The sequence below is a fragment of the Chiloscyllium punctatum genome, chromosome 17 (assembly GCF_047496795.1).
Source record: "Chiloscyllium punctatum isolate Juve2018m chromosome 17, sChiPun1.3, whole genome shotgun sequence".
Classification (NCBI taxonomy): domain Eukaryota; kingdom Metazoa; phylum Chordata; class Chondrichthyes; order Orectolobiformes; family Hemiscylliidae; genus Chiloscyllium; species Chiloscyllium punctatum.
Genome location: NC_092755.1, coordinates 18,501,923 through 18,572,540, shown reverse-complemented (window position 1 = coordinate 18,572,540; position 70,618 = coordinate 18,501,923).

The window sequence follows — 70,618 nt, the reverse complement described above, 5'->3', positions numbered from 1 at the left end:
AAGGGTTCAGGATGATAGTGATGGAGTGAGTGTGATGGGGTCAGGGTGACGCTGATGGTGTGAGTGTGAGGGTGTTCGGGTGACGGTGATGGAGTAAGTGTGAGGGGGTTAGGGTGATGGTGATGGCGTGAGTGTGAGGGTCTGGATGACTGTGATGGTGTGAGTGTGAGTGGGACAGGGTGCAGTGATGGAGTGAGTGTGAGGGGTTCAGGATGACAGTGATGGAGTGAGTGTGAGGGTGTCAGCGTGACAGAAATGGAGAGGTTGTCAGGGTGACGGTGATGGAGTGAGTGTGAGGGGATGAGGATGACGGTGATGGAGTGAGTGTGAGGGGTCAGGTTGATTGTGATGGAGTGAATGTGAGGGGGGTCAGTGTGTCTGTGATGGAGTGAATGTGAGGGGGGTCAGTGTGTCTGTGATGAAGTGAGTGTGAGTGGATCAGGGTGACAGTGGTGGACTGAGAGTGAGGGGATCAGGATTGCGGTGAATGGAGTGAGTGTGAGGGGATCAGGGTTAACGTGATGCACTGATTGTGATGGGGTCCAGGTGACGGTGAGGCATTGTGTGTGCGAGAGTAAGGGTGACAGTGATGAAATGACTGTGAGTGGGTCAAGGTGACGGTGACTGAGTGAGTGTGAGAGGGTCAGGGTGACGGTGATGGAGTGAGTGTGAAGGGTTCAGTGTGACTGTGATAGAGAGAGTGGGAGTGGATCAGGGTGATTGTGGTGGAGTGGGTGTGAGCAGGTCAGGGCGACAGTGATGGTGTGACTGTGAAGGGGTCAGTGTGATTGTGATGGAGTGAGTGTGAGGGTGACAGCGCGACTGTGATGGAGTGAGTGTGACTTGGTCAGTGTGACCGTGATGGAGTGAGTGTGAGTGGATCAGGGTGACGTTGATGGAGTGGGTGTGAGGGGGTCAGTGTGCTTGTGATGGTTTGAGTGTGAGGGGGTCAGAGTGAAAGTGATGGAGTGAGTGTGACGGGGTCAGTGTGACCGTGATGGAGTGAGTGTGAGTGGATCAGGGTGACGGTGATGGAGTGGGTGTGAGGGGGTCAGTGTGATTGTGATGGTTTGAGTGTGAGGGGGTCAGAGTGACAGTGATGGAGTGAGTGTGACGGGGTCAGCGTGACAGAAATGAAGTGAGAGCGAGGTGGTCAGGGTGATGGTGATGGAATGAGTGTGATAGAGTTAGTATACGTGTGATGGAGTGAGTGTGAGTGGGTCAGTGTGACGGTGATGGAGTGAGTGTGAGGGGGTCAGTGTGATGGTAATGGCGTGAGTGTGAGGGGCCAGTGTGATGGTGATGGAGTGAGTGTGAGGGGGTCATTGTGATGGTGATAGAGTCAGTGCGATGGGATCAGCGTGACGGTTATGGAGTGAGTGTGAGGGGAGCAGGTGGAGGGTGTTGGAGTGAGTGTGTGGGCGTCAGGGTCACAGTGATGGAGTGAGTGTGAGGGGGGCAGGGTGAACGTGATGGAGTGAGTGCGAGTCGGTCACTGTGACAGTGATAGAGTGAGTGTGAGGGGGTCAGTGTGACGGTGATGGAGTGAGTGTCGGGGGTGAGTGTGAAGGTGATGGAGTCAATGTGAGGGGATCAGGGTGCCAGTGATGGAGTGAGTGTAAGGGGGTCATTGTGACAGTGATGGAGTGAGTGGGAGGGGGACAAGGTGACAGTGATGGAGTCAGTGTGAGGGAGGCAGGATGATGGTGATGGAGTGTGTGAGGGGGTCAGTGTGACGGTGTTGGAGTGAGTGTGAGGGGGTCAGCGTGAGTGTGAAGCAGTGAGTGTGATGGGCTCAGTGTGAGTGTGAAGGAGTGAGTGTGAGGGGGTCTAGGTGACGCTGATGGAGTGAGTGTAAGTGTGTTAAGGTGACAGTGATGGATTGAGTGTGAGGGGGTCAGTGAGACGATGATGGAGTGAGTGTGAGGGGGTGAGTTTGACGGTGATGGAGTAAGTGTGAGGGGGTCAGCGTGACGGTGATGGAGTGAGTTTGAGTGGGTCAGGGTGACAGTGATGGAGTGAGTGTGAGGGGATCAGTGTGAGTATGATGGAGTGTGTGTGAGGGGGTCAGGGCGACGCTGATGGAGTGAGTGTAAGCGTGTTCGGGTGACGTTGATGGTGTGAGTGTGAGGGGGTCACAGTGACAGTGATGTAGTGAGTGTGAGGGGGTTAGGGTGACAATGAAGGAGTAAGTGTGAGGAGTAAGTGTCACGGTGATGGAGTGAGTGTTTGGGTGTCAGTGTGATGGTGATGGAGTGAGTGCGAGGGGGACAGGTGACAGTGATGGAGTGAATGTGAGGGCGCAGAATGACCGTGATGGTGTGAGTGTGAGGGGGTCAGGGTGATAATAATGGAGTGAGTGTGAGGGGGACAATGTAACAGTGATGGAGTGAGTGTGAGGGAGTCAGGTTGATGGGGATGGAGTGAGTGTGAGGGGGTCAGTGTGATGGTGATGGAGTGAGTGTGAGGGGGTGAGTGTGATGGTGATGGAGTCAATGAGAGGGGGTCAGTGTGACGGTGATGGAGTAAGTGTGAGGGTATGAGTGTGACGGTGATGGAGTAAGTGTGAGAGGGTCAGCGTGACAATGATGGAGTGAGTGTGAAGGGGTCAGGATGATGGCTATGGAGAGCGTGTGAGGGGTCAGGTTGTGGGTGATGGATTGAGTGTGAGGGGTTCAGAGTGATGGTTATGGGGTGAGTGTGAGGGGGCCGTGTGACCATGATGGACTGTGTCTGAGGGGGTCAGTGTCACAGTGATGGAGTGATTGTGAGCGGTTCAGGATGACAGTGATGGAGTGAGTGTGAGGTGGTCACAGTGACAGTGATGGAGTGAGTTTGAAGAGTTCAGGATGACAGTGATGGAGTGAGTGTGATGGGGTCAGTGTGACGCTGATGGAGTGAGTGTCAGGGGGTGAGTGTGACGGTGATGGAGTCAATGTAAGGGGGTCAGGGTGCCGGTGATGGTGTGAGTGTAAGGGGGTCAGAGTGACAGTGATGGAGTGAGTGTGAAGAGTTCAGGATGAGAGTGATAGAGTGAGTGTGATGGGGTCAGGGTGGCGCTGATGGAGTGAGTGTGAGCGTGTTTGGGTGACAGTGATGGAGTGAGTGTGAGGGGGTCAACGTGTCAGTGATGGAGTTACTGTCAGGGGTTAGGGTGATGGTGATTGAGTGAGCGAGAAGGGGTCAGGTTGATGGTGATGGAGTGAGTGTGAGCACGTCAGTGTGATGGCGATGGAGTCCGTGTGAGGGGATCAGGGTGATGGTGATGGAGTAAGTGTGATTGGGTTAGGGTGATGATGAAGGAGTAAGTGTAAGGGGGTCAGTGTCACAGTGATGGAGTGAGTGTGACGGGGTCAGCGTGATAGTAATGAAGTGAGAGCAAGGTGCTCAGGGTGATGGTGATGCAATGAGTGTGATAGAGTTAGTATACGTGTGATGGAGTGAGTGTGAGGGGGTCATTGTGATGGTGATAGAGTCAGTGCGAGGGGATCAGCGTGATGGTTATGGAGTGAGTGTGAGGGGAGCAGGATGAGGTTGTTGGAGTGAGTGTGTGGGCGTCAGGGTAACAGTGATGGATTGAGTGCGAGGGGGGCAGGGTGAACGTGATGGAGTGATTGCGAATCGGTCACTGTGACAGTGATAGAGTGAAAGTGAGGGGGTCAGTGTGACGGTGATGGAGTGAGTGTCAGGGGTGAGTGTGACGGTGATGGAGTCAATGTAAGGGGGTCAGGGTGCCGGTGATGGAGTGTGTGTAAGGGGGTCATTATGACAGTGATGGAGTGAGTGGGAGGGGGACAAGGTGACAGTGATGGCGTGAGTCTGAGGGAGTCAGGCTGATTGTGATGGAGTGTGTGAGGGGATCAGTGTGACGGTGTTGGAGCGTGTGTGAGGGGGTCAGCGTGAGTGTGAAGCAGTGAGTGTGAGGGGGTCAGTGTGAGTGTGAAGGAGTGAGTGTGAGGGGGTCGAGGTGACGCTGATGGAGTGAGTGTAAGTGTGTTAAGGTGACAGTGATGGAGTGAGTGTGAGGGCGTCAGTGTGGCAATGATGGAGTGAGTGTGAGGGGGTGAGTGTGACGGTGATGGAGGAAGTGTGAGGGGGTCAGCGTGACGGTGTTGGAGTGAGTGTGAGTGGGTCAGGGTGACAGTGATGAGTGAGTGTGAGGGGGTCAGTGTGACAGTGATGGAGTGAGTGTGAGGGGGTTAGGGTGACGTTGATGGAGTGAGTGTGAGGGGGTCACTGTGCCAGTGATGGAGTGAATGTGAGGGAGTCAGTGTCACGGTGATGGAGTGAGTGTAAGGGTGTCAGTGTGATGGTGATGGAATGAGTGTGAGGGGTCAGTGGCGGTGATGGAGTGAGTGCGAGGGGGACAGGGTGATGGTGATGGAGTGATGTAAGGGGCTTAGGGTGATAGTGATGGAGTGAGTGTGAGGGGGACAAGGAGACAGAGATGTAGTGAGTGTAAGGGTGTCAGGGTGACAGAGATGGAGTGAGTGTGAGGGGGACAGTGTGACGTTGATGGAGTGAGTCTGAGGGTGTCACTGTGACAGTGATGGAGTGAGCGTGAGGGAGTGAGTGTCACGATAATGGAGTGAGTGTAAGGGTGTCAGTGTGATGGTGATGCTGTGAGTGTGCGGGTTCGGTGACAGTGATGGAGTGAGTGCGAGGGGACAGGGTGACGGTGATGGAGTGATGTAAGGGGCTCAGGGTGATAGTGAGGAGTGAGTGTGAGGGGGACAAGGAGACAGAGATGTAGTGAGTGTGAGGTAGTCAGGTTGATTGTGATGGAGTGAGTGTGAGGGGGTCACAGTGACAGAGATGGAGGGAGTGTGAGGGGCTCAGGGTGACAGTGATGGAGTGAGTGTGAAGGGTTGAGGATGACAGTGATGGCGTGAGTGTGGTGGGGTCTGGGTGACGCTGATGGAGTGAGTGTGACCGTGTTTGGGTGACTGTGATGGAGTGAGTGTGCGGGCGACAAGGTGACAGTGATGAAGTGAGTGTGAGGGAGTCAGGTTGATGGTGATAGAGTGAGTGTGAGGGGGTCAGTGTGATGGTGATGGAGTGAGTGTGAGGGGGTGAGTGTGACGGTGATGAAGTCAATGAGAGGGAGTCAGTGTGATGGTGATGGAGTGAGTGTGAGGGGATAAGTGTGACGGTGATGGAGTAAGTGTGAGGGGGTCAGCGTGACAGTGATGGAGTGAGTGTGAATGGGTCAGGGTTATGGTGATGGAGAGCGTGTGAGGGGTCAGGTTGAGGGTGATGGATTGAGTGTGAGGGGTTCAGGGTGATGGTTATGGGGTGACTGTGAGGGGGACAGAGTGCAGTGATGCAGTGAGTGTGAGGGGGCATTGTGACCATGATGGAGTGAGTGTGAGGGGGTCCTTGTCACAGCGATGGAGTGACTGTGAGGGGTTCAGGATGACAGTAATGGAGTGAGTGTGACGGGGGTCACGTTGACAGAGATGGAGTGAGTGTGATGGGGTCAGAGTGACAGTGATGGAGTGAGTGTGATGGGGTCAGGGTGACGCTGATGGTGTGAGTGTGATGGTGTTCGGGTGACGGTGATGGAGTAAGTGTGAGGGGGTTAGGGTGATGGTGATGGCGTGAGTGTGAGGGTCTGGATGACGGTGATGGTGTGAGTGTGAGTGGGACAGGGTGCAGTGATGGCATGAGTGTGAGGGGTTCAGGATGACAGTGATGGAGTGAGTGTGAGGGGGTCAGCATGACAGAGATGGAGTGAGTGTGAGGGGGTCAGGGTGACGCTGATGGAATGAGTGTAAGGGTGTTCGGGTGATGGTGATGGCGTGAGTGTGAGGGGGTCAGGGTGACAGTGATGGAGTCCCTGCGAGGGGGTCAGGGTGACAGTTATGGAGTTACTGTGAGGGGGTTAGGGTGATAGTGATGGAGTGAGCATGAGGTGGTCAGTGCGATGGTGATAGAGTGAGTGTGAGGGCGTCAGTGTGATGGTGATGGAATCGGCATGAGGGGGTGAATGTGAGTGTGATGGAGTGAGTGTGAGGCAGTCAGAGTGAGGGTGATAGTGTGACTGTGAGTGGGTTAGGCTGACGGTGATGGACTGACTGTGAAGCAGTTACGGTGACAGTGATGGAATGATTGGGAGGGAACAGGGTGAGGGTGATGGATTGAGCGTGAGGGGGTCAGGGTGACATTGGTGGAGTGAGTTAGGGACAAAAGGTGACAGTGATGGAGTGAGTGTGAGAGGGTCAGGGTGATGATGACGGAATTAGTGTGAGGGGGTCAGGGTGACAGAGATGGAGTGAGTATGATGGGCCAGATTGACGTTGATGGAGTGAGTTTGAGGCGGGTCAGTGTAACGGTGATGGAGTGTTTGTGAGGGGTACAGTGTGACGGTGATGGGGGAGTGTGATGTGGTCAGGGTGACGGTGATGGAGTGAGTGTGAGGGTGTGAGGGTGACTGTGATGGCGTTAGTGTGAGGGGTTCAGTGTAACAGTGATGGAGATAGTGTGAGGGCATAAGGGTGAGGGTGATGGAGTGAGTGTGAGGGGGTCAGGGTGACAGTGATGGAGTTAGTGAGAGGGCGTCAGGGTGATGGTAATGGAGTGAGTGTGAAGGGGTCAATGTGATGGTGATGGAGTGGGTGTGAGCAGGTCAGTGTGATGGTGATGTTGATGGAGTCAGTGCGAGGGGATCAGGGTGACGTTGATGGAGTGAGTGTGAGCGGGTCAGTGAAACGGTAATGAAGTCGGTGATAGGGGGTCAGTGTGAGTGTGATGGAGTGAGTGTCAGGGGCCAGTGTGACAGTGATGGAGTGGGTGTGAGGGGATCAGTGTGACGGTCATGGAGTGAATGTGAGGGGTTCAGAGTTACAGTGATGGAGTGAGTGTGAGGGGTCAGTATGATGGTAATGGAGTGAGTGTGAAGGGGTTAGAGTGGCAGTGATGGAGTGAGTGTGAGGGGTCTGGGTGAGGTTGATGGATTGAGTGTGAGGGGGTCAGGGTGACGGTGATGGAGTGAGTGTGAGGGGGTCAGGGTGAAAGTGATGGAATGAGTGTGAGTGTGTCAGGGTGACAGTGATGGAGTTAGTGTGAGGGGGTCAGGGTGATGATGATGGAGTGAGTGTGAGGGGGTCAGTGTGACGGTGATGGAGTGAGTGTGAGGTGGTCAGTGCGTCGTTCATGGAGTGAGTGTGAGGGTGTCGGTGTAACAGCGATGGAGTGAGTGTGAGGGGTTCAGTGTGAAGGTCATGGAGTGAGTGTGAGGGGGTCAGTGTTAGAGTGATGGAGTGAGTGTGAGGAGGTCAGTGTGACGGCGATGGAGTGAGTGTGAGGGGGTCAGGGTGATGGTAATGGAGTGAGTGTGAGATGGTCAGTGTGATGGTGATGGAGTGAGTGTGAGGGGGTCAGTGTGACGGTAATGGAGAGAGTGTGCAGGTGTTAGGGTGGCAGGGTTGGAGTGAGTGTGAGGAGTCAGGGAGAGGCTGATGCAGTGAGAGTGAGTGGGTCAGGGTGACGGTGATCTAGTGAGTGTGAGGGGGTCAAGGGTGAAAGTGATGGAGTGAGTGTGAGGGTGTATAGGGTGACTGATGGAGTGAGTGTGAGGGGGTCACGATGACGGTGATGGATTGAGAGTGAGGGGGTCAGGGTGAAGGTGATGGAGTGAGTGTGAGGGGGTCAGTGTCATGGTGATAGAGTGAGTGTGAGGGGGTCAGTGTGACCATGATTTAGGGAGAGTGAGGAATTCAGTGTGATGGTGATTGGGGTGAGTGTGATGGTGTCAGGATGATGCTGATGGAGTGAGTGTGAGGGGGTCAGGGTGACGATGATGGAGTAAGTGTGAGGGGGGCAGTGTGACAGAGATGGAGTGAGTGTGAGGGTGTCAGTGTCACGGTCATGGAGTGAGTGTGAGAGGCTCAATGTGACTGTGATGGAGGGAGTGTGAGTGGTTCTGTGTGTCGGTGATTGGGGTGAGTGTGATGGTGTCAGGGTGATGCTGATGGAGTGAGTGTGAGGGTGTGAGGGTGACAGTGATGGAGTTAGTGTGAGGGGGTCAGGGTGATGGTGTTGGAGTCAGTGTGAGGGGGTGAGTGTGACAGTGAAGGAGTGAGTGTGAGGGGTCAGTATGACAGTGATGGAGTGAATGTGAGGGGGTCTGTGTAATGGTGATGGAGTGAGTCTGAGGGGGTCAGTGTGAGTGTGATGGAGTGAGTGTGAGGGGGTCACGATGACGGTGATGGATTGAGAGTAAGGGGGTCAGGGTGAAGGTAATGGAGTGAGTGTGAGGGGGTCAGTGTCATGGTGCTAGAGTGAGTGTGAGGGGGTCAGTATGACCGTGATTTAGGGAGAGTGAGGAATTCAGTGTGACGGTGATTAGGGTGAGTGTGATGGTGTCAGGATGATGCTGATGGAGTGAGTGTGAGGGTGTTTGGGTGACGGTGATGGAATGAGTGTGAATGTGACAGTGTGACAGTGAAGGAGTGAGCGTGAGGGGGTCAGGGTTACGATGATGGAGTAAGTGTGAGGGGGTCAGTGTGACAGAGATGGAGTGAGTGTGAGGGTGTCAGTGTCACGGTCATGGAGTGAGTGTGAGGGGCTCAATGTGACTGTGATGGAGGGAGTGTGAGTGGTTCTGTGTGTCGGTGATTGGGGTGAGTGTGATGGTGTCAGGGTGATGCTGATGGAGTGAGTGTGAGGGTGTGAGGGTGACAGTGATGGAGTTAGTGTGAGGGGGTCAGGGTGATGGTGTTGGAGTCAGTGTGAGGGGGTGAGTGTGACAGTGAAGGAGTGAGTGTGAGGGGTCAGTGTGACAGTGATGGAGTGAGTGTGAGGGGGTCTGTGTAATGGTGATGGAGTGGGTCTGAGGGGGTCAGTGTGAGTGTGATGGAGTGAGTGTGAGGGGGTGAGGGTGAGGGTGATGGAGTGAATGAGAGTCGATCAGGGTGACAGTGATGGAGTAAGTGTGAGGGGGTTAGGGTGACCGTGATGCAGTGAATGTGAGTGGATCAGGGTGACCGTGATGGACTGACTGTGAGGGAGTCAGTTTGACAGTGATGGAGTTAGTGTGAGGGGGTCAGGGTGATGGTGATGGAGTGAGCGTGAGGGGGTGAGTGTGACAGTGATGGAGTCAGTGCGAGGGTATCAGCGTGACGGTGATGGAGAGAGTGTGCAGGTGTTCGGGTGGCAGGGTTGGAGTGAGTGTGAGGAGTCAGGGAGAGGCTGATGCAGTGAGAGTGAGTGGGTCAGGGTGACGGTGATCTAGTGAGTGTGAGGGGGTCAAGGGTGAAAGTGATGGAGTGAGTGTGAGGGTGTATAGGGTGAATGATGGAGTGAGTGTGAGGGGGTCACGATGACGGTGATGGATTGAGAGTGAGGGGGTCAGGGTGAAGGTGATGGAGTGAGTGTGAGGGGGTCAGTGTCATGGTGATAGAGTGAGTGTGAGGGGGTCAGTGTGACCGTGATTTAGGGAGAGTGAGGAATTCAGTGTGACGGTGATTGGGGTGAGTGTCATGGTGTCAGGATGATGCTGATGGAGTGAGTGTGAGGGTGTTTGGGTGACGGTGATGGAATGAGTGTGAATGTGACAGCGTGACAGTGATGGAGTGAGTGTGAAGGGATTACGGTGAGAGTGATGGAGTGAGTGTGAGGGGGTCAGGGTGAGGGTGAGGGAGTGAATGTGAGTGGGTCAGTGTGACTGTGATATAGTGAGTGTGAAGCGGTCCATGTGACGTTGACTGAGTAAGTGTGAGGGGGTCAGGGTGATGGTGATAGAGTGAGTGTGATGGGGTCAGTGTGAAGATGTAGTGAGTGTGAGGGGATCATTGTGAGTGTGATGGAGTGAGTGAGAGGGGAACAATGTGACGGTGATGGAGTGAGTGTGAAGTATCAGGGTGACACTGATGGAGTGAGTGTGAGAGCGTCAGAGTGAGGGTGATGGAGTAAGTGTGAGGCGATCAGAGTGACGGTGATGGAGTGCATGTGAGTGGGTCAGGGAGACAATGACGGAGTGAGAGTGAGTGTGAGGGGGTCGCTGTGATGTTGTTAGAGTGAGTGTGAGGGGTTCGGTGTCACTGTGATACAGTGAGTGTGAGGGGACCAATGTGACGTTGACTGAGTGAGTGTGAGGGGGTCAGTGTGACGGTGATGGAGTGAGTGTGATGGTCAGTGTGATGGTGATGGAATGGGTGTGGGAGGGTCAGTGTGAGTGTGATGGAGTGATTGTGAGGTGTTCAGTGTTACAGTGATGGAGTGAGTATGAGGGGGTCAGTGTGACGGTAATGGAGTGAGTGTGAAGGGGTTAGGGGCACTGTTGGAGTGTGTGTGAGGAGTCAGGGGGAGGGTGATGGAGTGAGTGTAAGAGTGTCAGTGTGACGATGATGTAGTGAGTGTGAGGTTGTCAGGGTGACGGAGACTGATTGAGTGTGAGAGGGTCAGTGTCACGGTGATGGAGTGGGTGTGAGGGGGTCAGTGTGAGTGTGATGGAGTGAGTGTGAGGTGGCCAGGGTGACGGTGATGGAGAGAGTGTGAGGGGTCAGTATGACAGTGATGGAGTGAGTGTGAGGGGGTCTGTGTGATGGTGATGAAGTGTGTGTGAGGGGGTCAATATGAGTGTGATGGAGTGAGTATGAGGCGGTCAGTGTGGCTGTGATACAATGAGTGTGAGGGGGTCAGTGTGACATTGACTGAGTGAGTGTCAGCGGTCAGGGTGACGGTGATGGAGTGTGTGAGAGGCGGTCAGTGGGATAGTGATGGGGTGCGTTTAAGTGGACAGGGTGTCGTTGATGGAGTGAGTGTGAGTGGATCAGTGTGACTGTGATGGATTAAGGGTGAGGGGGTCAGGCTGAGGGTGATAGAGTGAATGGGAGTGGATGAGGGTGATGGTGATGGAGTGAGTGTTCGGGGTCAGCGTGATGGTGATGGAGTGAGTGTGACCGGATTAGGGTGACAGTGATGGAGTGAGTGTGAGGGGGTCAGGGTGAGGGTGAGGGAGTGAATGTGAGTGGGTCAGTGTGATGGTGATGGAGTGTGTTTGAGGGGGTCAGTTTGATGGTGATGGAATGAGTGTGAGGGGATCAGTGTGGCTGTGATACAGTGAGTGTGAAGGGGTCCGTGTGACATTGACTGAGTGAGTGTGAGGGGGTCAGGGTGACGGTGATGGAGTGAGTGAGAGCTGATCAGTGTGATCGTGATGGGGTGAGTTTAAGGGAACAGGGTGATGTTGATGGAGTGAGTGTGATTGGATCAGTGTGACTGTGATGGAGTGAGTGTGAGGGGGTCAGGCTGAGGGTGATGGAGTGTGTGAGATGCAGTCAGTGTGATAGTGATGGGGTGAGTTTAAGGGGACAGGGTGACGTTGATGGAGAGAGTGTGAGTGGATCAGTGTGACTGTAATGGAGTGAGTGTGAGGGGGTCAGGCTGAGGGTGATAGAGTGAATGGAAGTGGGTCAGGGTGACGGTGATGGAGTGTGTGTGAGGGGGTCAATGTGATGGTGATGTAGTGAGTGTGAGGGGATTATTGTGAGTGTGATGGAGTGAGTGAGACAGGGTCAGTGTGACAGTGATGAAGTGAGTGTGAGGTATCAGGGTGACAATGATGGAGTGAGAGTGAAAGCGTCAGAGTGAGGGTGATGGAGTGAGTGTGAGGGGATCAGAGTGATGGTGATGGAGTGCATGTGAGTGGGTCAGCGAGACAATGACGGAGGGTGTGTGAGTGTGTCAGTGTGACCATGATGGAGTGAGTGTGAGGGGGTCACTGTGATATTTTTAGAGTGAGTGTGAGGGGGGTCAATGTCGCTGTGATACAGTGAGTGTGAGGGTATCAGTGTGACGTTGACTGAGTGAGTGTGAGGGGGTCAGGGTGACGATGATGGAGTGCGTGTGATGGGGTCAGTGTGAAGGTAATGGAGTGGGTGTGAGAGGGTCAGTGTGAGTGTGATGGAGTGATTGTGAAGGGTTAATGTGAGCGTCATGGAGTGAATGTGAGGTGTTCAGTGTTACAATGATGGATTGATTATGAGGGGGTCAGTGTGACGGTAAGGGAGTGAGTGTGAAGGGGTTAGGGGCACTGTTCGAGTGAGTGTGAGGAGTCAGGGAGAGGGTGATGGAGTGAGTGTGAGGGGGTCAGGGTGACGGTGATGGAGTGAGTGTGAGGGGGTCAGGGTGACGGTTATGAAGTGAATGTGAGGGGGTCAGAGAGCCAGTGATGGAGTGAGTGTGAGGGGGCCAATGTGACATTCATGGAGTGAATGTGAGGGGGTCAGGTTGTCCGCGATAGAGTAAGGGGGTCCGGGTGACGGTGATGGAGTGTGTGTGAGGGGGTCGGTGTGATGGTGATGGAGTGTGTGTGAGGGGTCAGTGTGACAGTGATGGAGTGAGTCTGATGCGGTCAGGGTGACAGTGATGGAGTGAGTGTGAGGGCGTCAGGGTGACGGTGATGGAGTGAGTGTTTGTGGGTCAGGGTGACAGTGAAAGAGTGAGTGTGAGGGGTTCAGGGTGACGGTGATGGAGTGTGTGTGAGGGGGTCAAGGTAACAGTGATGGATGAAGTGTGAGGAGTTCAGAGTGACAGTGATGGAGTGAGTGTGACGTGGTCAGGGTGACGGTGATGGAGTGACTGTGAGGGAAGAAAGTGAGGACTGCAGATGCTGGAGATCAGAGCTCAAAATATGGGGCCGGAAAACCGCAGGATGTCAGGCAGCAGCCAAGGAACAGGAGAATCGACATTGCGGGCATGACTCTGACGGGGTCAAGGTGACATTGATGGAGTGTGTGTGAGGGGGTCAGGGTGACGGTGATGGAGTGATTGTGAGGGGGTCAGGGTGACGGTGATGGAGTGAGTGTGAGGGGATCAGGCTGACAGTGATGGACTGAGTGTGAGGCGGTCAGGCAGACCCGGATGGAGTAAGTTTGAGGGGATCAGGGAGACAGTGATGGAGTGAGATTGAGGGGGTCAGGGTGATGTTAATGGAGTGATTATGAGGGGGTGAGAGTGACAGTGATGGATTGAGTTTGAGGGTGTCTTGGATACGGTGATGGAGCGAGTGTGAGGGGGTCAGGGTGACGGGGATGGAGTTAGTGTGAGGGGGTCAGGGTGACGGGGACGGAGTGTGATTGAGGGGGTCAGGGTGACGTTGATGAAGTGAGTGTGAGGGAGTCAGGATGGCAGTGAAGGAGTGTTTGTGAGGGGGTCAGGGTGACGGTGAAAGAGTGAGCTTCAGCTGGTCAGGGTGAGGGTGATGTTGTGAGTGTGATGGGGTCAAGGTGAAGGTGATGGAGTGAGTGTGAGGGCGTCAGAGTGACAGAGATTGAGTGAGTGTGAGGGGGTCAGGGTGACGGTGATGGAGTGAGAGTGAGGGGCAGGTTGACAGTGACAGAGTGAGATTGAGGGGGTCAGTGTAATGGGATTGGAGTGATTGTGAGGGGGTGAGTGTGGCGGTGATGGAGAGAGTGTGAGGGGGTGAGGGTGCCGGTAATAGAGTGATTGTGAGCGGGTCAGGATGACGGTGATAGAGTGAGTGTGAGGGGGCGAAGGTGATGGTAAAGGAGTGAGTGTGAGGGGTTCAGTGTGAGGGTGATGCAAAGAGTATGAGGGTGTCAGGGTGATGGTGATGGAGTGAGTTTGTGGGTGTGAGGGTGACGGTGATGGTGTGAGTGTGAGGGGGTCAGGATTACAGTGATGGTGTGAGTGTGAGGGGGTCAGCTTGAAGGGGATGAAGTGAGTGTGAGGGGGTCAGGTTGATGGTGATAGTGTGAGTGTGAGGAGGTGATGGTGACGGTGATGGACTGTGTGTGAGGGGGTCAGTGTGACGGTGATGCAGGAAGTGAGAGGGGAGTCCGTGTGCCATTGATGGAGTGAGTGTGAGGGGGTCGGGGTGACGGTGATGGAGTGATTGTGAGATGGTCAGGGTAACGGTGATGGAATGATTGTGAGATGGTCAGGGTTACAGTGATGGAGTGAGTGTGGGGGGGTCAGGGTGACGGTGATGGAGTGAGTGTGGGGGGGTCAGGGTGACGGTGATGGAGTGTGTGTGAGGGAGTCAGGGTTACAGTGATGGAGTGAGTGTGAGGCGGTCAGGGTGGCAGTGATGGAGTGAGAGTGAGTGGGTCAGGGTGATGGTAATGGAATGAGTGTGGGGGGTCAGCATGACAGTGAAGGAGTTTGTGTGAGGGGGTCAGGGTGACGATGATGGAGTGAATGTGAGGGGGTCAGGGTGACAGTGATGGAGTGAGTTCGAGGGGTTAAGGATGACAGTGAAGGAGTTTGTGTGAGGGGGTCAGGGTGACGTTGATGGAGTGTGTGTGAGGGGGTCAGGGTGACGTTGATGGTGAGAGTGTGAGGGGGTCAGGCTGATGGTGATGGAGTGAGTGTGAGGGGATAAGGATGACAGTGAAGGAGCGTGTGTGAGAGGGTTAGGGTGACGGTGACGGAGTGAGTGTGAGGGGGTCAGGGTGACGGTGATGGAGTGACTGTGTGGGGGTCAGTGAGAAGGTGATGGAGTGAGTGTGAGGGCGTCAGGGTGACGGTGATTTAGTGATTGTCAGGGGGTCAGGGTGCAGGTGATGGAGTGAGTGAGAGGGGTCAGGGTGACGGTGATGGAGTGAGTGTGTGGGGGTGAGGGTAACGGTGATGGAGTGAGTGTGAGGGGGTAAGGGTGACGTGAATGGAGTGCGTGTGAGGGGGTCAGAATGACAGTGATGCAGTGTATGTGAGGGGGAGGTCAATATGACGGTGATGGAGTGAGTGTCAGGGGGTGAGAGTGACGGTTATGTAGTGATTGTGAGGTGGTGAGGGTGACGCTGTTGGAGTGTGTGAGGGGGTCAGAGTGACGGTGATTGAGTGAATGTGAGTGGGCCAGGGTGACGGTGATGGAGTGACTGTGAGGGGGCCAGTGTGACATTCATGGAGTGAGTATGAGGGGGTCAGGTTGGCAGTGAAAGAGTGAGTGTAAGGGGGTGATTGTGTTGGTGATGGAATGAAAGTGAGGGAGTCCGGGTGACGGTGATAGAGTGTGTGTGAGGGGGTCGGGGTAATGGTGATGGAGTGTGTGTGAGGCGGTCAGGGTGACAGTGATGGAGTGAGTGTGAGGGGTTCAGGTGACGGTGATGGAGTGTGTGTGAGGGGGTCAGGGTGATGGTGATGGTGTGAGCGTGAAGCGGTCAGGGTGACGGAGATGGAGTGAGAGTGAGGGGGACAGGGAGGTAGTGATGAGTGAGTGTGAGGGGATCAGGCTGACGGTGATGGAGTGAGTGTGACAGGGTCAGGCAGACGGTGATGGAGTAAGTGTGAGGGGGTGAGGGAGACAGTGATGGAGTGACAGTGAGGGTGTCAGGGTGACATTAATGGAGTGATTATGAGGGGGTGAGAGTGACAGTGATGGATTGAGTTTGAGGGGGTCAGGGAGATGGTGATGGAGTGAGTGTGAGGGAATCAGGATGACAATGAAGGAGTGTTTGTGAGGGTGTCAGGGTGACGGTGATGGAGTGAGTTTCAACTGGTCAGGGTGAGGGTGATGTTGTGAGTGTGACGGGGTCAGGGTTACAGTGATGATGTGAGTGTGACTGAGTCAAGGTGAAGGTGATGGAGTGAGTGTGAGGGCGTCAGAGTGACAGAGATAGAGTGAGTGTGAGGGGATCAGGGTGATGGTGATGGAGTCAGAGTGAGGGGGTCAGGGTGACGGTGATGGAGTGAGTTTGAGGGGGTCAGTGTGACGGGATTGGAGTGAATGTGAGGGGGGTCAGTGTGATGGTGATGGACTGAGTGTGAGGGGGTGAGGGTGCCGGTGATAGTGATTGTGAGCGGGTCAGGGTGACAGTGATAGAGTGATTGTGAGGGGGTGAGGGTGGCGTTAATTGTGTGAGTGCGAGAGGGTCAGAGTGACTGTGATAGAGTGAGTGTGAGGGGGCGAGGGTGATGGTGATGGAGTGAGTGTGAGGAGGTCAGGGTGGCATGAATGGAGTGTGGGAGAAGGAGTGAGGATGACAGTGATGGAGTGCGTGTGAGGGGGTAGGGTTGACAGTGATGGAGTGAGAGTGAGGGGGTCAGGGTGAGGGTGATGGAGTGAGTGTGAGGGGATGGGTGTGACGGTGATGGTGTGATTGTGAGGGAATGAGGGTGACGGTGATGGAGTGAGTGTGAGCGTGCCAGGGTGACGGTAATGGAGTGAGTGTGAGGGGATCTGTGTGACGGTGATGGAATGAGTGTGTGGTGGTCAGGGTGACGGTCATGAAGTGATTGTGAGGGGGTCACTGTGACAGCAATGAAGTGAGTGTGATGTGTCACGGTGATGTTGATGGTGAGATTGTGAGGGGATGAGGGTGACGGTAATGGAGTGACTGTGAGGGGTTCAATGTGACGGTGATGGAATGAGTATGAGGGTGTCAGAGTGATGGTGATGGAGTGAGTTTGAGGGTGTGAGGGTGATGGTGATGGTGTGAGTGTGAGGGGGTGAGGTGGACGGTGATAGTGTGAGTGTGAGGAGATGATGGTGACGGTGATGGAGTGTGTGTGAGGGGGTCAGTGTGATGGTAATGCAGTGAGTGAGAGGGGGGTCCGTGTGCCATTGATGGAGTGAGTGTAAGGGGGTCAGGGTGCCGGTGACGGAGTGATTGTGTGGGGGTCAGGGTGATGGTGATGGAGTGATTGTGACATGGTCAGGTTTACAGTGACGGATTGAGTGTGGGGGGGTCATGGTGACGGTGATGGAGTGTGTGTGAGGGAGTCAGGGTGACAGTGATGGTGTGAGTGTGTGGGAGATAGGATGACAGTGAAAGAGTGTGTGTGAGGGATTCAGGGTGACGGTTATGGAGTGAGTGTGAGGCGGTCAGGGTGACAGTGATGGAGTGAGTGCAAGTGGGTCAAGGTTACAGTTATGGATGAAGTGTGAGGGGGTCAGGTTGACAGTGATGGAGTGGGAGTGAGAGGGTCAGGGTGATGGTGATGGAATGAGTGTGAGAGGGGTCAGGGTGACAGTGATGGAGTGAGTGCGAGGGGTTCAGGATGAGAGTGAATGAGTTTGTGTGAGGGGATCAGGGTGACGATGATGGAGTGAATGTGAGGGGTCTGGGTGACAGTGATAGAAGAGAGTGTGAGGGGTTCAGGGTGACGGTGATGGATTAAGGGTGAGGGAGCCAGGGTGACAGTGATGGAGTGAGTGTGAGGGGGTCAGGGTGACGTTGATGGTGAGAGTGTAAGGGGGTCAGGATGACAATGAAGGAGCGTGGGTGAGGGGGTTAGGGTGACGGTGATGGAGTGAGTGTGAGGGGGTCAGGGTGACGGTGATGGAGTGAGTGTGAGGGGGTCAGGGTGACGTTGATGCAGTGTGTGTGAGGGTGTCAGGCTGATGGTGATGGAGTGAGAGTGAGGCGGTCAGGGTGACAGTGATTCTGTAAGTGTGAGTGGGTCAGTGTGGCGGCGATGGAGTGAGTGTGAGGGGTTCAGTGTGACGGTGATGGAATGAGTATGAGGGTGTCAGGGTGATGGTGATGGAGTGAGTTTGAGGGTGTGAGGGTGACGGTGATGGTGTGAGTGTGAGGGGGTCAGGATTACAGTGATGGTGTGAGTGTGAGGGGGTCAGCTTGAAGGGGATGAAGTGAGTGTGAGGGGGTCAGGTTGATGGTGATAGTGTGAGTGTGAGGAGGTGATGGTGACGGTGATGGACTGTGTGTGAGGGGGTCAGTGTGACGGTGATGCAGGAAGTGAGAGGGGAGTCCGTGTGCCATTGATGGAGTGAGTGTGAGGGGGTCGGGGTGACGGTGATGGAGTGATTGTGAGATGGTCAGGGTAACGGTGATGGAGTGATTGTGAGGGAGTCAGGGTTACAGTGATGGAGTGAGTGTGAGGCGGTCAGGGTGGCAGTGATGGAGTGAGAGTGAGGGGGTCAGGGTGACGGTGATGGAGTGAGTGTGAGGGGGTCAGGGTGACGTTGATGCAGTGTGTGTGAGGGTGTCAGGCTGATGGTGATAGAGTGAGAGTGAGGCGGTTAAGGTGACAGTGATTCTGTGAGTGTGAGGGGGTCAGGATTACAGTGATGGTGTGAGTGTGAGGGGGTGAGGTTGACGGTGATAGTGTGAGTGTGAGGAGATTACGGTGACGGTAATGGAGTGTGTGTGAGGGGGTCAGTGTGATGGTAATGCAGTGAGTGAGAGGGGGGTCCATGTGCCGTTGATGGAGTGAGTATGAGGGGGTCAGGGTGCCGGTGACGGAGTGATTGTGAGGGGGTCAGGGTGATGGTGATGGAGTGATTGTGAGATGGTCAGGGTTACAGTGATGGAGTGAGTGTGGGGGGGTCATGGTAACGGTGATGGAGTGAGTGTGAGGCGGTCAGGGTGACAGTGATGGAGTGAGTGCAAGGGGACCAAGGTTACAGTGATGGATGAAGTGTGAGGCGGTCAGGTTGACAGTGATGGAGTGAGAGTGAGAGGGTCAGGGTGATGGTGATGGAATGAGAGTGAGAGGGGTCAGGCCGACAGTGATGGAGTGAGTTCGAGGGGTTCAGGATGACAGTGAAGGAGTTTGTGTGAAGGGGTCAGGGTGATGATGATGGAGTGAATGTGAGGGGTAAGGGTGACAGTGATAAAGTGAGTGTGAGAGGGTCAGGGTGACGGTGATAGAGTGTGTGTGAGGGGATCAGGGTGACGTTGATCGTGAGAGTGCAAGGGGGTCAGGCTGATGGTGATGGAGTGAATGTGAGGGGGTCAGGGTGTCGGTGATGGAGGGAGTGTGGGGGGTCAGAGTGACGGTGATGGAGTGACTGTGAGGGGGTCAGTGTGATGGTGTTTGAGTGAGTGTGAGGGGGCCAGGGTGACGGTGATGGAGTGATTGTGAGAGGGCCAGTGTGACGTTCATGGAGTGAGTGTGAGGGGATCAGGTTGGAGGTGACAGAGTGAGTGTAAGGGGTGAGGGTATCGGTGATGGAGTGAGAGTGAGGGAGTCTGGGTGATGGTGATGGAGTGTGTGTGAGAGGTCAGTGTGACAATGATTGAGTGAGTGTGAGGGTGTCAGGCTGACGGTGATGGAGCGAGTGTGAAGCGGTCAGGGTGACAGTGATGGACTGAGTGTGAGTGTGTCAGGGTGATGGTGCTGGAGTGTGTGTGAGGGGGTCAAAGTAAAAGTGATGAATGAAGTGTGAGGGGGTCAGGATGACAGTGATGGAGTGAGTGTGAGGGGAGAAAGTGAGGATTGCAGATGCTGGAGTTAAGAGCTCAAAATGTGTTGCTGGAAAAGTGCAGCAGGTCAGGCAGCATCCAAGGAACAGGAGAATCGACGATTCGGGCATGACTGGGAGGGGGTCAAGGTGATATTGATGGAGTGTGTGTGAGGGGGTCAGTGTGACAGTGATGGTGTGAGTGTGAGGCGGTCAGTTTGACAGTGATGAAGTGAGATTGAGGGGGTCAGGAAGATGTTGATGAGTGAGTAATAGGGGGTCAGGCTGATGGTGATGGAGTGAATGTGAGGGGTCAGGGTGACAGTGATGGAGTTTCTGTGGGGGAGTCAGGGTGACAGTGAAAGAGTGTGTGTGAGGGGTTCAGGGTGATGGTTATGGAGTGAGTGTGAGGGGTTCAGGGTGAAAGTGATGGAGTGAGGTGAGGGGGTCAAGGTTACAGTGATGAATGAAGTGTGAGGGGGTCAGGTTGACAGTGATGGAGTGACAGTGTGAGGGTCAGGGTGACGATGATGGAGTGAGTATGAGGATGTCAGTGTGACTGTGATGGAATGAGTGTGAGGGGGTCAGGGTGACAATAATGGAGTGAATGTGAGGGTGTCTGGTTGACGGTGATGGAGTGGCTGTGAGGGGGTCAGGGTGACACTGATGGAGTGAGTGTGAGGGGGTCAGAGTAATGGTGATAGAGTGATTGTGAAGGGGTCAGGGTGACGGTGATGGTGTGAGTGTGAAGCGGTCAGGGTGACGGAGATGGAGTGAGAGTGAGGGGGACAGGGAGGTAGTGATGAGTGAGTGTGAGGGGATCAGGCTGACGGTGATGGAGTGAGTGTGACAGGGTCAGGCAGACGGTGATGGAGTGATTGTGAGGGAGTCAGGGGTACAGTGATGGAGTGAGTGTGAGGCGGTCAGGGTGGCAGTGATGGAGTGAGAGTGAGGGGGTCAGGGTGACGGTGATGGAGTGAGTGTGAGGGGGTCAGGGTGACGTTGATGCAGTGTGTGTGAGGGTGTCAGGCTGATGGTGATAGAGTGAGAGTGAGGCGGTTAAGGTGACAGTGATTCTGTGAGGGTGAGGGGGTCAGGATTACAGTGATGGTGTGAGTGTGAGGGGGTGAGGTTGACGGTGATAGTGTGAGTGTGAGGAGATGATGGTGACGGTAATGGAGTGTGTGTGAGGGGGTCAGTGTGATGGTAATGCAGTGAGTGAGAGGGGGGTCCGTGTGCCGTTGATGGAGTGAGTATGAGGGGGTCAGGGTGCCGGTGACGGAGTGATTGTGAGGGGGTCAGGGTGATGGTGATGGAGTGATTGTGAGATGGTCAGGGTTACAGTGATGGAGTGAGTGTGGGGGGGTCATGGTAACGGTGATGGAGTGTGTGTGAGGGAGTCAGGGTGACAGTGATGGTGTGAGTGTGTGGGAGACAGGATGACAGTGAAAGAGGGTGTGTGAGGGATTCAGGGTGACGGTTATGGAGTGAGTGTGAGGCGGTCAGGGTGACAGTGATGGAGTGAGTGCAAGGGGACCAAGGTTACAGTGATGGATGAAGTGTGAGGCGGTCAGGTTGACAGTGATGGAGTGAGAGTGAGAGGGTCAGGGTGATGGTGATGGAATGAGAGTGAGAGGGGTCAGGCCGACAGTGATGGAGTGAGTTCGAGGGGTTCAGGATGACAGTGAAGGAGTTTGTGTGAAGGGGTCAGGGTGATGATGATGGAGTGAATGTGAGGGGTAAGGGTGACAGTGATAGAGTGAGTGTGAGAGGGTCAGGGTGACGGTGATAGAGTGTGTGTGAGGGGATCAGGGTGACGTTGATCGTGAGAGTGCAAGGGGGTCAGGCTGATGGTGATGGAGTGAATGTGAGGGGGTCAGGGTGTCGGTGATGGAGGGAGTGTGGGGGGTCAGAGTGACGGTGATGGAGTGACTGTGAGGGGGTCAGTGTGATGGTGTTTGAGTGAGTGTGAGGGGGCCAGGGTGACGGTGATGGAGTGATTGTGAGAGGGCCAGTGTGACGTTCATGGAGTGAGTGTGAGGGGATCAGGTTGGAGGTGACAGAGTGAGTGTAAGGGGTGAGGGTATCGGTGATGGAGTGAGAGTGAGGGAGTCTGGGTGATGGTGATGGAGTGTGTGTGAGAGGTCAGTGTGACAATGATTGAGTGAGTGTGAGGGTGTCAGGCTGACGGTGATGGAGCGAGTGTGAAGCGGTCAGGGTGACAGTGATGGACTGAGTGTGAGTGTGTCAGGGTGATGGTGCTGGAGTGTGTGTGAGGGGGTCAAAGTAAAAGTGATGAATGAAGTGTGAGGGGGTCAGGATGACAGTGATGGAGTGAGTGTGAGGGGAGAAAGTGAGGATTGCAGATGCTGGAGTTAAGAGCTCAAAATGTGTTGCTGGAAAAGTGCAGCAGGTCAGGCAGCATCCAAGGAACAGGAGAATCGACGATTCGGGCATGACTGGGAGGGGGTCAAGGTGATATTGATGGAGTGTGTGTGAGGGGGTCAGTGTGACAGTGATGGTGTGAGTGTGAGGCGGTCAGTTTGACAGTGATGAAGTGAGATTGAGGGGGTCAGGAAGATGTTGATGAGTGAGTAATAGGGGGTCAGGCTGATGGTGATGGAGTGAATGTGAGGGGTCAGGGTGACAGTGATGGAGTTTCTGTGGGGGAGTCAGGGTGACAGTGAAAGAGTGTGTGTGAGGGGTTCAGGGTGATGGTTATGGAGTGAGTGTGAGGGGTTCAGGGTGAAAGTGATGGAGTGAGGTGAGGGGGTCAAGGTTACAGTGATGAATGAAGTGTGAGGGGGTCAGGTTGACAGTGATGGAGTGACAGTGTGAGGGTCAGGGTTATGGTGATGGAAGGGATGTGAGAGGGGTCAGGGTGACAGTGATGGAGTGAGTGCGAGGGAGTCAGGATGACAGTGAAGGAGTTTGTGTGAGGGGGTCAGGGTGACGATGATGGAGTGAGTATGAGGATGTCAGTGTGACTGTGATGGAATGAGTGTGAGGGGGTCAGGGTGACAATAATGGAGTGAATGTGAGGGTGTCTGGTTGACGGTGATGGAGTGGCTGTGAGGGGGTCAGGGTGACACTGATGGAGTGAGTGTGAGGGGGTCAGAGTAATGGTGATAGAGTGATTGTGAAGGGGTCAGGGTGACGGTGATGGTGTGAGTGTGAAGCGGTCAGGGTGACGGAGATGGAGTGAGAGTGAGGGGGACAGGGAGGTAGTGATGAGTGAGTGTGAGGGGATCAGGCTGACGGTGATGGAGTGAGTGTGACAGGGTCAGGCAGACGGTGATGGAGTAAGCGTGAGGGGGTGAGGGAGACAGTGATGGAGTGACAGTGAGGGTGTCAGGGTGACATTAATGGTGTGATTATGAGGGGGTGAGAGTGACAGTGATGGATTGAGTTTGAGGGGGTCAGGGAGATGGTGATGGAGTGAGTGTGAGGGAATCAGGATGACAATGAAGGAGTGTTTGTGAGGGTGTCAGGGTGACGGTGATGGAGTGAGTTTCAGCTGGTCAGGGTGAGGGTGATGTTGTGAGTGTGACGGGGTCAGGGTTACAGTGATGATGTGAGTGTGACTGAGTCAAGGTGAAGGTGATGGAGTGAGTGTGAGGGCGTCAGAGTGACAGAGATAGAGTGAGTGTGAGGGGATCAGGGTGATGGTGATGGAGTCAGAGTGAGGGGGTCAGGGTGACGGTGATGGAGTGAGTTTGAGGGGGTCAGTGTGACGGGATTGGAGTGAATGTGAGGGGGGTCAGTGTGATGGTGATGGACTGAGTGTGAGGGGGTGAGGGTGCCGGTGATAGTGATTGTGAGCGGGTCAGGGTGACAGTGATAGAGTGATTGTGAGGGGGCGAGGGTGATGGTGATGGAGTGAGTGTGAGGAGGTCAGGGTGACATGAATGGAGTGTGGGAGAAGGAGTGAGGATGACAGTGATGGAGTGCGTGTGAGGGGGTAGGGTTGACAGTGATGGAGTGAGAGTGAGGGGGTCAGGGTGAGGGTGATGGAGTGAGTGTGAGGGGATGGGTGTGACGGTGATGGTGTGATTGTGAGGGAATGAGGGTGACGGTGATGGAGTGAGTGTGAGCGTGCCAGGGTGACGGTAATGGAGTGAGTGTGAGGGGATCTGTGTGACGGTGATGGAATGAGTGTGTGGTGGTCAGGGTGACGGTCATGAAGTGATTGTGAGGGGGTCACTGTGACAGCAATGAAGTGAGTGTGATGTGTCACGGTGATGTTGATGGTGAGATTGTGAGGGGATGAGGGTGACGGTAATGGAGTGACTGTGAGGGGTTCAATGTGACGGTGATGGAATGAGTATGAGGGTGTCAGAGTGATGGTGATGGAGTGAGTTTGAGGGTGTGAGGGTGATGGTGATGGTGTGAGTGTGAGGGGGTGAGGTGGACGGTGATAGTGTGAGTGTGAGGAGATGATGGTGACGGTGATGGAGTGTGTGTGAGGGGGTCAGTGTGATGGTAATGCAGTGAGTGAGAGGGGGGTCCGTGTGCCATTGATGGAGTGAGTGTAAGGGGGTCAGGGTGCTGGTGACGGAGTGATTGTGTGGGGGTCAGGGTGATGGTGATGGAGTGATTGTGACATGGTCAGGGTTACAGTGACGGATTGAGTGTGGGGGGGACATGGTGACGGTGATGGAGTGTGTGTGTGGGAGTCAGCGTGACAGTGATGGTGTGAGTATGTGGGAGATAGGATGACAGTGAAACAGTGTGTGTGAGGGATTCAGGGTGACGGTTATGGAGTGAGTGTGAGGCGGTCAGGGTGACAGTGATGGTGTGAGTACAAGTGGGTCAAGGTTACAGTTATGGATGAAGTGTGAGGGGGTCAGGTTGACAATGATGGAGTGGGAGTGAGAGGGTCATGGTGATGGTGATGGAATGAGTGTGAGAGGGGTCAGGGTGACAGTGATGGAGTGAGTTCAAGGGGGTCAAGATGACAGTGAAGGAGTTTGTGTGAGGGGTTCAGGGTGACGATGATGGAGTGAATGTGAGGGGGTCAGGGTGACAGTGATGGAGTGAGTGCGAGGGGTTCAGGATGAGAGTGAATGAGTTTGTGTGAGGGGATCAGGGTGACGATGATGGAGTGAATGTGAGGGGTCTGGGTGACAGTGATAGAAGAGAGTGTGAGGGGTTCAGGGTGACGGTGATGGATTAAGGGTGAGGTGGCCAGGGTGACAGTGATGGAGTGTGTGTGAGGGGGTCAGGGTGACGTTGATGGTGAGAGTGTAAGGGGGTCAGGATGACAATGAAGGAGCGTGGGTGAGGGGGTTAGGGTGACGGTGATGGAGTGAGTGTGAGGGGGTCAGGGTGACGGTGATGGAGTGAGTGTGAGGGGGTCAGGGTGACGATGATGCAGTGTGTGTGAGGGTGTCAGGCTGATGGTGATGGAGTGAGAGTGAGGCGGTCAGGGTGACAGTGATTCTGTGAGTGTGAGTGGGTCAGTGTGGCGGCGATGGAGTGAGTGTGAGGGGTTCAGTGTGACGGTGATGGAATGAGTATGAGGGTGTCAGGGTGATGGTGATGGAGTGAGTTTGAGGGTGTGAGGGTGACGGTGATGGTGTGAGTGTGAGGGGGTCAGGATTACAATGATAGTGTGAGTGTCAGGGGGTGAGCTTGATGGTGATAGTGTGAGTGTGAGGAGATCATGGTGACGGTAATGGAGTGTGTGTGAGGGGGTCAGTGTGATGGTAATGCAGTGAGTGAGAGGGGGGTCTGTGTGCCGTTGATGGAGTGAGTATGAGGGGGTCAGGGTGATGGTGATCGAGTGAGTGTGAGGGGGTCAGGGTGACGGTGATGGAGTGAGTGTGAGGGGGTCAGGGTGACGGTGATGGAGTGAGTGTGAGGGGGTCAGGGTGACGTTGATGCAGTATGTGTGAGGGTGTCAGGCTGATGGTGATAGAGTGAGAGTGAGGCGGTTAGGGTGACAGTGATTCTGTGAGTGTGAGGGGGTCAGGATTACAGTGATGGTGTGAGTGTGAGGGGGTGAGGTTGACGGTGATAGTGTGAGTGTGAGGAGATGATGGTGACGGTAATGGAGTGTGTGTGAGGGGGTCAGTGTGATGGTAATGCAGTGAGTGAGAGGGGGGTCCGTGTGCCGTTGATGGAGTGAGTATGAGGGGGTCAGGGTGCCGGTGACGGAGTGATTGTGAGGGGGTCAGGGTGATGGTGATGGAGTGATTGTGAGATGGTCAGGGTTACAGTGATGGAGTGAGTGTGGGGGGGTCATGGTAACGGTGATGGAGTGTGTGTGAGGGAGTCAGGGTGACAGTGATGGTGTGAGTGTGTGGGAGACAGGATGACAATGAAAGAGGGTGTGTGAGGGATTCAGGGTGACGGTTATGGAGTGAGTGTGAGGCGGTCAGGGTGACAGTGATGGAGTGAGTGCAAGATTACCAAGGTTACAGTGATGGATGAAGTGTGAGGCGGTCAGGTTGACAGTGATGGAGTGAGAGTGAGAGGGTCAGGGTGATGGTGATGGAATGAGAGTGAGAGGGGTCAGGCCGACAGTGATGGAGTGAGTTCGAGGGGTTCAGGATGACAGTGAAGGAGTTTGTGTGAAGGGGTCAGGGTGATGATGATGGAGTGAATGTGAGGGGTCAGGATGACAGTGATAGAGTGAGTGTGAGAGGGTCAGGGTGATGGTGATAGAGTGTGTGTGAGGGGATCAGGGTGACGTTGATCGTGAGAGTGCAAGGGGGTCAGGCTGATGGTGATGGAGTGAATGTGAGGGGGTCAGGGTGTCGGTGATGGAGGGAGTGCGGGGGGTCAGAGTGACGGTGATGGAGTGAGTGTGTGGGGGTCAGTGTGAAGGTGATGGAGTGACTGTGAGGGGCTCAGTGTGATGGTGTTTGAGTTAGTGTGAGGGGGCCAGGGTGACGGTGATGGAGTGATTGTGAGAGGGCCAGTGTGACGTTCATGGAGTGAGTGTGAGGGGGTCTGGTTGGAGGTGACAGAGTGAGTGTAAGGGGTGAGGGTATCGGTGATGGAGTGAGAGTGAGGGAGTCTGGGTGATGGTGATGGAGTGTGTGTGAGAGGTCAGTGTGACAATGATTGAGTGAGTGTGAGGGTGTCAGGCTGACGGTGATGGAGCGAGTGTGAAGCGGTCAGGGTGACAGTGATGGACTGAGTGTGAGTGTGTCAGGGTGATGGTGCTGGAGTGTGTGTGAGGGGGTCAAAGTAAAAGTGATGAATGAAGTGTGAGGGGGTCAGGATGACAGTGATGGAGTGAGTGTGAGGGGAGAAAGTGAGGATTGCAGATGCTGGAGTTAAGTGCTCAAAATGTGTTGCTGGAAAAGTGCAGCAGGTCAGGCAGCATCCAAGGAACAGGAGAATCGACGTTTCGGGCATGACTGGGAGGGGGTCAAGGTGATATTGATGGAGTGTGTGTGAGGGGGTCAGGGTGACGGTCATGGAGTGAGAGTGAGGGGGTCAGTGTGACGATGATGGAGTGAGTGTGAAGATTTCAGGGTGACAGCGATGGTGTGATTCTGAGATGTTCATGTTTGCAGTGATGGTGTGAGTGTGAGGGGGTCAGTGTGACGGTGATGGAGTGAGTGTGAGTGTGTGAGGGTGAATTTGATGGAGTGTGTGTGAGAGGGTCAGTGTGACAGTGATGGAGTAAGTGTGAGGGTGTCAGGGTTACAGTGATGGAGTGAGTGTGAGGGGTTCAGAGTGACGGTGATGGAGTGATTGTGTGGGGGTCAGGTTGACTGTGATGGAGTGATTGTGAGATGGTCAGGGTTACAGTGATGGAGTGAGTGTGAGGGGGTCAGGGTGATGGTGATGGTGTGTGTGTGAGGTAGTCAGGGTGACAGTGATGGTGTGAGTGTGTGGGAGACAGGATGACAGTGAAAGAGGGTGTGTGAGGGATTCAGGGTGACGGTTATGGAGTGAGTGTGAGGCGGTCAGGGTGACAGTGATGGAGTGAGTGCAAGGGGACCAAGGTTACAGTGATGGATGAAGTGTGAGGGGGTCAGGTTGACATTGATTGAGTGAGAGTGAGAGGGTCAGGGTGATGGTGATGGAATGAGTGTGAGAGGGGTCAGGCCGACAGTGATGGAGTGAGTTCGAGGGGTTCAGGATGACAGTGAAGGAGTTTGTGTGAAGGGGTCAGGGTGATGATGATGGAGTGAATGTGAGGGGTCAGGGTGACAGTGATAGAGTGAGTGTGAGAGGGTCAGGGTGACGGTGATAGAGTGAGTGTGAGGGGGTCAGGTTGGAGGTGATAGAGTGAGTGTAAGGGGTGGAGTGAGAGTGAGGGAGTCTGGGTGATGGTGATGGAGTGTGTGTGAGAGGTCAGTGTGACAATGATTGAGTGAGTGTGAGGGTGTCAGGCTGACGGTGATGGAGCGAGTGTGAAGCGGTCAGGGTGACAGTGATGGACTGAGTGTGAGTGTGTCAGGGTGATGGTGCTGGAGTGTGTGTGAGGGGGTCAAAGTAAAAGTGATGAATGAAGTGTGAGGGGGTCAGGATGACAGTGATGGAGTGAGTGTGAGGGGAGAAAGTGAGGATTGCAGATGCTGGAGTTAAGAGCTCAAAATGTGTTGCTGGAAAAGTGCAGCAGGTCAGGCAGCATCCAAGGAACAGGAGAATCGACGTTTCGGGCATGACTGGGAGGGGGTCAAGGTGATATTGATGGAGTGTGTATGAGGGGGTCAGGGTGACAGTGATGGTGTGAGTGTGAGGCGGTCAGTGTGACAGTGATGAAGTGAGATTGAGGGGATCAGGAAGATGTTGATGAGTGAGTAATAGGGGGTCAGGCTGATGGTGATGGAGTGAATGTGAGGGGTCAGTGTGACAGTGATGGAGTGTGTGGGGGGGAGTCAGGGTGACAGTGATGGCGTGAGTGTGAGGGAGACAGGATGACAGTGAAAGAGTGTGTGTGAGGGGTTCAGGGTGATGGTTATGGAGTGAGTGTGAGGGGTTCAGGGTGAAAGTGATGGAGTGAGGTGAGGGGGTCAAGGTTACAGTGATGAATGAAGTGTGAGGGGGTCAGGTTGCCAGTGATGGAGTGAGAGTGAGAGGGTCAGGGTTATGTTGATGGAAGGGATGTGAGAGGGGTCAGGGTGACAGTGATGGAGTGAGTGCGAGGGAGTCAGGATGACAGTGAAGGAGTTTGTGTGAGGGGGTCAGGGTGACGATGATGGAATGAGTATGAGGAGGTCAGTGTGACTGTGATGGAATGAGTGCGAGGGGGTCAGGGTGACAATAATGGAGTGAATGTGAGGGGGTCTGGTTGACGGTGATGGAGTGGCTGTGATGGGGTCAGGGTGACACTGATGGAGTGAGTGTGAGGGGGTCAGAGTAATGGTGATAGAGTGATTGTGAAGGGGTCAGGGTGACGGTGATGGAGAGATTGTGAGGGGGTCAGGTGACGGTGATGGAGTGAGTGTGAGGGAGTTAGAGTGACGGTGATGGTGTGAGTTTGAGTGGTGAAGGTGACGGTGATGTAGTGAGTGTGAGTGTTTCAGGGTGACGGTGATGGAGTAAGTGTGAGGGGGTCAGGGTGACGGTGATGGAGTGAGTGTGAGCGGGTCCAGGTGACGTTGATGGAGTGTGTGTGAGGGTGTCAGCCTGATGGTAATGGAGTGAGAGTAAGGCGGTCAGGGTGACAGTGATGCTGTGATTGTGATTGGGTCAGTGTGACAGTGATGCAGTGAGTGTTAGTGGGCCAGTGTGACAGTCATGGAGTAAGAGTGAGGGGGTCAGTGTGATGATGATGGAGTGAGTGTGAGGATTTCAGGGTGATGGCGATGGTGTGAGTCTGAGATGTTCAGGGTTGCAGTGATAGTGAGTGTGAGGGGGTCAGTGTGACGGTGATGGAGTGAGTGTGAGTGTGTGAGGGTGAAGGTGATGGAGTGTGTGTGAGGGGTGAGGGTGACAGTGATTGAGTGAGTGTGGTGGTCAGGCTGACATGAATGGAGTGCGTGTGAGGTGGTCAGGATGACATATATGGAGTGAGTATGAGGGGATCAGGTTGACGTTGATGGAGTGAGTGTGAGAGGGTCAGGGTGACAGTGATGGAGTGAATGTGAGGGGGTCAGTGTGTCGGTGATGGAGTGAGTGTGAGCGGTTGAGAGTGACAGTGATGGAGTGATTGTGAGTTGGTCAAGGTGACGCTGATGGAGTGATTGTGCGGTGGTCAGTGTGATGGTGATGGAGTGAGTGTGAGGGGGTCATGGTGACGGTCATGGAGTGAGAGTGAGGGGGTCAGTGTGACGATGATGGAGTGAGTGTGAAGATTTCAGGGTGATGGCGATGGTGTGATTCTGAGATGTTCATGTTTGCAGAGATGGTGTGAGTGTGAGGGGGTCAGTGTGACGGTGATGGAGTGAGTGTGAATGTGTGAGGGTGAATTTGATGGAGTGTGTGTGAGAGGGTCAGTGTGACAGTGATGGAGTAAGTGTGAGGGTGTCAGGGTTACAGTGATGGAGTGAGTGTGAGGGGTTCAGAGTGACGGTGATGGAGTGATTGTGTGGGGGTCAGGTTGACTGTGATGGAGTGATTGTGAGATGGTCAGGGTTACAGTGATGGAGTGAGTGTGAGGGGGTCAGAGGGACGGTGATGGAGTGTTTGTGAGGGGGTCAGGGTGACAGGAATGGCATGAGTGTGAGGGAGACAGGATGTCAGTGAAAGAGTGTGTGTGAGGGGTTCAGGGTGACAGTGATGGAGTGAGGGTGAGGGTCAAGGTTACAGTGATGGATGAAGTGTGAGGGGGTCAGGTTGACAGTGATGGAATGAGAGTGAGGGGGTCAGGATTATGGTGATGGAATGGATGTGAGAGGTGTGAGGGTGACAGTGATGGAGTAAGTGCGAGGGAGTCAGGATGACAGTGAAGGACTTTGTGTAAGGGGGTCAAGGTGACGATAATGGAGTGATTGTGCGGTGGTCAGTGAGACGGTGATGGAGTGAGTGTGAGGGGGTCAGGGTGACGGTGATGCAGTGAGTGTGAGGGGGCCATTGTGATGGTCATGGGGTATGAGTGAGGTAGTCTATGTGACGATGATGGAGTGAGTGTGAGGATTTCAGGGTGATGGCGATGGTGTGAGTCTGAGATGTTCAGGGTTACTGTGATGGTGTGAGTGTGAGACAGTCAGTGTGACGGTGATGGAGTGAGTGTGAGTGTGTGAGGGTGAATTTGATGGAGTGTGTGTAAGGGGGTCAGAGTGACGGTAATGGAGTGAGTGTGAGAGGGGGGGTTGAAAGTGATATAGTAAGTGTGAGGGCGGTCAGTGTGATGGTGATGGGGTGAGTGTGAGGGATCGGGGTGACAGTGATAGAGAAATTGCGAGGGGGTCAGGGTGACGGTGGTGGAGAGATTGCGAGGGTGTCAGGGTGACGGTGATGGAGTGAGTGTGAGGGGGTCAGGTTGATGCTGATGGAGTGAGTGTGAGTGGGCCAGGGTGATGGTGATGGAGTGAGTGTGAGGGGGCCAGTGTGACAGTCATGGAGTGAGAGTGAGTGGGTCAGTGTGAACATGATGGAGTGAGTGTGATGATTTCAGGGTGATGGCGATGGTGTGAGTCTGAGATGTTCAGGGTTGCAGTGATGGTGTGAGTGTGAGGGGTTCAGTGTGACGGTGATGGAGTGAGTGTGAGTGTGTGTGGGTGAAGGTGGTGGAGTGTGTGTGAGGGTGTAAGTGTGATGGTAATGGAGTGAGTGAGAGAGGGGCAGCTTGACGGTGATATAGTAAGTGTGAGGATGGTCAGTGTGACGGTGATGGAATGAGTGTGAGGGGTGAGGGTGATGGTGAAAGAGAGATTGCAAGGGGGTCAGAGTGACGGTGATGGAGAGATTACGAGGATGTCAGGGTGACGGTGATGGAGTGAGTGTGAGGGGGTCAGGATGACGGAGATGGAGTGAGTGTGAGGGGGTCAGGGTGACATGAATGGAGTGCGTGTGAGGGGGTCAGGATGACAGTGATGGAGTGTGTGTGAGGGGGTCAGGTTGACGGTGATGGAGTGAGAGTGAGGAGTGTTTGTGTGACGGTGATGGAGTGAGTGTGAGGGGTTGTGAGTGACAGTGATGTAGTGATCATGAGGTGATCAGGTTGACGCTGATGGACTTATTGTGAGGGGGTCAGTGTGACAGTGATGGATTAAGTGTGAGGGTGTCAGAGTGCTGGTGATGGAGTGAGTGTGAGGGGGTCTGGGTGACAGTGATGGAGTGGCTGTGAGGGGGTCAGGGTGACGGTGATGAAGTGTGTGTGAGGGGGTAGGGTCAGTGTGACCATGATGGAGTGAGTGTGAGGGGGTGAGGGTGATGGTGATGTAGTCATAGTGAGGTGGTGAGGGTGACGCTGATGGATTGAGTATGAGGGGTCAGAGTGACGGTGATGGAGTGAGTGTGAGGGGGCAAGTGTGACAGTCATGGAGTGAGTGTGAAGTGGGTCAGGGTGACGGCGATAAAGTGAGTGTGAGGGTGTGAGAAGATGGTGATGGTGTGAGAGTGAGGGGTTCCGGGTGATGGTGATGGTGTGTGTGTGAGGGGGTCGTCGTGATAGTGATGGAGTGAGTGTGAGGGGGGTCTGTTTGAGGGTGATGGAGTGGGTATGAGGGTTCGAGAGTGATGGTGATATAGTGATTGTGAGGTGGTCAGGGTGACACTGATGGAGTCTTTGTGAGGGGGTCAGTGTGACAGTGATGGAGCAAGTGTGTGGGTATCAGGGTTACAATGATGAATGTGAGTGTGAATGGGTCAGTGAGACGGTGATGGAGTGAGTGTGAGGGGGTCAGTGTGACAGTGATGGAGTGAGTGTGAGAATTTCAGGATGATGGCGATGGTGTGAGTCTGAGATGTTCAGGGTTGCAGTGATAGTGTGAGTGTGAGGGGGTCAGTGTGACGGTGATGGTGTGAGTGTGAGTTTGTGTGGGTGAAGGTGATGGAGTGTGTGTGAGGGGTGAGGGTGACGGTGATAGAGTGAGTGTGGTCGTCAGGGTGACATGAATGGAGTGCGTGTGAGGTGGTCAGGATGACAGATATGGAGTGAGTTTGAGGGGATCAGGTTGGCGTTGATGGAGTGAGTGTGAGAGGGTCAGGGTGACAGTGATGGAGTGAATGTGAGGGGGTCAGTGTGTCGGTGATGGAGTGAGTGTGAGCGGTTGAGAGTGACAGTGATGGAGTGATTGTGAGTTGGTCAAGGTGATGCTGATGGAGTGATTGTGCGGTGGTCAGTGTGATGGTGATGGAATGAGTGTGAGGGGGTCATGGTGGCGGTCATGGAGTGAGAGTGAGGGGGTCAGTGTGACGATGATGGAGTGAGTGTGAGGATTTTAGGGTGATGGCGATGGTGTGATTCTGAGATGTTCAGGGTTGCAGTGATGGTGTGAGTGTGAGGGGGTCAGTGTGACGGTGATGGAGTGAGTGTGAAGGTGTGAGGGTGAATTTGATGGAGTGTGTGTGAAAGGGTCAGTGTGACAGTGATGGAGTAAGTGTGAGGGTGTCAGGGTTACAGTGATGGAGTGAGTGTGAGGGGTTCAGAGTGACGGTGATGGAGTGATTGTGTGGGGGTCAGGTTGACTGTGATGGAGTGATTGTGAGATGGTCAGGGTTACAGTGATGGAGTGAGTGTGAGTGTGTCAGAGGGACGGTGATGGAGTGTTTGTGAGGGAGTCAGGGTGCCAGGAATGGCATGAGTGTGAGGGAGACAGGATGTCAGTGAAAGAGTGTGTGTGAGGGGTTCAGGGTGACAGTGATGGAGTGAGGGTGAGGGTCAAGGTTACAGTGATGGATGAAGTGTGAGGGGGTCAGGTTGACAGTGATGGAGTGAGTGTGAGGGAGTTAGAGTGACGGTGATGGTGTGAGTGTGAGTGGTGAAGGTGACGGTGATGTAGTGAGTGTGAGTGTTTCAGGGTGACGGTGATGGAGTAAGTGTGAGGGGGTCAGGGTGACGGTGATGGAGTGAGTGTGAGCGGGTCCAGGTGACGTTGATGGAGTGTGTGTGAGGGTGTCAGCCTGATGGTAATGGAGTGAGAGTAAGGCGGTCAGGGTGACAGTGATGCTGTGATTGTGATTGGGTCAGTGTGACAGTGATGCAGTGAGTGTTAGTGGGCCAGTGTGACAGTCATGGAGTAAGAGTGAGGGGGTCAGTGTGATGATGATGGAGTGAGTGTGAGGATTTCAGGGTGATGGCGATGGTGTGAGTCTGAGATGTTCAGGGTTGCAGTGATAGTGAGTGTGAGGGGGTCAGTGTGACGGTGATGGAGTGAGTGTGAGTGTGTGAGGGTGAAGGTGATGGAGTGTGTGTGAGGGGTGAGGGTGACAGTGATTGAGTGAGTGTGGTGGTCAGGCTGACATGAATGGAGTGCGTGTGAGGTGGTCAGGATGACATATATGGAGTGAGTATGAGGGGATCAGGTTGACGTTGATGGAGTGAGTGTGAGAGGGTCAGGGTGACAGTGATGGAGTGAATGTGAGGGGGTCAGTGTGTCGGTGATGGAGTGAGTGTGAGCGGTTGAGAGTGACAGTGATGGAGTGATTGTGAGTTGGTCAAGGTGACGCTGATGGAGTGATTGTGCGGTGGTCAGTGTGATGGTGATGGAGTGAGTGTGAGGGGGTCATGGTGACGGTCATGGAGTGAGAGTGAGGGGGTCAGTGTGACGATGATGGAGTGAGTGTGAAGATTTCAGGGTGATGGCGATGGTGTGATTCTGAGATGTTCATGTTTGCAGTGATGGTGTGAGTGTGAGGGGGTCAGTGTGACGGTGATGGAGTGAGTGTGAATGTGTGAGGGTGAATTTGATGGAGTGTGTGTGAGAGGGTCAGTGTGACAGTGATGGAGTAAGTGTGAGGGTGTCAGGGTTACAGTGATGGAGTGAGTGTGAGGGGTTCAGAGTGACGGTGATGGAGTGATTGTGTGGGGTTAAGGTTGACTGTGATGGAGTGATTGTGAGATGGTCAGGGTTACAGTGATGGAGTGAGTGTGAGGGGGTCAGAGGGACGGTGATGGAGTGTTTGTGAGGGAGTCAGGGTGACAGGAATGGCATGAGTGTGAGGGAGACAGGATGTCAGTGAAAGAGTGTGTGTGAGGGGTTCAGGGTGACAGTGATGGAGTGAGGGTGAGGGTCAAGGTTACAGTGATGGATGAAGTGTGAGGGGGTCAGGTTGACAGTGATGGAATGAGAGTGAGGGGGTCAGGATTATGGTGATGGAATGGATGTGAGAGGTGTGAGGGTGACAGTGATGGAGTAAGTGCGAGGGAGTCAGGATGACAGTGAAGGACTTTGTGTAAGGGGGTCAAGGTGACGATAATGGAGTGATTGTGCGGTGGTCAGTGAGACGGTGATGGAGTGAGTGTGAGGGGGTCAGGGTGACGGTGATGCAGTGAGTGTGAGGGGGCCATTGTGATGGTCATGGGGTATGAGTGAGGTAGTCTATGTGACGATGATGGAGTGAGTGTGAGGATTTCAGGGTGATGGCGATGGTGTGAGTCTGAGATGTTCAGGGTTACTGTGATGGTGTGAGTGTGAGACAGTCAGTGTGACGGTGATGGAGTGAGTGTGAGTGTGTGAGGGTGAATTTGATGGAGTGTGTGTAAGGGGGTCAGAGTGACGGTAATGGAGTGAGTGTGAGAGGGGGGGTTGAAAGTGATATAGTAAGTGTGAGGGCGGTCAGTGTGATGGTGATGGGGTGAGTGTGAGGGATCGGGGTGACAGTGATAGAGAAATTGCGAGGGGGTCAGGGTGACGGTGGTGGAGAGATTGCGAGGGTGTCAGGGTGACGGTGATGGAGTGAGTGTGAGGGGGTCAGGTTGATGCTGATGGAGTGAGTGTGAGTGGGCCAGGGTGATGGTGATGGAGTGAGTGTGAGGGGGCCAGTGTGACAGTCATGGAGTGAGAGTGAGTGGGTCAGTGTGAACATGATGGAGTGAGTGTGATGATTTCAGGGTGATGGCGATGGTGTGAGTCTGAGATGTTCAGGGTTGCAGTGATGGTGTGAGTGTGAGGGGTTCAGTGTGACGGTGATGGAGTGAGTGTGAGTGTGTGTGGGTGAAGGTGGTGGAGTGTGTGTGAGGGTGTAAGTGTGATGGTAATGGAGTGAGTGAGAGAGGGGCAGCTTGACGGTGATATAGTAAGTGTGAGGATGGTCAGTGTGACGGTGATGGAATGAGTGTGAGGGGTGAGGGTGATGGTGAAAGAGAGATTGCAAGGGGGTCAGAGTGACGGTGATGGAGAGATTACGAGGATGTCAGGGTGACGGTGATGGAGTGAGTGTGAGGGGGTCAGGATGACGGAGATGGAGTGAGTGTGAGGGGGTCAGGGTGACATGAATGGAGTGCGTGTGAGGGGGTCAGGATGACAGTGATGGAGTGTGTGTGAGGGGGTCAGGTTGACAGTGATGGAGTGAGAGTGAGGAGTGTTTGTGTGACGGTGATGGAGTGAGTGTGAGGGGTTGTGAGTGACAGTGATGTAGTGATCATGAGGTGATCAGGTTGACGCTGATGGACTTATTGTGAGGGGGTCAGTGTGACAGTGATGGATTAAGTGTGAGGGTGTCAGAGTGCTGGTGATGGAGTGAGTGTGAGGGGGTCTGGGTGACAGTGATGGAGTGGCTGTGAGGGGGTCAGGGTGACGGTGATGAAGTGTGTGTGAGGGGGTAGGGTCAGTGTGACCATGATGGAGTGAGTGTGAGGGGGTGAGGGTGATGGTGATGTAGTCATAGTGAGGTGGTGAGGGTGACGCTGATGGATTGAGTATGAGGGGTCAGAGTGACGGTGATGGAGTGAGTGTGAGGGGGCAAGTGTGACAGTCATGGAGTGAGTGTGAAGTGGGTCAGGGTGACGGCGATAAAGTGAGTGTGAGGGTGTGAGAAGATGGTGATGGTGTGAGAGTGAGGGGTTCCGGGTGATGGTGATGGTGTGTGTGTGAGGGGGTCGTCGTGATAGTGATGGAGTGAGTGTGAGGGGGGTCTGTTTGAGGGTGATGGAGTGGGTATGAGGGTTCGAGAGTGATGGTGATATAGTGATTGTGAGGTGGTCAGGGTGACACTGATGGAGTCTTTGTGAGGGGGTCAGTGTGACAGTGATGGAGCAAGTGTGTGGGTATCAGGGTTACAATGATGAATGTGAGTGTGAATGGGTCAGTGAGACGGTGATGGAGTGAGTGTGAGGGGGTCAGTGTGACAGTGATGGAGTGAGTGTGAGAATTTCAGGATGATGGCGATGGTGTGAGTCTGAGATGTTCAGGGTTGCAGTGATAGTGTGAGTGTGAGGGGGTCAGTGTGACGGTGATGGTGTGAGTGTGAGTTTGTGTGGGTGAAGGTGATGGAGTGTGTGTGAGGGGTGAGGGTGACGGTGATAGAGTGAGTGTGGTCATCAGGGTGACATGAATGGAGTGCGTGTGAGGTGGTCAGGATGACAGATATGGAGTGAGTTTGAGGGGATCAGGTTGGCGTTGATGGAGTGAGTGTGAGAGGGTCAGGGTGACAGTGATGGAGTGAATGTGAGGGGGTCAGTGTGTCGGTGATGGAGTGAGTGTGAGCGGTTGAGAGTGACAGTGATGGAGTGATTGTGAGTTGGTCAAGGTGATGCTGATGGAGTGATTGTGCGGTGGTCAGTGTGATGGTGATGGAATGAGTGTGAGGGGGTCATGGTGGCGGTCATGGAGTGAGAGTGAGGGGGTCAGTGTGACGATGATGGAGTGAGTGTGAGGATTTTAGGGTGATGGCGATGGTGTGATTCTGAGATGTTCAGGGTTGCAGTGATGGTGTGAGTGTGAGGGGGTCAGTGTGACGGTGATGGAGTGAGTGTGAAGGTGTGAGGGTGAATTTGATGGAGTGTGTGTGAAAGGGTCAGTGTGACAGTGATGGAGTAAGTGTGAGGGTGTCAGGGTTACAGTGATGGAGTGAGTGTGAGGGGTTCAGAGTGACGGTGATGGAGTGATTGTGTGGGGGTCAGGTTGACTGTGATGGAGTGATTGTGAGATGGTCAGGGTTACAGTGATGGAGTGAGTGTGAGTGTGTCAGAGGGACGGTGATGGAGTGTTTGTGAGGGAGTCAGGGTGCCAGGAATGGCATGAGTGTGAGGGAGACAGGATGTCAGTGAAAGAGTGTGTGTGAGGGGTTCAGGGTGACAGTGATGGAGTGAGGGTGAGGGTCAAGGTTACAGTGATGGATGAAGTGTGAGGGGGTCAGGTTGACAGTGATGGAGTGAGAGTGAGGGGGTCAGGGTTATGGTGATGGAATGGATGTGAGAGGTGTGAGGGTGACAGTGATGGAGTAAGTGCGAGGGAGTCAGGATGACAGTGAAGGACGTTGTGTGAGGGGGTCAGGGTGATGCTGATGGAGTGATTGTGCGGTGGTCAGTGTGACAGTGATGGAGTAAGTGTGAGGGTGTCAGGGTTTCAGTGATGGAGTGAGTGTGAGGAGGTCAGTGTGACGGTTATGGAGTGAGTGTGAGGGGGTGAGGGTGACATTAATGGAGTGAGTGTGAGGGGGTCTGGGTGACGGTGATGGTGTGGCTGTAAGGGGGTCAGGGTGAAACTGATGGAGTGAGTGTGAGGGGGTCAGAGTGACGATGATGGAGTGAGTGTGAGGGGTTGATAGTGACAGTGATATAGTGATCGTGAGGTGGTCAGGGTGACGCTGATGGACTGATTGTGAGAGAGTCAGTGAGACAGTAATGGAGTAAGTGTGAGGGTGTCAGGGTTACAGTGGTGGAGTGTGTGTGAGGGGGTAAGAGTGACGGTGATGTAGTGAGTGTGAGGGGGTCAGGTTGACAGTGATAGTGCGAGAGTGAGCAACTTAGGGTGACGGTGATGGAGTGATTGTGTGAGGGTCAGGTTGACTGTGATGGAGTGATTGTGTGATGGTCAGTGTTACAGTGATGGAGTGTGTGTGAGGGGTTCAGGGTGACAGTGATGGAGTGAGGGTGAGGGGGTCAAGGTTACAGTGATGGATGAAGTGTGAGGGGGTCAGGTTGACAGTGATGGAGTGAGAGTGAAGGAATCAGGGTTATGGTGATGTAATGGACTTGAGAGGGGTCAGGGTGACAGTGATGGATTGAGTGCAAGGGGGTCAGGATGATAGTGAAGGACTTTGTGTGAGGGGGTCAGGGTGACAATAATGGAGTGAATGTGAGGGGTCTGGGTGACAGTGATGGAGTGAGTGTGGGTGGGTCAGGGTGTCGGTGATGGAGTGAGTGTGAGGGGGTCAGTGTGACGGTGATGGAGTGAGTGTGAGGGGGGGTCAGTGTGACGGTGATAGAGTGATTGTGAAGAGGTCAGGGTGACGGTGATGGAGAGATTGTGAGGGGGTCAGGGTGACGGTTTGGAGTGAGTGTGAGGGACTCAGAGTGACGGTGATGATGTGAGTCTGAGGGGGTGAGGGTGATGGTGATGTAGTGAGTGTGAGGGGGTCAGTGCGATGGTGATGGAGTGATGGTGAGTGGGGTTCAGTGTGACGGTGATGGAGTGAGTGCGAGTGGGTGAGGGTGACGGTGATAGAGTGATTGTGAGGGGTTCAGGGCGACGGTGATGGAGTGATTGTGAAGGGGTCAGAGTGACGTTGATGGAGTTAATGTGAGGGGGTAGCGTGACGGTGATGGAGTGAGTATGAGAGGGGCAGGTTGATGGTGATATAGTAAGTGTGAGGGCGGTCAGTGTGATGGTGATGGGGTGAGTGTGAGGGATCGGGGTGACGGTGATAGAGAAATTGCGAGGGGGTCAGGGTGATGGTGATGGAGAGATTGCGAGGGTGTCAGGGTGACGGTGATGGAGTGAGTGTGAGGGGGTCAGAGTGACGGTGATGGAGTGAGTGTGAGGGGGTCAGGGTCACATGAATGGAGTGCGTGTGAGGTGATCAGGATGACAGTGATGGAGTGTGTGTGAGAGGGTCAGGTTGACGGTGATGGAGTGAGTGTGAGGGGGGTTTGTATGACGATGATGGAGTGAGTGTGAGTGGTTGTGAGTGATGGTGATGTAGTGATCGTGAGGTGGTCAGGGTGATGCTGATGGACTGATTGTGAGGGGGTCAGTGTGACAGTGATGGAGTAAGTGTGAGGGTGTCAGGGTTTCAGTGATGGAGTGAGTGTGAGGGGGTCAGGGTGACGGTGCTGGAGTGAGTGTGAGGAAGTCAGTGTGACGGTTATGGAGTGAGTGTGAGGGGGTGAGGGTGACATTGATGGAGTGAGCGTGAGGGGGTCTGGGTGACGGTGATGGAGTGGCTGTAAGGGGGTCAGGATGACGATGATGGAGTGAGTGTGAGGGGTTGATAGTGACAGTGCTATAGTGATCGTGAGGTGGTCAGGGTGACGCTGATGGACTGATTGTGAGGGAGTCAGCGAAACAGTAATGGAGTAAGTGTGAGGGTGTCAGGGTTAAAGTGGTGGAGTGAGTGTGAGGGGGTCAGAGTGGCGGTGATGGAGTGAGTGTGAGGGGGTCTGGTTGACAGTGATAGTGCGAGAGTGAGCAACTTAGGGTGACGGTGATGGAGTGATTGTGTGAGGGTCAGGTTGACTGTGATGGAGTGATTGTGTGATGGTCAGTGTTACAGTGATGGAGTGAGTGTGAGGGGGTCAGGATGACGGTGATGGAGTGTGTGTGAGGGGTTCAGGGTGACAGTGATGGAGTGAGGGTGAGGGGGTCAAGGTTACAGTGATGGATGAAGTGTGAGGGGGTCAGGTTGACAGTGATGAAGTGAGAGTGAAGGGATCAGGGTTATGGTGATGGAATGGACTTGAGAGGGGTCAGGGTGACAGTGATGGATTGAGTGCAAGGGGGTCAGGATGATAGTGAAGGACTTTGTGTGAGGGGGTCAGGGTGACAATAATGGAGTGAATGTGAGGGGTCTGGGTGACAGTGATGGAGTGAGTGTGGGTGGGTCAGGGTGTCGGTGATGGAGTGAGTGTGAGGGGGTCAGTGTGACGGTGATGGACTGAGTGTGAGGGGGGGTCAGTGTGACGGTGATAGAGTGATTGTGAAGAGGTCAGGGTGACGGTGATGGAGAGATTGTGAGGGGGTCAGGGTGACGGTTGGAGTGAGTGTGAGGGACTCAGAGTGACGGTGATGATGTGAGTCTGAGGGGGTGAGGGTGATGGTGATGTAGTGAGTGTGAGGGGGTCAGTGCGATGGTGATGGAGTGATGGTGAGTGGGGTTCAGTGTGACGGTGATGGAGTGAGTGCGAGTGGGTGAGGGTGACGGTGATAGAGTGATTGTGAGGGGTTCAGGGCGACAGTAATGGAGTGATTGTGAAGGGGTCAGAGTGACGTTGATGGAGTTAATGTGAGGGGGTAGCGTGACGGTGATGGAGTGAGTATGAGAGGGGCAGGTTGATGGTGATATAGTAAGTGTGAGGGCGGTCAGTGTGACAGTGATGGAGTGAGTATGACGGTGAGGGTGACGGTGATGGAGTGAGTGTGGGGGTCAGAGTGACATGAATGGAGTGCGTGTGAGGTGGTCAGGACGATAGGTATGGAGTGAGTGTGAGGGGGTCAGGGTGGCCGTGATGGAGTGCGTGTGATGGGGTCAGTGTGTCGGTGATAGAGTGAGTGTGAGCAGCTGAGAGTGACGGTGATGGAGTGATTGTGAGTTGGTCAGGGTGACGCTGATGGAGTGATTGAGCGGGAGTCAGTGTGACAGTGATGGAATGAGTGTGACGGGGTCATGGTGACTGTGATGGAGTGAGTGAGATGTGGTCAGTGTGACCGTGATGGAGTGATTGTGAGGGGGTCAGTGTGACAGTGATGGTGTGAGTGTGAGGGGTGAGGGTGACGGTGATAGAGAGATTGCGAGGTGGTCACGGTGATGGTGATGGAGTGAGTGTGAGGGGTTCAGAGTGATGGTGATGGAGTGAGTGTGAGGGGGTCAGGGTGACATGAATGGAGTGCGTGTGAGGGCGTCAGGTTGACAGTGATGGAGTGAGTGTGAGGGGTTTTGTGTGACGGTGATGGAGTGGCTGTGAGGGGGTCAGGGTGTCGCTGATGGAGTGAGTGTGAGCGGGTGAGGGTGACATTGGTGGAGTTAGTGTGAGGGGTTGTGAGTGACGGTGATGTAGTGACCGTGAGGTGATCAGGTTGCCGCTGATGGACTTATTGTGAGGGGGTCAGTGTGACAGTGATAGAGTAAGTGTGAGGGTGTCAGAGTGCCGGTGATGGAAGAAGTGTGAGGGGGCCTGGGTGACGGTGATGGAGTGGCTGTGAGGGGGTCAGGGTGACGCTGATGGAGTGAGTGTGAGCGGGTGAGGGTGACATTGGTGGAGTGATTGTGAGGGGGTCATGGTGACGGTGATGGAGTGTGTGTGAGGGGGTAGGGTCAGTGTGACCATGATGGAATAAGTGTGAGGGGGTGAGAGTGACGGTGATGTAGTCATTGTGAGGTGGTGAGAGTGATGCTGATGGAGTAGGTGTGAGGGTTCAGAGTGACGGTGATGGAGTGACTGTGAAGGGGCCAGTGTGACAGTGATGGAGTGAGTGTGAGGGGGCAAGTGTGACAGTCATGAAGTGAGTGTGAAGTGGGTCAGGGTGACGGCGATAAAGTGAGTGTGAGGTGTGAGAAGACGGTGATGGAGTGAGAGTGAGGGGGTCCGGGTGATGGTGATGGTGTGTGTGCGAGTGGGTCGTGGTGACGGTGATGGAGTGAGTGTGAGGGGGGTCTGTTTGAAGGTGATGGAGTGGGTATGAGGTTTCGAGAGTGATGGTGATATAGTGATTGTGAGGTGGTCAGGGTGACACTGATGGAGCAAGTGTGAGGGTATCAGGGTTACAGTGATGAGTGTGAGTGTGAATGGGTCAGAGTGACGGTGATGGGTGATCGTGAGGGGGTCAGGGTAACATGAATGGAGTGTGTGTGAGGGGGTCAGAATGACAGTGGTGGAGTGGGTGTGAAGGGGTCAGGTTGAAATTGATGGAGTGAGTTTGAGCGGGTCAGGGTGATGATGATGGAGTGAGTGTGAGGGGATAGGGTCAGTGTGACGGTGATGGAGTGATTGTGAGGGGTCAGAGTGACGGTGACAGAGTGACCGTGAGGGGGTCAATGTGATAGTGATGGAGTGAGTGTGAGGGGGCCAGGGAGACAGTGATGGAGTGAGTGTGAGGGGACCAGTGTGACGGTCATGAAGTGAGGGTGAGGGGGTCAGGATGGCCGCTATAGAGTGAGTGTAAGTTGGGTAAGCATGTCGGTGATGGAGTGAGAGTGAGAGGGTCCGGTTGATGTTGATGGAATATATGTGAGGGGGTCAATGTGACAGTGAAGGAGTGAGTGTGAGGGTGTCAGGCTGACGGTGATGGAGTGAGTGTGAGGCGGTCAGGGTGACAGTGATGGAGTGAGTGTGAGTGTGTCAGGGTGACAGTGATGGAGTCAGTGTGAGGGAATCAAGTTGACGGTGATGGAGTGAGTTTGAGGGGGTCATGGTGAAAGTAATTGAGTGAGTGTGAGGGGGTCAGGGCAATGGTGATGGAGTAAGTGTGAGGCGCTCCGGGAGACAGTGATGGAGTGACACTGAGGGTGTCAGGGTGACGTTAATGGAGTGATTGTGAGGGGGTGGGAGTGACAGTGATGGATTGAGTGCGGAGGGCTGGGAGACGGTGATGGAGTGAGTGTGAGGAGGGTAGGATGACCGTGAAGGAGTGTGTCTGAGGCTGTCAGGGTGACAGTGTTGGAGTGTGTGTGAGGGGGTCAGGTTGACGGTGATACGGTGAGTGTGAGGGGGTCAGAGTGACATTGATGGAGTGAGTGTGAGGGTGTCAGGGTGACGGTGATGGAGTGATTGTGAGGCGGTCAGTTTGACGCTGATGGAGTGATTGTGAGGGTGTCAGTGTGCTGGAGAATGTGTGTGTATGTGAGTGGGCCAGTGTGACAGTGATGGAGTGAGTGTGATGGGGTCAGGATGAGGGTGATGGAGTGAGTGTGAAGGGGTTACGGTGATGGTGATGGAGTGAGTGTGATAGGTTCAGGGTGACGATGATGGAGTGAGTGTGAGGGGGTCAGGATGACAGTGATGGAGTGAGTATGAGGGGGCCAGGGTGAGTGTGATGGAGTGTGTGTGAGTGTCAAAGTGAGCGTGATGGTTTGAGTGTGAGAGGACAGGTTGACAGTGATGGAGTGAGTGTGAGGTGTCATGGTGATGGTGAAGGAGTGAATGTGATGGGGTCAGGATGAGGGTGATGGAGTGAGTGTGAGGGGGGCAGGGTGACGGTGATGGAGTGAATGTGAGGGGGCCAGTGTGACGGTCATGGAGAGAGTGTGAGGGGTTCCGGGTGATGGTGATGTAGTGTGTGTGAGGCATTAGTGGTGACGGTGATGGAGTGAGTGTGAGGGGGATCTGTTTGACGGTGATGGAGTGAGTATGAAGGGTTGAGAGTGACGGTGATATCGGGATTGTGAGGTGGTCAGGGTGAAAGTAAGGGAGTGAGTGTGAGGGGGCCAATGTGACGGTCATGGAGTGAGGGTGAGGGGGTCAGGATGGTGGCGATATAGTGAGTGTGAGGGGGTCAGAGTGATGGTAATGGAGTGGCTGTGAGGGGGTCAGGGTGATGCTGATGGAGTGAGTGTGAGCGGGTGAGGGTGACATTGGTGGAGTGATTGTGAGGGGGTCAGGGTGACGGTGATGGAGTGTGTGTGAGGGGGTAGGGTCAGTGTGACCATGATGGAGTGAGTGTGAGGGGGTGAGAGTGACGGTGATGTAGTCATTGTGAGGTGGTGAGGGTGACGCTGATGGAGTGAGTGTGAGGGGTCAGAGTGACGCTGATGGAGTGACCGTGAGGGGGCCAGTGTGACAGTGATGGAGTGAGTGTGAGGGGGCTAGTGTGACAGTCATGGAGTGAGTGTGAAGTGGGTCAGGGTGACAGCGATAGAGTGAGTGTGAGGTGGTGAGAAGACGGTGATGGAGTGAGAGTGAGGGGGTCAGGGTGATGGTGATGGTGTATGTGTGGGGGGGTCGTGGTGACGGTGATGGAGTGAGTGTGAGGGGGGTCTGTTTGAGGGTGATGGAGTGGGTATGAGGGTTCGAGAGTGATGGTGATATAGTGATTGTGAGGTGGTCAGGGTGACACTGATGGAGTGATTGTGAGGGGGTCAGTATGACAGTGATGGAGCAAGTGTGAGAGTATTAGGGTTACAGTGATGAGTGTGAGTGTGAATGGGTCAGAGTGACGGTGATGGGTGATTGTGAGGGGGTCAGGGTGACATGAATGGAGTGTGTGTGAGGGGGTCAGAATGACAGTGGTGGAGTGGGTGTGAAGGGGTCAGGTTGACATTGATGGAGTGAGTTTGAGCGGGTCAGGGTGATGGCGATGGAGTGAGTGTGAGGGGGTAGGGTCCGTGTGACGGTGATGGAGTGATTGTGAGGGGGTGAGAGTGACTGTGATGTAGTGGTTGTGAGGTGGTGAGGGTGACGCTGTTGCAGTGAGTGTGAGGGGGTCAGAGTGACGGTGATGGAGTGACCGTAAGGGGGTCAATGTGACAGTGATGGAGTGAGTGTGAGGGGGCCAGGGTGAGGGTGATGGAGTGAGTGTGAGGGGACCAGTGTGACGGTCATGAAGTGAGGGTGATGGGGTCAGGATGGCAGCTATAGAGTGAGTGTAAGTTGGGTAAGCATGTCGGTGATGGAGTGAGAGTGAGAGGGTCCGGTTGATGTTGATGGAATATATGTGAGGGGGTCAATGTGACAGTGAAGGAGTGAGTGTGAGGGTGTCAGGCTGACGGAGATGGAGTGAGTGTGAGGCGGTCAGGGTGACAGTGATGGAGTGAGTGTGAGTGTGTCAGGGTGACAGTGATGGAGTCAGTGTGAGGGAATCAAGTTGACGGTGATGGAGTGAGTTTGAGGGGGTCATGGTGAAAGTAATTGAGTGAGTGTGAGGGGGTCAGGGCAATGGTGATGGAGTAAATGTGAGGCGCTCTGGGAGACAGTGATGGAGTAACACTGACGGTGTCAGGGTGACGTTAATGGAGTGAGTGTGAGGGGGTGGGAGTGACAGTGAATGATTGAGTGTGGAGGTCAGGGAGATGGTGTTGGAGTGAGTGTGAGGGGGTCAGGGTGACAGTGATGGAGTGTGTGTGAGGGGGTTAGGTTGACGGTGATGCGGTGTGTGTGAGGGGGTCAGAGTGACATTGATGGAGATAATGTGGGGGGTAGCGTGACGGTGATGGAGTGAGTATGCGAGGGGCAGGTTGATGGTGATATCGTAAGTGTGAGGGCGGTCAGTGTGACAGAGATGGAGTGAGTAGGACGGTGAGGGTGACGGTGATGGAGTGAGTGTGGGGGTCAGAGTGACATGAATGGAGTGCGTGTGAGGTGGACAGGACGATAGGTATGGAGTTAGGGTGAGGGGGTCAGGTTGACGTTGATGGAGTGAGTGTGAGAGGGTAATGGTGACCGTGAGGGAGTGAGTGTGATGGGGTCAGTGTGTCGGTGATAGAGTGAGTGTGAGCAGCTGAGAGTGACGGTAATGGAGTGATTGTGAGTTGATCAGGGTGACGCTGATGGAGTGATTGAGCGGGGGTCAGTGTGACAGTGATGGAATGAGTGTGAGGGGGTCATGGTGACTGTGATGGAGTGAGTGAGATGTGGTCAGTGTGACCGTGATGGAGTGATTGCGAGGGGGTCAGTGTGACAGTGATGGAGTGAGTGTGAGTGGGCCAGGGTGATGGTGATGGAGTGAGTGTGAGGGAGCCAGTGTGACAGTCATGGAGTGAGTGTGAGCGGGTCAGTGTGACGATGATGGAGTGAGTGTAAGTGTGTCAGGGTGACAGTGATGGAGTCAGTGTGAGGGAATCAAGTTGACGGTGATGGAGTGAGTTTGAGGGGGTCATGGTGACAGTAATTGAGTGAGTGTGAGGGGGTCAGGGCAATGGTGATGGAGTAAGTGTGAGGCGCTCTGGGAGACAGTGATGGAGTGACACTGAGGGTGTCAGGGTGACGTTAATGGAGTGAGTGTGAGGGGGTGGGAGTGACAGTGAATGATTGAGTGTGGAGGTCAGGGAGATGGTGTTGGAGTGAGTGTGAGGGGGTCAGGGTGATGCTGATGGAGTGAGTGTGAGGGGGTCAGGGTGACGGTGATGGAGTGAGAGTGAGGGGGTCAGGGTGACAGTGATGGAGTGTGTGTGAGGGGGTTAGGTTGACGGTGATGCGGTGTGTGTGAGGGGGTCACAGTGACATTGATGGAGATAATGTGGGGGGTAGCGTGACGGTGATGGAGTGAGTATGCGAGGGGCATGTTGATGGTGATATCGTAAGTGTGAGGGCGGTCAGTGTGACAGTGATGGAGTGAGTATGACGGTGAGGGTGACGGTGATGGAGTGAGTGTGGGGGTCAGAGTGACATGAATGGAATGCGTGTGAGGTGGACAGGACGATAGGTATGGAGTTAGTGTGAGGGGGTCAGGTTGACGTTGATGGAGTGAGTGTGAGAGGGTCAGGGTGACTGTGAGGGAGTGAGTGTGATGGGGTCAGTGTGTCGGTGATAGAGTGAGTGTGAGCAGCTGAGAGTGACGGTGATGGAGTGATTGTGAGTTGGTCAGGGTGACGCTGATGGAGTGATTGAGCGGGGGTCAGTGTGACAGTGATGGAATGAGTGTGAGGGGGTCATGGTGACTGTGATGGAGTGAGTGAGATGCGGTCAGTGTGACCGTGATGGAGTGATTGCGAGGGGGTCAGTGTGACAGTGATGGAGTGAGTGTGAGTGGGCCAGGGTGATGGTGATGGAGTGAGTGTGAGGGAGCCAGTGTGACAGTCATGGAGTGAGTGTGAGCGGGTCAGTGTGACGATGATGGAGTGAGTGTGAGGATTTGAGGGTGATGGCGATGGTGTGAGTCTGAGATGTTCTGGGTTGCAGTGATGGTGTGAGTGTGAGGGGTTCACTGTGAAGGTGATGGAGTGTGTGTGAGGGGGTATGTGTGATGGTAATGGAGTGAGTGTGAGAGGGGCAGGTTGACGGTGATATAGTAAGTGTGAGGATGGTCAATGTGATGGTGATGGAGTGAGTGTGAGGGGTCAGGGTGACGGTGATGGAGTGAGTGTGAGGGGGTCAGAGTGATGGTAACGGAGTGGCTGTGAGGGGGTCAGGGTGAAGCTGATGGAGTGAGTGTGAGCGGGTGAGGGTGACATTGGTGGAGTGAGGGTGAGGGGGTCAGGATGGCAGCTATAGAGTGAGTGTAAGTGGGCTAAGCATGTCGGTGATGGAGTGAGAGTGAGAGGGTCCGGTTGATGTTGATGGTATGTGTGTGAGGGGGTCAGTGTGACAGTGAAGGAGTGAGTGTGAGGGAATCAAGTTGACGGTGATGGAGTGAGTTTGAGGGGGTCATGGTGACAGTGATTGAGTGAGTGTGATGGGGTCAGGGCAATGGTGATGGAGTAAGTGAGAGGCGGTCAGGGAGACAGTGATGGAGTGACACTGAGGGTGTCAGGGTGACGTTAATGGAGTGATTGTTAGGGGGTGGATTTGACAGTGATGGATTGAGTGCGGAGGGCTGGGAGACGGTGATGGAGTGAGCGTGAGGAGGGTAGGATGACCGTGAAGGAGTGTGTCTGAGGCGGTCAGGGTGACAGTGATGGAGTGTGTGTGAGGGGGTCAGGTTGACGGTGATGCGGTGAGTGTGAGGGGGTCAGAGTGACATCGATGGAGTGAGTGTGAGGGTGTCAGGGTGACGGTGATGGAGTGATTGTGAGGGGGTCAGTTTGACGCTGATGGAGTGATTGTGAGGGTGTCAGTGCGCTGGAGAATGTGTGTGTATGTGAGTGGGCCAGTGTGACGGTGATGGAGTGAGTGTGATGGGGTCAGGATGAGGGTGATGGAGTGAGTGTGAAGGGGTTACGGTGACGGTGATGGAGTGAGTGTGATAGGTTCAGGGTGACGATGATGGAGTGAGTGTGAGGGGGTCAGGATGACAGTGATGGAGTGAGTATGAGGGGGCCAGGGTGAGTGTGATGGAGTCTGTGTGAGTGTCAAAGTGAGCGTGATGGTTTGAGTGTGAGAGGACAGGTTGACAGTGATGGAGTGAGTGTGAGGTGTCATGGTGATGGTGAAGGAGTGAATGTGATGGGGTCAGGATGAGGGTGATGGAGTGAGTGTGAGGGGGCCAGGGTGACGGTGATGGAGTGAATGTGAGGGGGCCAGTGTGACAGTCATGGAGAGAGTGTGAGGGGTTCCGGGTGATGGTGATGTAGTGTGTGTGAGGCATTAGTGGTGACGGTGATGGAGTGAGTGTGAGGGGGATCTGTTTGACGGTGATGGAGTGAGTATGAAGGGTTGAGAGTGACGGTGATATCGGGATTGTGAGGTGGTCAGGGTGACGGTGAGGGAGTTAGTGTGAGGGGGCCAGTGTGACGGTCATGGAGTGAGGGTGAGGGGGTCAGGATGGTGGCGATAGAGTGAGTGTAAGTGGGGTGAGGGTGTCGGTGATGGAGTGAGTGTGAGAGGGTGCGGGTGATGGTGATGGAGTGTGTGTGAGGGGGTCAGTGTGACAGTGAAGGAGTGAGTGTGAGGGTGTCAGGGCAACGGTGATGGAGTGACTGTGAGGCGGTCAGGGTGTCAGTGATTGAGTGAGTGTGAGTGGGTGAGCGAGACGGTGATGGAGTGACACTGAGGGTGTCAGGGTGACGTTAATGGAGTGAGTGTGAGGGGGTCAGGGTGACAGTGATGGAGTGAGTGTGAGAGGGTCAGGGAGATGGTGATGAGTGAGTGTGAGGGGATCAGGCTGACGGTGATGGAGTGAGTTTGAGGAGGTCAGGGTGACAGTGATTGAGTGAGTGTGAGGGGGTCAGGGCAACGGTGATGGAGTAAGTGTGAGGGGGTCAGGGAGACAGTGATGGAGTGACACTGAGGGTGTCAGGGTGATGTTAATGGAGTGATTGTGAGGGGGTGAGAGTGACAGTGATGGATTGAGTTTGAGGGGGTCAGGGAGACGGTGATGGAGTGAGTGTGAGGGGGTCAGGGTGACGTTGATGTAGTGTGCTTGAGGGGGTCAGGGTGACGGTGATGGAGTGAGTGTGAGGGGTTCAGCGTGACCGTGATGGAGTGTGTGTGAGGGGGTCAAAGTAAAAGTGATGGATGAAGTGTGAGGTGGTCAGGGTGACAGTGATGGAGTGAGTTTGAGGGGGTCAGGGCGATGGTGATGGAATGACTGTGAGGGGAGAAAGTGAGGACTGCAGATGCTGGAGATCAGAGCTCAAAATGTGTTGCTGGAAAAGCGCAGCAGGTCAGGCAGCATCCAAGGAACAGGAGAATCGACGTTTCGGGCAGACTGTGAGGGGGTCAAGGTGACATTGATGGAGTGTGTGTGAGGGGGTCAGGGTGATGGTGATGGTGTGAGTGTGAGGGGGCAGGATGACAGTGATGAAGTGAGAGTGAGGGGGTCAGGGAGATGGTGATGAGTGAGTGTGAGGGGATCGGGCTGACGGTGTTGGAGTGAGTTTGAGGAGGTCTGGGTGACAGTGATTGAATGAGTGTGAGGGGGTTGGGGCAACGGTGATGGAGTAAGTGTGAGGGGGTCAGGGAGACAGTGATGGAGTGACACTGAGTGTGTCAGGGTGACGTTAAAGGAGTGATTGTGAGGGGGTGAGAGTGACAGTGATGGATTAAGTTTGAGGGGGTCAGGGAGACGGTGATGGAGTGAGTGTGAGGGGGTCAGGGTGACGTTGATGGAGTGTGCTTGAGGGGGTCAGGGTGATGGTGCTGGTGTGAGTGTGAGGGGGTCAGGATGACCGTGAAGGAGTGTGTGTCAGAGGGTCAGGGTGACAGTGATGGAGTGTGTATGAGGGGGTCAGGTTGACAGTGATGCAGTGAGTGTGAGGTGGTCAGAGTGACAGTGATGGAGTGAGTGTGAGGGGGTCAGGTTGACGCTGATGGAGTGATTGGGAGGGGGTCAGTATGATGGAGATTGTGTGTGTGTGAGGTGCTCAGTGTGACATTGATGGAGTGATTGTGTGGGAGTCAGTGTGCCGGAGAATGTGTGTGTATGTGAGTGGGCCAGTGTGATGGTGATGGATTGAGTGTGATGGGGTCAGGATGAAGGGTGATGGAGTGAGTGTGAAGGGGTTAGGGTGACCGTGATGGAGTGAGTGTGATGGGTTCAGGGAGACGGTGATGGAGTGACAGTGAGGGGGTCAGGGTGACAGTGATGGAGTTAGTGTGAGGGGGTCAGGATGACAGTGAAGTAGTGTGTGTGAGTGGGTCATGGTGACTTTGATGGAGTGAGTATGAGTGGGTGAGGATGACAGTGATGGAGTGAGTGTGAGGGGTCAGTGTGACGGTAATAGAGTGAGTGTGAGGCGGTCAGGGTGACGGTGATGGAGTGAATCTGAGGGGGACAGTGTGACAGTGATGAAGTGAGTGTGATGTGTCATGGTAATGGTGATGGTGTGAGTGTGAGGGGGTGAGGGTGACGGTAATTGGAGTGACGGTGAGGGTTCAGTGTGACGGTTGTAGAGTGAGTGTGAGGGTGTCAGGGTGACAGTGATGGAGTGAGTGTGAGGCGGTCAGGGTGAGTGTGATGGAGTGTGTGTGAGTGTCAAAGTGAGCGTGGTGGTTGGAGTGTGAGAGGACAGGTTGACAGTAATGGAATGAGTCTGAGGTGTCATGGTGATGGTGAAGGAGTGAATGTGATGGGGTCAGGATGAGGGTGATGGAGTGAGTGTGAAGGGGTTAAGGTGATGGTGATGGAGTGAGTGTGAGGGGGTCAGGGTGTCAGTGATAGAGTGAGTGTGGGGGGGTCAGGGTGACTGGGATGGAGTGCGTGTGGGGGGGTCAGGATGACAGTGATGGAGTGTGTGTGAGGGGGTCAGGTTTTCTTTGATGGATTGAGTGCGAGGGGGTCAGTGTGACGGTGATGGAGTGAGTGTGAGGATGTCAGGGATAAAGTGATGGAGTGATTGTGAGGGGGTCAGGATGACGGTGATGGAGTGAGTGTGAGTGGGTCAGGGTGATAGTGATGCAGTAAGTGTGAGTGGGTCAGGCTGTTATTGACACAGTAAGTGTGAGTGGGTCAGGATGATAGTAACACAGTAAGTGTGAGGGGGTCAGGGTGACAGTGACATAGTAATTGTGAGGGAGTCAGGGTGAGAGAGATGCAGTAAGTGTGATGGGGTCAGAGTGATAGCGAGCAGTAAGTGTGAGGGTGTCAGGATGATAGTGACTTTGTAATTGTGAAGGGTCAGGGTGATAGTGACGCAGTGAATGTGAGGTGGTCAGGGTGACAGTGACGCAGTAAGTGTGAGTGGGTCAGGGTGATCGTGCTGCAGTAAGTGTGAGGGGGTCAGGGTGACAGTGACGCAGTAAGTGTGAGTGGGTCATGGTGATAGTGATGCAGTAAGTGTGAGGGGGTCAGGGTGACAGTGACACAGTAAGTGTGAGCAGGTCAGGATGATAGTGACGCAGGATCTGTGAGGGGCCAGGATGATAGTGACGAAGTAAGTGTGACAATGTCAGGGTGGCAGTGACACAGTAATTTTGAGGGGCTCAGGGTGATAGTGACGCAGTAAGTGTGAGGGGGTCAGGGTGACAGTGACGCATTAACTGTGAGGGGGTCAGGGTGATAGTGATGCAGGAAGTGTGAGGGGGTCAGGGGGACAGTGACACAGTAAGTGTGAGGGGGTCAGGGTGACAGTGATGCAAGCAGTATGAGGGGGTCAGTGTGAAAGTGACATAGTAGGTGTGATTGGGTCAGAGTGACAGTGACGCAGTAAGTGTGAGGGGGTCAGGATGATAGTGACACAGTAAGTGTGAGGGGGTCAGGATGATAGTGACGCATGAACTGTGAGGGTGTCAGGATGATAGTGATGCAGTAAGTGTGACAAGATCACGGTTGGTAGTGACATAGTAAGTGTGAGGGGCTCAGGGTGATAGTGATGCAGTAAGTGTGAGGTGATCAGAGTGACAGTGACACAGTAGGTGTGAGGCGTTGAGGATGATATGATGCAGGAACTGTGAGGGGGTCAGGGTGATATTGTTGCAGAAAGTGTGAGGGGTTGAGGGTGATTTTGATGCATTAACTGAGGTCAGGGTGATAGTGACGCAATAAGTGCAAGGGGGTCAGGTTGACAGTGATGCAGTATGTCTGAGGTTGTGAGGGTGCCAGTGATGCAGTAAGTGTGAGGGTGTCAGGGTAATTGTGATGCAGGAATTGTGAGGGTGACAGTGACGCAGTAAGTGTGAGGGGGTCATGGTGACAGCGATACAGTAAGTGTGAGGGGGTCAGGTTGATAGAGACACAGTAAGTTTGAGGGTGTCAGGCTGGTAGTGACAAAGTAAGTATGATTGTGTCAGGATGATAGTGACACAGTGAATGTGAGAGGGTCAGGGTGACAGTGATGCAGTAAGTATGAGTGGGTCAGGTTGATAGTGATGCAGTAAGTATGAGGTGCTCAGGGTGATAGTGGTGCAGTAAGTGTGAGGGGGTCAGGGTGACAGTGACGCAGTAAGTGTGAGTGGGCAAGGTGATAATGATGCAGTAAGTGTGAGGGGGTCAGGGGGACAGTGACACAGTAAGTGTGAGGGGGTCAGGGTGATAGTGATGCAGTCAGTGCGGGGGTCAGTGTGAAAGTGACACAGTAGGTGTGATTGGGTCAGGGTGACAGTGAAACATTAAGTGTGAGGGGGTCAGGGTGACAGTGACGCAGTCAGTGTGTGGGGGTCAGGGTAACAGTACACAGTAAGTGTGAGGGGGTCAGGATGATAGTGACGCAGGAACTGTGAGGGGGTCAGGATGATAGTGACGCAGTAAGTGTGACAAGGTCAGGGTAGTAGTGACACAGTAAGTGTGACGGGGCCAGGGTGACAGTGACGCAGGAACTGCGAGGGGCTCAGGGTGACAGTGACACAATAACTGTGAGGGGTTGAGGATGATAGTGACGTAGGAACTGTGAGGGGGTCAGGGTCATAATGTCGCAGAAAGTGTGAGTGGTTCAGGGTGATTGTGATGCATTAAATGGTGTCAGGGAGATAGGGACGCAGTAAGAGTGATGGGGTCAGTGTGAAAGTGACACAGTAAGTCTGAGGAGTAAGGGTGACAGGGACACAGTGAGTTTGAGGGAGTCAGGTTGGTAGTGATGCAGTAAGTGTGTATATGCCAGGGTGATAGCGTCGCACTGAATGTGAGGGGGTCAGTGTGACAGTGACGCAGTAAGCGTGAGGGGGTCAGGGTGACTGTGATTCAGTAAGTGTGAGACGAAGAGGCTAGTAGTGACACAGTAAGTGTGCTGGGGCCAGGGTGATACTGATGCAGTAAGTGTGAGCGGGTCAGGCTGGTATTGACACAGTAAGTGTGAGTGGGTCAGGATAATATTGACGCAGTAAGTGTGAGGGGACAGGGTGACCGTGACGCAGTAAGTGTGAGGGGGTCAGTGTGACAGTGACGCAGTAAGTGTCGGGATGTTAGGGTGTCACTGATGCAGAAAATGTGATTGTGCCAGGGTAATAGTGACACAGTAAGTGTGAGGCGGTAAGGGTGAGAGTGTTGCAGTAATTGTGATGAGGTCAGGGTGATAATGATGCAGTAAGTGTGAGGGAACCAGACTAGTAGTGATGCAGTATATGTAAGGGGCTCAGTCAGATAGTGATGCAGTAAATGTGAGTGTGTCCAGCTCGTAGTGAAGCTGTAAGTGTGAGGGGTCAGGAATGATAGTGACACAGTAACTCTGAGGGATCAGGCTGACAATGATGCAATAATTGAGAGTCAGTCAGGATGATAGTGTCGCAGGAACGGTGAGGGGGTCAGGATGATAGTGACGCAGGAACTGTGAGGGGGTCAGGATGATAGTGACGCAGTAAGTGTGACAGGGTCAGGGTGACAGTGACAAAGTAAGTGTGAGGGGGTCAGGGTGATAGTGTCGCAGTAACTGTGTGGGGCTAAGTGTGATAGTGACGCAGTAAGTTTGAGGGGCTCAGGGTGATAGTGACGCAGTAACTGTGAGTGGGTCAGGGTGACAGTGATATAGTAATAGTGAGGGGGTCAGGATGAAAGTGACGTAGTAATTGTGAGGGAGTCAGGGTGATAGTGATGCAGTAAGTGTGAGGGTGTCAGGGTGATAGTGAGCAGTAAGTGTGAGGGGTTATGGAGACAGTGACGTAGTAAATGTGATGGCTCAGGGTGATAGTGATGCAGTGAATGTGAGGGGGTCATGGTGACAGTGACGCAGTAAGTGTGAGTGGATCATAGTGACAGTGATGCAGTAAGTGTGAGGGGGTCAGGGTGACAGTGAAACAGTAAGTGCGAGGGGGTCAGGGTGACAGTGAAGCAGTAAGCGTGATGGGGTCAGGTTGACAGTCAAACTGTAAGTGCGAGGGTGTAAGGGTGACAGTGATGCAGTCAGTGTGAGTGGGTTAGGGTTACAGTGACACAATAAGTGTGAAGGGCTCAGGGGGACAGTGACACAGTAAATGTGGAGGGGTCAGGCTGGTATTGACACAGTAAGTCTGAGGGGGTTAGGGTGACAGTGACGTAGTTAGTGTGAGGTGTTCAGGGTGACAGTGACGCAGTCAGTGTGAGTGGGTCAGGGTTGCAGTGACACAGTAAGTGTGAAGGGCTCAGGGGGACAGTGACGCAGTAAGTGTGGGGGGGGTCAGGGTGACAGTGAAACAGTAAGTGCGAGGGGGTCAGGGTGACAGTGAAGCAGTAAGCGTGATGGGGTCAGGTTGACAGTCAAACTGTAAGGCGAGGGTGTCAGGGTGACAGTGATGTAGTCAGTGTGAGTGGGTTAGGGTTACAGTGACACAATAAGTGTGAAGGGCTCAGGGGGACAGTGACACAGTAAATGTGGAGGGGTCAGGCTGGTATTGACACAGTAAGTCTGAGGGGGTTAGGGTGACAGTGACGTAGTTAGTGTGAGGTGTTCAGGGTGACAGTGACGCAGTCAGTGTGAGTGGGTCAGGGTTGCAGTGACACAGTAAGTGTGAAGGGCTCAGGGGGACAGTGACGCAGTAAGTGTGGGGGGGGTCAGGGTGACAGTGAAACAGTAAGTGCGAGGGGGTCAGGGTGACAGTGAAGCAGTAAGCGTGATGGGGTCAGGTTGACAGTCAAACTGTAAGGCGAGGGTGTCAGGGTGACAGTGATGTAGTCAGTGTGAGTGGGTTAGGGTTACAGTGACACAATAAGTGTGAAGGGCTCAGGGGGACAGTGACACAGTAAATGTGGAGGGGTCAGGCTGGTATTGACACAGTAAGTCTGAGGGGGTTAGGGTGACAGTGACGTAGTTAGTGTGAGGTGTTCAGGGTGACAGTGGCGTAGTTAGTGTGAGGTGTTCAGGGTGACAGTGATGCAGTCAGTGTGATTGTGCCAGGGTGATAGTGATGCGATAAGTGTGAGGGGAAGAGGCTGGTAGTGATGCAGTAAGTGTAATGGGCTCTATCTGATAGTGATGCAGTAGGTGTGAGTGTGTCCAGCTCATAGTGAAGCTGTAAGCGTGAGGGGGTCAGGGTGATAATGACGCACAAGCGTGAGGGGACCAGAATAACAGTGATGCAGTAAGTGTGAGGGGGTCAGGGTGACAGTGACACAGGAAGTGTGAGGGGGTCAAGGTGACAGTGACACCGGAAGTGTGAGGGGCTCAGGGGGACAGTGACGCAGTAAGTGTGAGGGGGTCAGACTAGTATTGACACAGTAAGTGTGAGGGGGTCAGGGTGACAGTGATGTAGTTTGTGTGAGGGGGTCAGGGTAACAGTGACGCAAGTCAATGTGATTGTCATGCAGTAAGTGTGAGGGGGAGAGGCTGGGAGTGATGCAGGAAGTGTAAGGGGATCTATCTGATAGTGATGCAGTAGGTGTGAGTGTGTCCAGCATGTAGTGAAGCTCAAATATGAGGGGGTCAGTGTGATAGTCATGCAGTAAGTGTGACGGGAGCCAGGGTGACAGTGGCGCAGTAAGTGTGAGGGGTTCAGGGTGATAGTGACGCAGTAAGTGTGAGGGGGTCAGGGTGATAGTACGCAGTGCATGAGGGGGTCAGGATGATAGTGATTGCAGTAAGTGTGAGGGGGAGAGGCTGGGAGTGATGCAGGAAGTGTAAGGGGATCTATCTGATAGTGATGCAGTAGGTGTGAGTGTGTCCAGCATGTAGTGAAGCTCAAATATGAGGGGGTCAGTGTGATAGTCACGCAGTAAGTGTGACGGGAGCTAGGGTGACAGTGGCGCAGTAAGTGTGAGGGTTTAAGGGTGATAGTGACGCAGTAAGTGTGAGGGGGTCAGGCTGATAGTACGCAGTACGTTTGAGGGGGTCAGGATGATAGTGATGCAGTGAGTGTGAGGGGGTCAGGGTGATAGTGACACAGTAAGTATGAGGGGATCAGGGTGACAGTGACGCAGTAAGTGTGAGTGATTCAGGGTGATATTGATGCAGTAGCTGTGAGCGGGTCAAGGTGATAATGATGCAGAAAGTGTGAAGAGGTGAGGGTTACAGTGATGCAGTAAGTGTGAGCGGGTCAGGGTTACAGTGATACAGTAAGTGTGAGGGGGGTCAGGGTAATTGTTTTTCAGGAAGTGTGAGGGGGTCAGGGTGACAGTGATGCAGTAAGTCTGAGGGGGTCAGGGTGACATGGACACCGTAAGTTTGAGGGAGTCAGGCTGGTAGTGAGAAAATAAGGGTGATTGTGCCAGGATGATAGTGATGCAATGAATGTGAGGGAGTCAGGGTGACGGTGATGCAGTAAGTGTGAGTGGGTCAGGGTGATAGTGATGCAGTGAATGTGAGGGGTTCAGGCTGGCATTTACACTGTAAGTGTGAGTGGGTTAGGGTGTGAGCGACGCAGTAAGTGTGAGGGGGTCAGGGTGACAGTGACACAATAAGTGCGAAGGACTCAGGGGGACAGTGACGCACTAAGTGTGGGGGTGTCAGACTGGTATTGACACAGTAAATCTGAGGGGGTCATGGTGACAGTGACGTAGTTAGTGTGAGGTGTTCAGGGTGACAGTGACGCAGTCAGCGTAATTGTGCCAGGGTGATAGTGATGCAATAAGTGTGAGGGGGAGAGGCTGGTAGTGATGCAGTAAGTGTAAGGGGCTCTATCTGATAGTGATGCAGTAGGTGTGAGTGTGTCCAGCTCGTAGTGAAGCTGTAAGTGTGAGGGGGTCAGGGTGATAGTGGCCCAATAAGTGTAAGGGGGTCCTGTTGATAGTAAAGCTGTAAGTCTTAGGGTTCTCTCTGACTGAATCTCTCTCCCTCCTGTCCCTCCCCACCTCTCTGACACACTCTGTCTCCCTAGTCCTTCCGTCCCCCTCTGACCCAGAGACTTGGAGTGGGGTTGATGGTGAGGCTGCATGTGGGGGGTTGGGGTGAGATGTGGGAGGAAGGGAAAATGGGGTAGAGACTGAATTGCGGGAGGGAGACAGCGATGGCAGGACAGTGGGAGTGAGAGTGAGCGGGGGAGAGAGGAAAATGTGGAGGCAGGTGTAGAAACCAGGGTTGGGGGTGTGTGTGAGAGGGGTGCGAGGGGGAGTGAAAGGAAGAGGTGATGAGAAAGAGTGAGTGTGCAGAGAGAGGGAGAGAAATGTGGAGAAAGAGTGGGGGAGAGGAAATGGGGAATCCAGGTTGGAGTGGGGGAACAGAGGGAGTTAAACCCAGCTCCTGAGCTCAGGGTCCAGTGCCGTTCCCTTCCCTGAGGACCAGGACGTGGGGCTGAGTCTGTCTCTCTCCAGCTCAGCTCCTCCAACTCAAAGACACACAACAACATCGGTCACTCTGCTGCTCGGCACGCTTTAATCAACATTTTTATTGTTTACAAATGGAAGTGATGGATACAGTCAGTGGGATGGTGCCTCTTTTCACTGGCCGCTTAGTTGATGGAAACATTGAAACGTTTCCCTGTAACCCCCCTGTGGGATAAGGATGGACAATACAGCACTACCTCAGTCTGTTACCATAGCTACAGGCTGCTCCATCGCTGAAACACTGAACTGAAATGAGAAAATCCCGATGGATTAATTAATGAGGGAATTTTTGATTGATGGATGTATTCAGGTGAAGGGATATTTCAGCACATTCTTCAGCTGCTGCCTGAACTTAGTCTGGGTCACGGCATAAATCGCCGTGTTTGTGCAGCAACTGAGGAGCTGCAGCATGAAGCCCAATTCCCGCACAAAGCGATGGAGATACACAGACTGATACCCAAAATGCCACATCCGATTCCATATAGAATACAGCGCTAACGTTGACAATAACAGGATGAAATTGGCCGAGATAACAAACAGTAAAATAATGGATTTTTTTCGGTTTCTCATTTCAGTGTCAGACTGAGCGTCCCCATTGGTGTGAGCGCAGAGTCTCCTGCGGGCTCTGCTGGTCACTAAAATGTGTCTGACAGTGATAATATTGAGCAGTAGAATCAGGAGAAATGGGACACACGGGGTTAAAATGTGGTGGAGGAACTCGATTGTGACCCAGACACTGGAGAATCGAACAGCGTCTGTTACCTCACAAAACCAGGGGCGATTCAGCAGCCAATACCGAGCCGTGAGCATAAAATACCAGAAAATGTTCTTGAAAGAGCTCAGCACAGTCACTGCTCCCAGAACCACAGCCGCCGTTTTCTCACTGCAATATTTACTTTTCAGCTTCTGGCAACAAATGGCCACAAACCGATCAAAGGTGAAAGTGAAGGTGAACCAGACAGAGCAGTCAGTTGCTGCATAAAGCAGGACGGCGTGGATATTACACACGGGGACGGAATGCCTCAGGAAATAAAACTGTTCCCGATAAGCAATAGGAATGTGTCGCAGGATCAGGTCGAGGATAATGACCAGGAGATCCGCCGCTGCCATGGCCCCCAGGTAACGTCTGACACATGGAGACAATCCACAATCTTTATAAAGCAGGACGTAGATTGTCACTACGTTAACTGTGAGGAAGGAAAACAAACCCATTATCCATCAGCTTGGAGGCAAAGGGACCCGTTTGATCGGGGACCCAGTGAGATTTTGAAATGTGTCCCAGTATTCAGGGATTTATTAAAATAATTGGAACTGGAATAACAAATGGGAAGGTCGGAATTACTGACAAAAATGTGACATAAACCACAAGAAACCCTCCCTCCGCAAACACACAGAAACACATCCATAAGGACAGATGGTTTCTAGAACATTCCCACACACTCGATCACTCGAGAGCAGACACAGGTCACTCCTTCCCAGTTCCTAATACGGAGGGTGGAAACGCTGCTGTCCTGAAGGTTTCTCTCCCAGTTTCCTGAAGACAAACGGAGTTTGGGAATTCCTGTATTTTGTTCTCAATTGTGGTCGATCCTGTGTCGTGGAGAAATGTAAATGCAGGGAAAACGTATTCACCCCTTTAACTGCCTGACGGGCCTTCGGAACAATGTCTCCTTCTCCCTGGAACGGGATCTCTTCCCTCGGGATCTTATCGTTTGTTCAATTCACTGACGGCCGGCCGTTCACAAAAACTGTCAGGGACAGAACGTTCCGGGGAATGTCAGTGATAGAATGTTGGGGACAGAACGTTCCGGGGAATGTCAGTTATAGAATGTCCGGGACAGAACGTTCCGGGGAATGTCAGTTATAGAAGGTTGCGAACAGAACGTTCCGGGGAATGTCAGTTAAAGAATGTCGGGGACAGAACGTTCCGGGGAATGTCAGTTATAGAATGTCAGGGACAGAACGTTCCGGGGAATGTCAGTTAAAGAATGTTGGGGATGGAACGTTCCGGGGAATGGCAGTTATAGAATGTCCGGGACAGAACGTTCCGGGGAATGTTGGGGACAGAACGTTCCGAGGAATGTCAGTTAAAGAATGTCGGGGACAGAACGTTCCAGGGAATGTCAGTTAAAGTATGTTGGGGACGGAACGTTCCGGGGAATGTCAGTTATAGAATGTTGGGGATAGAACGTTCCGGGGAACTCCTTGACCTGTCCATGACCTTTCCTTCTCACCCCCCCCCCCCACCCCCCACCAACATGATGTACTGTGCCTGGGCACACTTGAACATTAATGGTGTGAGAGACGGAGGGTCCAATCACAGGAATGAGAACTAAAGGCATTGCCAGATCAGCTGAAAGTGTTAGATATACCACATTCTCAATCCACCTCACAGAACCAGCCCAGACACCATACACCCAGAGGAGATATCTGTTCACCAGGGAACACTGTACAGACCAGGCCAGTGTACTGCTCAGTACAACCCAGCAATCTGTCCAGATTCATCCATTACACTGGTCAATACAATCCAGAAATCTGTCCAGAGTGGAACACTGTGCAGATCATAGCAGTGCATTGATCTGTAACCCTGGACTAGATATCTGTCCAGCACGGGGAGCTGTGCAGACCACAGCAGTGCATTAATATATAAACCCGCACTAGATTTCTGTCCAGCACGGGGAGCTATGCAGACCACAGCAGTGCATTGATCTATAAACCCAGATTAGATATCTGTCCAGCACGAGGAGTTGTGCAGACCACAGCAGTGCATTGATCTGTAACTCAGACTAGATATCTGTCCAGCACGGGGAGCTGTGCAGACCACAGCAGTGCATTAATATATAAACCCGGACTAGATTTCTGTCCAGCACGGGGAGCTATGCAGACCACAGCAGTGCATTGATCTATAAACCCAGACTAGATATCTGTCTAGCACGAGGAGTTGTGCAGACCACAGCAGTGCATTGATCTATAAACCCGGACGAGATATCTGTCCAGGACGGGGAGCTGTGTCGACCACAGCAGTCCATTGATCTATAAACCCGGACTAGATATCTGTCCAGCACGAGGAGCTGTGCAGACCACAGCAGTGCATTGATCTATAAAACCGGACTAGATATCTGTCCAGGACGGGGAGCTGTGTCGACCACAGCAGTGCATTGATCTATAACCCCGGACTAGATACCTGTCCAGCACGAGGAGCTGTGCAGACCACAGCAGTGCATTGATCTATAACCCCGGACTAGATATCTGTCCAGGACGGGGAGCTGTGCAGACCACAGCAAGGCACTAATGTGTGAACCTGAAACAAATATCCATCCAGCATAAGGAGCTACACAAACCACATCATTGCATTCTCTATAAACCTCAACCAGATGGTCTGACCAGCACAGGGAACTGTGCAGCGATCTCCCGTGAATTAATCTGTAAACCAGGAACGGTTACCCTCCCAGCTTGTAGGACTATGTAACCCCACCCCAGTGCATTGATCTGTAACCCAGGAGCAGTTACCCTCCCTGCATGTATGACTGTGTACACAACCCCAGTGCATTGATCTGTAAACCAGGAGCAGTTACCCTCCCTGCATGTAGGACTGGGTACACAACCCCAGTGCATTAATCTGTAAACCAGAAGCAGTTACCCTCCCAGCATATAGGACTGTGTACACCACCCCAGTGGATTGATCTGTAAACCAGGCGCAGTTGCCCTCCCAGCATATAGGACTGTGTACACCACCACAGTGCATTGATCTGTAATCCAGGAGGGGTTAAACTCCCAGCATGTAGGACTGTGTACCCCACCCCAGTGCATTGCTCAGTAGCACACTGTTAGATCACTGCCCAGCGCAGGGAAACTTGCAGCCCATGCTGGAAGTGACAGGATGTACAGCTCACACCCATTTACCGTTCCAGAGCTCCCCCTCTCTGCAACTTGTGCTTCATTTGTTGGTCATGTTGTAGACCCAGTTACACTGTGAATACAGCCCACATACCTGACCAAGCAATGGCTCACAAAATCCGCTGGTCTCCCTGACTGCAACATTCAATAACAGAACTTTCATGAAAATAACACCCACGAACATTCCAATAACAGAATGTGAGAACATCAGAAACAGGGGCTGGTCGCTCACTCCCCAAGCCTGCCTTGCCCTTCACTAAGATCATGTCTGATCTGCTCTTGGTCTCAAATCCTTTTTCATACCCAATTATTCATAGCCCTCAACTCTCTGACAGGTCAATATCCATCTACCTCCTCTTCAAATACGTTCAGTCATCTTGCTCCCCAACACTCTTGAGAAGAGAAATCCACTCATTCAATCACACCTCTTTGAAGAAAACACTTGCTGTTCCTATGTCATGGCTTATTGATATGAACAAAAGAGGTTGACACAAGGGTTCAGGTAAAAATGACTGGCCCTGATATCAAGGCAGTGGTTGACTTTTGTTGGCATCAAGGATCTTAACAAAACTGGACTTAATGGGAATCAGAGTAAACTCTCCAGTGTTTGGAGTCTAACATGGCACAAAGGAAGATGTTCATCATCTCAGTCCTGGCTCAGCTTTGTGGGAGATCGTCAGGGTGGCTTCCTCTTCACAAACATCTTCAGCTGCTTCATCAATGTCTCCCCGACCCACCCTCCCCACTATAAGATCAGAACTGGGGATTTTCACTGAAGATTCCACAATGTTCAGAACACTTTCTCCCCCCTCAGCTCCTGAACTGGTTTGTGTTCATGTGCAGCAAGACCCAGACTCCATTGAGACTTATGTTGTTAAAGTGTCAGTAACATTCATGTAACAGCACATTGCCACAGTAAAACAAGAGTTCATTCAGCACCTAACACTGGTTTCACAGGAATGTGAGGAAGCCATACAGCCCATTGACACTATTGCAGAAGAACAGGGACAGCCCATTCAGTGCCTCCAGCCTATTACTCAGGAAGGGAAGGAGTCTAGTGTGATGGACCACACGAGAGCCCCTCAAAAATATTTGAAGGCAGTAGCCTAGACTAATGTTTTCATATTTTAAAGGAAATGTAAAGTGTCTGTTCCAGATGCAATGTGACTGGTCAAACTACTTGGTGTGAAGCAAAACACCATTTATTTCAACACGAAAGATGAAATAAAACCAAAGAAAGATGAATTTAGAAAAACGTAATTCTATTGGACAGCTTAACAGAATGATAAATTTAGGAGCTATTACTAATGAACTATTCCAACATAGGAAACTCCCATAAACTCCCATTCTCCCTTGGCAAAAAGAAAAATTCAGACGCAGACTTTCACAAATATATCTTCAATCCAGGAATTGAAAACAGCACCAAGAGAAAATTCAGAGACAGGAGCAGTGAGGAGACATCCCCTGAAGCTTCCAACTCTGTGGAGACCCCAATAGTGTCTGATGTTACTGAGAAACCACAACCCAAAGATCCTAATCTGTGAGAGCTGGCCACACCCATTCATGCTGCATTAAAATTAACCCAAGGCCTCCCTTCCTGTTTACTCAAGTGGTCTGAAGTAACCAGCTTGGTAACAATCGTTCAATCTCTCTCTTAAATGAAACCCGGACAAAATAACCTCTTAAAGCTGCGGCATTGTCACACTAGTCAGTACATCAAGCTGTCAAACAGGAACCCAGTCAGGCCCTTGGCCCTGTCCAATTGGACGAGGAAGAAGCCAGTCAGTCCCTTGAGTCATTTATACAGGAACAGTAGGAGGCCATTCCCACCTCAATGCATTTACAGGGGGGCAGAATTAGGTAATTGATGCTGATTCCTGATGAATGTCTTATGCCCAATACGTCGGTTCTCCTGGTTCTCGCACGCTGTCTGACCCGCAGTGCTTTTCCAGCAATCGATCTCTACTGTGACCTCCTGCATGGGCAGTCCTCACTATCTCCTAATTAATGCTCTAACATGATGAACAAGTGGAGCAGGAGCTGCGCAGACAGACTGCTCCACACTGTCATTCTTGGCTCCATTGCTTATGATACACACGTGGGTCTTTAACATGCCGTGAGCAGAGAAATCATATGTCTTGTGTGAAGTCTCAAGAAGGCACCTTCCATCTCCGAGAAGCCAGCCTGGTGTTCTCTATGTAGGGCGGAAGCTGATGGGAATGGCTACCTGTTTCAGGTGGAAGGTATTGTGGCTGCTGTTGGGGATTGTGAGCAACCTGACGTTCAGTACAGGGTTCACACGCCAACTGCACAATAACATGGGGAGAGTTAATTTAGGTATATAAACTATTAGGAAACTCACGTTAGACTGATGAATGGGCTCTCTAAGTTGAAATAATGCTGATCTTGTTCATGCTGATCTTGTCTAGTGCACGTCCTGTTCAGTGTATCCTGTGCCTTACTCTGTCCAAGTCTATTTCCACCCTATTATCTGTCTGGCCATGCTTACGATGATCTGCCTCCACTGCTCATAAACAAAGTGTTTCCTTGTACTGAGGCACACGTGACAATAAATTAAACCAATCAATCCTGGGTCAATGTCTCTTTTGGAAATAAGTGATTGCTGCCACTCCTCATGTTTCAGCGTCACCATTTCTTCGTCTTTCAGAGCTCTACAGATTAAACACTCAGCGTCTTCACTTTATTCCCATGATACCATCATCAGTGTCTGTGGTGAGGAGATCATTCCTTACAAAGATGATCAAATCTGTACAGAGTGCCCCTAATGCTCTCTCGGCAAGTCCCTACAACAGCAAGAAGATGGCTTTACTTAGTTACTCGAATAATCTTACAATGAAGGACGGCATACCATTGACTGCACCCATTACTTACACAGGGTTTGATTCGGAGCAGTCTTGTGAGACTTGTGAGTGGGAGACCATGCTTCCCAAATTTCTTAGAGTCCTTTGATGAAGTGACCAGGAAGGTTGACGAGGACAGAGCAGTAGACGTAGTCTCTATGGATTTCAGTAAGGCCTTTGATAAGATTCCACATGGCAGGCTGCTATGGAAGGTACCATCACGTGGAATGTTGGGGGATTTGGCCAATTAGATACACAGTTGGCTTGTTGGTAGGAAGCAGAGGGTTTAGTGAAAGGATGTTTGTCAGACTGGAGACTGGGTCCATCGCTGTTTGTTATCTATGATTTGGTTGAGAATGTACAAGGTATGATTAGTAAGTTTACAGGTGACACTAAAATAAGTGCTATTGTGATTAGTGAGGAAGAGTATCAGAAATTGCAGCAGGCCCTTAATCAGGTGGGCAAGTGGGCTGAGAAATGGCAATTAGAATTTAATATAGAAGTGTGAGGTCTTGCATTTTGGAATCTCAAATCAAGGTAGGATTTCCATGGTGCGTGGGAGCGTCTTAAGTTGTGTAGTGTGCAGAGAGACCTTAGCGTTCAGGTGCACGGTTCTCTGAGAGTGGAGACACCGTTCGACAGGGCAGTGAAAAGGGCATTTGCGACACTGGCCTTCTTCAGGCAGGACATTGAGTATAGAAGTTGGGAATTTATGTTGCAGTTACACAGGACTTTGGTAAGGCCGCACTTGGAGTATTGTGTTCAGTTTTGTCACCTTGTTATGGGGAGGATGTTATTAAATTAGAAGGAGAGCAGAAGAAATTTACAAAGACATTGCCAGGACCCAATGGTCTGAGTTATAGGGAGAGTTTGCACAAGCTAGGACCGTTTCTTTAGAGTGTAGGAGACTGAGGGGGAACCTAATAGAGCTGTATAAAATCATGAGGGATGTGGATAGGGTGAATGCTCTCAGTCTTTTCCAAGGTTTAGAAAATCGAGGACGAGAGGAGATCAGTTTAAGGTTAAAGGGGAAGTAATAAAAGGGAACCTGAGGAGCCAATTCTTTACACAGAGGGCTGGTACGTGGATGGGTTGCCAGCAGATGTGGCTGAGGGGGTACATTAACAGCATTTCAATAGCATTTGGATAAATATGTGGATCGGAAAGGACTGGAAAGATATGGGCCAACTGCAGAGAAATGGGATCAGCGTGGATGGACTTTTACAATGTGGAGTCGAACCACTTTGTTAATTAAAACCAAACACCCAGAAAAGCTCGCCTCATCTCATAATCTGTTAAAATATGAGCGACACAGAGCTCCTACATTCCACTATTAAAACAAAAATTAGCAAGTTAATTTCTTAACTTTAGTAGTGAACACTAAACAACAACTATTCACGAATCCAAGCGCCGCTTGTCTGAGCTACTTACCATCTGACTCCGAATCTGTAAAAATATGCTGTTCCAACAATCCACATATGAAACATTACAACCACACATTCTCTATCTTCCCCGCTGTGTTCACTCTTTCAGCTGCTGATCTCCTGGGTCATTTTTCTTTTATGCAAGTAGGTTTACATTAACATGTATCTTTGATAGAGAGTGTTTGAGATGGCCAGTTAGCACTCCTGCTGTCCAACCGTTACTCTGCTGTTGGAATGCAGTGGCTCTCCCTCTAGTGTTCAAAATGCTGGGTTTATATACACCCCATGATATAATATTTCTCATAATTTGATTGCTTTCCAGGTGTCCAAACAATAATATTCACATTCTGTTGGCTTCTGGTATCCTGAGCGTTATTTAAACTCTTTGGTTGTTTTTGAATTGTTTTCAAAACAGCAAGCAAAACTCAGATTTCCATTTCCCAGTTAATTGTGACATGTGGAACAGTGTGACCTTTAGCTGGCGTCTGTGGCTGTACTTTCTATTCAGCAAAACCCGTTCTGTCTTTAAATGACCGGACATGATTTCGGCTTCATAGCATCTTCCCGCTTCAGAAAAAAAAAACATGAACCAGCAGAATTAAAAGATGGCTTCAATTCTTTTCCTCTACTTCTTAATCCCATTATTATGAAATACAAAAGTATTAATCTCAGCTATACCATTCATATTAATTCTGCACACATATATATAACACTGCAATAAGTCAAATTTTATCTAAATACTTTCCTTTAAATCCGCGATAACGCATCTGCTATCACATTTTAGGACCCACAGCATGTACGTTTTGCAAGGTTAAAGTTGGTAAGATAAGACTCCAATGAAATACTCTCATATTCTGATCTTTAAATATTCCAAGAAATGCGAGTTATTTGTCGTTGTCCACAACCATATCCACATTAAAGTATTGTCAGGCCAGTGTGAAACTTAATCATTCTTGTTCAATAATGGAGATTTTCTGGGTTTTTTTTCTGGTGGATATTGAGTTTTTCGACAAGTAGCCAATTGGTCATTCAATTCCATCATGATCTTTCTGAATCAATACCTCTCCGACCCCTATATCCCGAGCATCAAACACAATTTTCAAAGGGTTTAAAAATATTTGGTGCAGCTAAAGCTGGTGTGGTGATTAATACTGCTTTAAAATTCTCAAATGCCTCTTGGCATTGTCCCGTCCACAACAATTCTGTGTTCTTCTTTAGTAAGTACATCAGTGGTGCGAATACGATGCTGAAGTTTGGAACAAACTTCCGATAGAATCCACTCAGTTTCAAAAATCGAAGCACCTCTTTCTTCGAGGATGGTCGTAGAAATTCCTCAACACCGTTCGTTTTTGTGTTTCATGGGGTCAACCTTCCATTTCCAATGTAATGCCCCAAGAACGTCACCCCTGCCTTCCTGAATTCTTTTTTATAAAGTTTATTACCAAGTTTGCTTCTTGTAATCGTTCATCATGCTCTGACAACTGTAACATGTGAGCTTTCAATTACTTGCTAAGGATCACTACATCATACAGATAAGCTGCACAATTTGTTCAAATGGACACAACTCTGTTCCTGTGTCTTAAATGTGGCTAGTGCATTATTCATCCATATGAAATCTCGATATAGTTCTTTGTCATCTCCGGTATATTTCCTAGATAGTTTAACTGACCCCACATTTTTTTTCATTTGAAAGGGGCCACTAAACCAGGCTTTGAAGGGATTTCTTACCACTGGTGGCAATACTAATACGTCAACCCCATGTTAAATCTTCAAAGTTTCAGAGTTTTTATCTGACAACTGCTTCACTCTATGTTGTGTCCTTCAGATACTGTTTAGCTAACTCACCTACTCCATTCACTCTCTCCTTCACCCTACACACATAATCCAAGTGTGAGATTTCCGACTTCGGTCCTGTCAATTTATATTTAATTAATTTCAAAGGACCTCTCAATTCATGTACGAACATTAACTCAATGGAAGTAAAGTGAGTAGATTTATTTGGGGCATCTCTAATAGCAAACAATTTAATGGGACACCTTTATTCCAATCATTCGGGTAATCCGGTCTTCAGTGTCTGATGCTAACTTTCCAAGGCTCCCTGAGATTCAGGATGGGACGCCCTTGATTTGAAGTGCTATATGCCTAAGCTATCCATGACTTCCTTAAACAGTTGAGCGATAAAATGAGACCCTTGGTCTGACTGAATCTCTCTGGACAGTCCACAGCGAGTAAAGAAAGCTACCAACTCCTCCACCTCCTTTTTGCCTTAACATTCCATAATGGAATTGCCTCTGGAAATCTGGTAGACACATCCATTGTGATCAGCAAATATTGGTTTCCACTTTTATTTTAGAAAGGGGAGATACACAATTAATCATAACCCACGTGAAATGTTCTTCGAATGCAGGAATTGGCAACAAAAGTGGTGGTTTTATTACTGCCTGTTACTTACCTACAATTTGGTATGTATGTCACGTACAACAAAAATTAACAGCGTCCTTGTGCATTCCAGGCCACTAGAAATGCTTCGGTACTTTAGCCTGAGTCTTCTGTACACCTAAGTGACCGCCTGCAGTTCGTTTATGAACTACCCGTAACACTGTATGTTACTGCTAACACAATCTGGTACACTTTGGCCCATTTCCCTTCTGCACTAACCTATCGGGGTCTCCATTTTAATTTTAGAATTCTATCTTTAAGTTAATAACGTTCGACAATATATTCTGATTCCTTTTCTGTGTGTGTGCATGTGTATGTGTGTGTGTATGTGTGTGTATATATCTGTTGTAAGTCCATTAGACTTTCTGGACTAAACACCTCTGCCTGACCCTCTGCCTGTTCAGGTTTTTTCTGCACCGTTACATCAAACAGGGTGTCAGTTCACTGAGCATCGACTCATTTGTCTTTTCGTTCGTTATTTCTTCCTGCTGTAACTTATGACAGTGGGATCTTGTTACTATACAGTCTGGAAAAATCCTGGGTAATTTTCTTTTAACTCACCAATTCCATAGTCTTCCTTTGGCTTCTCCACCACAAAGAAAGCCTCTCTCACCTTGGATTCTGCTAAATCGTTCCCACGAACAAACTGCAATCCTGGAAATAACACCCTGTCCCTCACTCTCACTGTTACTTCCCCAATCTTGATTTGGCACTCCATGCTGATGTTACACAAGGGAATGCTTAATGTCTGTCCCCATTCCACAAGTTATCATGCTCTTGAATAACATGCCAGAAAGAGTCAAAATACTTCCATATCTTACGATTAAAGGTTGAGAGAAAGTGAGGACTGCAGATGCTGGAGATTAGAGTTGAAAAGTGTGCGGTTGGAAAAGCATAGCTCGTCAGCAGCATGCGAGGGGCAGGAGAGTTGAATTTCCAGGCATAAATCCTTCATCAGGAAAGTGGGGGGTAAGGGAGGGGGAAGGAGGTTGAGAAATAAATTGGAGGGTGGGGGTGGAGCTGGGTGAAAGGGAGCTTGGAAGGCGATAGGTAGATGCAGGTGGGGTGTGATGGTGATAGGTCGGACAGGAGGGTGATAGGACACTTATCGATGGGAGGACAGCAGGAACCCCCAAACTGTACAGCATCAACGTTGACTTCACCAAATTCCAAACCTCCCCTCCACCAACCTCTCCCAGATCCAACCGTTCAACCTAGAACTGCCCTCCTGAACTGCCCTAACTGGCCATCTTTCTTCCCACCTATCGACTCCACCCTCCCCACCGACATATCACTAACACTCCCCCTACATCTTCTTATTGCCTTCCCAGTGACCCTCCCACCAACCCAGCTACTATCCTCGAATTTATCTTTCAGCCCCCTTGTCCCGCCACCCCTCCTTACAATGGGTTTCTGCCTGATATTCGATTGTCCTGCTGTCTGGATGCTGCCTGATCTGTTGTGCTTTTCTGGCGCCTCACTTCTCAACTATTAGAGACTGAGCAGATCCCGTATCTCACAAAATTATAACTCTTTGTCCTTCTCCATCAGTTCTTTCTGAGTAAACTTTATCTACAGAGGCGAATTCTTCAGAGAGATCAGGCACTGCCTCCATACCCAGCCCTTGCCCAGGCTGTGCAATTTCCTGCAGCTCCTCGGCTCCACTTGGGGTCTCCTTTACCAGTTTCACTAATGCCACTGGGCTTAGCCTCTTCAACCACATCTTTCCCCAAAGTGTCTTCCTTCAATGCCCAGAACGGTGTGTCCCAGCTTACTGCAGTGAAAACAACTTTTACCCTCTGCCCTTCTTAAACCATCAGCACTGTAATTTTATGTGTTCCACTACCTTATAGTGAGAGCACCTGAGGCATTTCACCACCTTTCAGCCCCCATGAGCTTCTTTTTTCATCTGTGGTAAACTATTGTGCGCTACTGTTCGCTTTGTAATTTGTGATCTTCCCTTCTCCCAATTTCTAACCCTCACAGGATGAATATCCTGCCAGAAACTAAATATCATCACATGCCACAATGCATATTTACCTGCCATTTCTGCTGCGCTTCTCACTTCTTGAACTTTCTGTACATTAACATGAATTCATACTATCTCTGAAAGTGAGTCTTTTAACTTCTCCAAAAGATTAATCTCCCTTCAAGCCTCATAGGTCTTATCCATTTTTAAGGCCAGCACCCACATATCAAAATGACTGTGGTTAATTCTTTCAAACTCAGTAGAAGACTGACCTGGCTCCGTCTCTATTTTTCTGAACTTCAGTCTATATGCTTCTAGTACCAATTCATAAC